Source organism: Cryptomeria japonica, chromosome 8, assembly GCF_030272615.1.
Source record: "Cryptomeria japonica chromosome 8, Sugi_1.0, whole genome shotgun sequence".
Classification (NCBI taxonomy): Eukaryota; Viridiplantae; Streptophyta; class Pinopsida; order Cupressales; family Cupressaceae; genus Cryptomeria; species Cryptomeria japonica.
The window spans coordinates 2,592,634-2,664,722 of record NC_081412.1 but is presented as its reverse complement, the minus strand read 5'-3'; the positions used below and the strand labels follow the sequence as shown (position 1 = coordinate 2,664,722).

General features: G+C 36.1%; 2 protein-coding genes across 3 annotated transcripts; both read left to right on the top strand.

Annotated features, from left to right (window-relative positions):
• The first annotated feature begins 9,941 nt into the window (after positions 1-9,941).
• LOC131857341 (DEK domain-containing chromatin-associated protein 4-like) lies at positions 9,942-11,460 on the top strand. The gene is made up of 3 exons (XM_059209764.1): positions 9,942-10,326; positions 10,687-11,123; positions 11,254-11,460. Exons 1-3 carry the CDS (start codon positions 9,942-9,944, stop codon positions 11,458-11,460), a joined length of 1,029 nt encoding a protein of 342 aa, XP_059065747.1.
• A 14,199-nt stretch (positions 11,461-25,659) lies between these two features.
• LOC131028873 (protein ALTERED PHOSPHATE STARVATION RESPONSE 1) lies at positions 25,660-59,048 on the top strand. Of its 2 annotated transcripts, none has more exons than XM_057959246.2 (5): positions 25,660-26,700; positions 32,414-32,689; positions 50,697-50,863; positions 51,026-51,150; positions 57,977-59,048. In XM_057959246.2, the coding sequence occupies exons 1-5, from the start codon at positions 25,983-25,985 to the stop codon at positions 58,746-58,748; spliced, it is 2,058 nt and encodes a 685-aa protein (XP_057815229.1). In that variant the 5' UTR covers positions 25,660-25,982; the 3' UTR covers positions 58,749-59,048. The 2 variants fall into 2 exon arrangements, with proteins under 2 accessions (XP_057815229.1, XP_057815228.1); XM_057959245.2 differs by having other exon boundaries at positions 25,662-26,700; positions 51,026-51,249.
• Positions 59,049-72,089: the final 13,041 nt, after the last annotated feature.

The following is a 72,089-nucleotide window of genomic DNA, read 5'->3' as shown; positions in this document are numbered from 1 at the left end:
GACAAGTTCAGTGATGTGGCAATGATGAACATCCCAGAGGAAGATCAAAGTAGCTGATATAGTTTTGTATCTAGGTAGCAGAGTTGTGTAGGTTAAATCAATAAATCAGTATACATGGAGGTTGATAAAGGTGGATAGAGGACCGAGGGCATAAGTACTATTGCAACATCATATAACACCCCATGTTATACACACAAGGAGATATAGAAGGCAAGCATGGAATGTTCTAAGAGGACAAGTAATTGGATGAAGAAGACAAAGGGAAATGCAATGGTGAAGGCATCAAGCAAACTAGTTTGAATCGGGAAAGGTGTAACTGCAGATGTCAATAACATGCGACTAAGTTGTCAATAATACGCAAGTTATCACTATCGCTATGACCAAAGGGTTGCTATGTATTATGACAGTAAATGTTAATAACACAATGGTTATGTGCCTCCAAGTGTCAATAACATGATGGTTATGTGTGTGCAAGTGTCAATAACATGATGGTTATGTGACCAGGGTTGTCAATAAAACAACTGGTTGGTTGTACTGGTCTCGTGGCAAAGGATGACAATAATGTGCAGGTTATGTGATCCTTGCTATCCCACAACATGAATGTTTGAAGATGGTGGCCATGTAGGATAACACCACAGTGTGGTGGATAAAGTAAATAACACACAAGTTATGTTGCCCATCTTATCCCCCGACATGTTATTCGCATGAAGGAAACCTTGCGGATAACGATAGTCAAAGGAGGTCAAAGCAGAGATATGTCTTGTCTTATCCCACGGTGTCAAGAGTGACTAACAAAAGTCACGCGGGATAAGAAACTTAAGGGAAGTTTGTTGATTCCCTTATCCCACATGGGCTAAGATCCACACAGAATGTCACGTGAGCTAACAAGCGATGGATGCCTTGAAGAAAACCTTATCCCGCATGGATTAAGCGACACACAAAATGTTGCACAAGATAACAAAGTAAAGTGAAGGATACTAAGGAAACCCTTATCTCATGAGGATTTACAATGGCAAGAAAGTTGTTGCGAGATAAGATTACAAAGAAAAAAGAAAGGTTTCCTTATCCCGCGCGTCTCTAGGGGGATAAGGAAAGGGTCGCGGGATAACATGTTGCTTGTCACGCGAAGACAAAAGATAATGAAGGCTTATCTCACACGACTAACTTGAACATGCAAATGGTCTTGTGGGGAAAAAAGATAGTGGCTCTCAAGATGCAGAGATCCACATGGTGGTCAACCAAGTTTGACTAGAAGATCTAGATGATGATTAAGAAGACTTTTGATGCCACGAATGTTTGTCGATAGACTATGAGGTCCACCTGGGCAATTGACCAGGATTGACCAAGTGAATTGGATATTGAATAAGAAGATGTTTGCATGTCGCGAGGCATATAACACGAAGATCAGCCACAATATGAAGAGCTTGATAGTCCACCTAGGCATTGACCAAGTTTGACTTGATAACGTGGCGTGTACAGAGCGAATTAGAGGATACCCGTTAGGATGCATTAATGGTGAACCTACTACAGTTGGTTGTTGGGATCAAGATGATCAACATGCAGGAGATCAAATCTTACAGACAGACGATGAGATCAGATAGGTAGGTGAAGCAACTAATCTTGAAAGGTTGTATGGACGGGTAGCTAAGCATACAGAGAATAAAATCTTGCAAATACACAGATGATTGTGCAGAGAAAGGATAGCTATGAGACAACTAAGTTGGTAGAGTTGTGAGGACAAGTAGCAGGGCAAGCAGAGTAGATCATAGAGATGATGTGGCATGTGGAACCACCATGATGACAATGATGACCAAGTCCTCTTGGATCAACGACTAAGATTCAAAGTTTCTCATGAACACAAGTTAGCTATTTGTGTGTATGGGGACTCGGATTGCCAACTGAACCGACTGAATGAACGATCTGCATGGCGCATAGGAAATTGTACAGACCATGTGGCATGACAACAAGGAAGAACAATAGTTGTCCTGCATGTGATGAGTTATTATCCAACCGACCTCCTGGAATTGGATGCTAAATACCAAAACATAGACTTGTTGGTAAAGGTGAGGTTGATGGGAGTTGGATGAATGTGTGCTGGTGTGGAGAAGAAAAAATGCTCGGGAGGAAATAGAGTGTGGTGTGTTATAGTTGTAGGGTGGAAAAAGGAGAGCAGAGACCGCAACAGAGATCAAGTGAGAGAGCAATAGAAGCCAAAGTGTTTAGAGTCAAGGTAGAAAGGTAGAAGAAGAGAAGTGATTTGAGCAGAAGACAAAGAGCAAAGAGCAGAGATTAAGTGTAGAGATGGATAGAGGGCAACATATACCATATCTAAGAGTGTAGAGCTGAGACAAAGTAGTTGCAGTGCAAAGGTAAAGCGCGTGCAAACTAGAGAGTGAGAGTGAGAGAAGCAGAGACCAAAGTGTGCAAAGCAATGAATATAACATAGTGAGTTATACACATTGTGAGAGGTAGAGAAGAAAAGTAGATCAGTGTTGAAGATAGAGTGTGGGAATCGGAGAATATGAGTAGAGGTAAATAGAGAGTAGAGAATAAAGATAATAAGAGATAAAAAATAGAGCAGATCGGTAAGGTGTTGCAAAACCTCATTTGCAACAAGGTATACAACTTGTATTTGTAATCTATAATTATTGTAATCTTTGAGTGGGTGCTTAGAGCTAGGGGTTGGCGCCCTAAAGTCTAGTGGTTGGTGCTCCTTGGGTTGGTACCCTAAAGATCAGGGGTTGGTGCTCCTTGTGTTGGTACCCTAAATGTTGTAATATGTTTTACTTGTGAGGCTGGATTGGAGCAGTAGCCTTTAGCAACATTTCTCACTGAGGTTTTTCCCCACTGTGGGTTTTCCTTGTATGCACTTGTGTTATGGGTTGCCTCTTATGTGTGTGTGCTTATGTGTTTGATATCTCTGCTCATGGTTTTTGTGATTAAATTTATTGTTGCTTAGATCTTTAGAGACTTAAAGTTTTTATTGATTACCACTGATTCACCCCCTCTCAGTGGTCCATTTTGTTCCTTCAAAATATTCTTATTAAGGCATTTTTAAGCAATCGATTGTTATTCTTGGAGAATTGTATCTCTAATTTATTTTTTGGTTCTATTGCTTCTTTAGAAGATATTTATACAAAGAGGATGGGAGAAGTGCAAGAAGAATCTACATAAAGAAAAACGATGCACGATTTATTTTGAGACGAACAATAAGGTATCTGAGCTTCTAGATGTTGGAGATTTCATTAATCTAAACTTATATTTTGCAAAGAATGGAAGTCTATTGCTTTATACATATGATATGGTTTTGCATAGATTTGCCATTAAGTTGAACAATGCAAAGACTAAATCCATACAACCCATTGGCTATAGTTTTTGGGTTGGCATTGTCTTATACTATTTTCATTTCTTATTTAGGTTTTAACCAAAAAAATGCATTACAAATATTATAATCTTTTGGATCTCATAAAATTGTATCATGCACAAGTTTTGAATCTTGTTACTTACTAGTTCTATTTTTTTTTTAATCTTGTTACTTACTAGTTCTATTTTTTTTTTAATCTTGTTACTTACTAGTTCTATTTTTTTGGATCAGTAAGGGGCACTTTTTAAGATGTCAAACACTATTTATGTTCAAATCCCAGTCATGCAAGTATAGTGGCCCATATAGGATTTGAACCTTGGTGATGGTTTCGCCATGTTTTAACTACTTAACTACATGGATGGGTCACCCCTACTTACTAGCTCTAATTACCAAGAAACACTTTTTTCTTTGACGCATAATGCGTGTTCTATAATCTATTAGTTAAAAAAGATTCAAAATACTTCTCTTGATTTTGATTCTTAAAATTTTGTATTGATTAATTACAAAGATTGTGTAAACAATTATTAAAAGTTTGCTCTCATGTTACAAGACATGCGATGGCCAATGCCCATTGCATCTCAAAACCCATCTAATGACCAAATGAGCATCAAAGATTTAAAAATAGAAAGAAAATATACATTCCAACATTTGAACAAAAATAGAATTCTTTTGATGTTTTAATCTGATCTCTCAATTGAGATCCTTAATTTTTCGCTATATATTTTATATTTTACTTTGTGACTAAAAGATGATGTGTTTATTAACTCTCAATTAAAGTCACAGAGTGAAAGATGATTTGTTTATTAACTCTTGATTATGAATGAAGAGGGTTGATAAATATTTCTCCATTGATCATTGTTAACGTTTAAATGGGTCTCGAATGACTAAAAACTTTAACTTTCCTAAATCTCAAGAGAGCACCATAATACCTTTTCTAAAATGATTCTAGTTTTAAATAGTTTTTGATATGTTGTAACATCAATTTGCACTGTCTAATTTTTTTATATACATAATTCAAGAACACTGCCTTACAAATCTATCATCTTTGTATTGCAAAGTTTCACAGGGTTGATCCTGAAAGTTTGATCTATTTTGCATCTAGCAACAATAGGCCTATGGATATTGGTACTTTTATGAAATAAAGATGGCTCGATAGTACACGGCCATCCTTTTATTACACCAAGAGGCATTCTACAGTCACATAGTGATGCAAAAAACCTATGTCAATTCATAGATGAGTCATTTAATTTGATAGGTTTGTTAGTTGTACGTTGACGGTTTAATGCATGAAAAATGCAAAATCCTCTTGGTTGGAAATTGGTGATTTAATAAAAGAGAGAATGGCATGCATATCTGACATGATCAAAGGTAATGCCAAAAGGAGGGAAGAATAAGTGCACCATTGGCTCTTACAAAAGGGGGAAGAATAGAAATACCCTTATTTGCCACTACTAGTGGAATTTTTTTTTTGTTTCTACCATTAACATCTATAACTTTAGTAATTCCATGAGAATCTTTCCCACATCACAACCAACTTGGTGATAGCCACCTTTGATATGAACTTATCAAAGTGCAATTTCATGAGGTATCTATTATGCAGATGATCTTGAATAATTGAATTATGAAGATTATTCTTAATATCTTACAATATATGCAAGTGAAAGTGAACCCATTGAAGAATCCACATCTAACAAATTTATGTCTCTCCAACTTAAGGTTAGGATTAAGTGTTGTTTGGCTATTAATTATTAGAAAATTATGAATTATTTGATGCAAACACTACGTGGATTTCTATGATAAGTGACAATCTATAATCATGAAAACTATTTAGTTGGAGATCAAGGCAAGGAAACTAGTTTCAATGGTTTGATAATATGCTTCACTATTTCTTTGGACAACATTAGTAAAATCCTTGGTTGGATTAGTTTTAGAAAGGTAAATTACTTATGTAGCATAATTGTTCTTATTTAGGCATTCTTAAGCAGTAGATTATTATTCTTGGAAAATTATGCCTCTTATTTTTTTTGGTTCTATTGCTTCTTTAGTAGATCTTTATGTTGATAACAAAAGAGAAGGCAAGAAAAAACCGTGTAAAGAGAAACAATGCATGATTTATTTTGACATCTTTGCTGGTAATTTTTTGCTTGGTTGTAATAAATAGTAAGTGCATTTGAGCTTCTAGCTATTGGAGCTTTCATCAACCTAAATTTATATTTTGCAAACAATGGAACTTTGTTGCTTTATACATATGATATGGGTCTACATAGATTTGAAATGAAGTTGAGCAGTACAGAGACTAAATCCATACAACTAATTGGCCATTGTTTTTGGGTTGGCATTGATTTATACTATTTTTATTTCTTGCTTAGGTTTTAACAAAAAAAAAAAGCATTATGAAGCTTATAATTTTTGGATCTCATTGTTGGCATTATGATGCATTTTGTATGACCGGTGAAATGGTTGTCATTGTTGGCAACGTAATCTTCTAAGTCTCCACAGTCCATCGATAAAGGAGTAAAGGGTAACCGGTAAAGAACAAGAGTCCTTATTCCTATTGACAACAAGTAGACCGGTATACAGGGGTTACTCGACTAAGCAGTGACTAGACCGGTATACAAGGGTTAATTGACTAAGCAATAAGTAGATCGATACACACAGGTGGTCAACCGGCTAAGTAGAAAGTAGATAGGTATACAAGAGGTAACCAGTTAGGCAGAATTGGACTGGTACATAGGCTACAACCAACATCACAAGAGTCTCAACTGATAGACTCAAAAACATCCAGATAACATCCAGTTGAACTGACAGTCTTCCCTTTTCAACCGGCGAGCTTTTCAGTATGAACTATTGTTTTGACCGATATTCTTGGAATGATTTTTTGAGAGCAATTTAAGGCGCGATAACAGATTTTTGAATTTGATTTTTGGAGGGAAAGTTGGTGCTAGAACTCAAAGATAATATATTTACATCATTCACTCTGATTGTGTTGTTGTTAATATGAAAGAGATGTGTATGAATAAAAAGGGTGTAGAGAATAGAGTGTAGGAGACAAAGGTATGAATCAGTGAAGCCGACACCAATTAGAAGAATAGAGCATGCAAAGTGGATCTATGAGACAAAGGTAGTGTCAACAGACATATCAATCATATTTGTTGCCTTCTAACAATTGCACCATTGTAAATCCCTTAACACGGTGAACCTTAAACGGTTATTTATGTAAAATATCTTAACAGAGTCACTTCTAATATGAAGTTGTAAAATCCTCTAGCAAGGTGAACTTTTACAGGTTCTAAGGTATTCTTAACCGGATACCTGTCACTTCTAACAGGGTGATGTTCTCAGAAAGAATTGGTTGTAAGATCTTAACAGGGCACTCTTTTTCACTGCAGTAAAAGAGATTGTGGGTTATCCCCACTATGGTTTTCTCCCTCTTACCGAGGGTTTCCACGTATAATTTATGGTTTTATGTGATGCTTATTTGTGTATGCAAATATATTTTCTTTGATGTTATTTGCTTTCATTAATGCAATGTTTAAGTTAATTTGGAAGGGTAGTTGCAGACCGGTTAGTTTGAAAGATTGAATTGTGTATAAACTATTTTGACTGATTCACCCCCCCCGCCCCTCTTAGTCACTGGTTAATATTAACAATTGGTATCAAAGCTTAGGTCCTTTGAAGAAAAGTTTGACAGCTTGAGGAAAAAGATCGTGGAGGATTACCGGTATCAGAAGCATATTGATGAAGCTAATGAAGTGATTGCTTAGTTGAAGGAGAGACTGAGAAAATCACTTGCTAAAAGGAAGGAGCTAGCTCAACAACTAAATGAGAGTCGGGATATCATAGATCAACTCTCTGAACAGAGTGGACCTGAAGAAGCAGTCTTGGAACCGATGGAAAAGAACAAGAAGCTGACTAAAGAAATCGTAGATCTAAAAAGAGAGCATGAAAGTCAGGCCCTGAGAATGACTGAAATACTAGAAGCCAACAGGATAGCAGATGAAAGAAAAAGAGATGTAGAAGAAGTTGTGTCAAAAGCTGAAAAAGCCTAAAGGCTTGTCGAAGAAGTCCTAAGAGAAAATAATGCAATCATCATTGAAAAGGATGAAGAAATCCGAATTTTCACTCAGGAGAATGAAGCCATGCATGAGCATCTGCATGACAAAGTAGAGGAAAAGGAGAAGATTATGAAAGAGATTGAACAACTCAAAAATGAGTTGAAAGTTGCAAATGAGAGAAATGAAAAGCTGAGAAAATTCAATGAAATCTCTGAGAAGATAGATGAACAATTAAAAGCTCAGAGGAGAACAAAGGAGATAACTGGTCTTGGTTACTCCGGTAAAGGTCTTATGGAAACTAGAGAATCATCTAAATCCAAAAGGATGAAGAATGATAAAAGGAACAGTTCAGGAATGAAAGGTATGAAGTTTTCTAAATCTTCTTGCAATCATTGTGGTAAACCGGATCATAAGTCTAATGTCTGTAGAAATCAATCGGTAAGTCAAAAGAAGTCTTTCACCTTTGATGGTTATTGCTATAATTGTCACAAGTATGGTCACACTGCTTATAAGTGTAGATCTCGATCTAGCAACATGTCTAATATAAGAAGCTTTAATGGATATTGATTTACATGCAATAAATATGGACACAAAGTTGAAGAATGCATGTTCAAGTCAAATGCATCAAGATCACCATTCAAGCTGGTTAAACCTAATAAAAAGAGTAATAAGTTCAATGCCATGTGTTCCACTTGTGGTAATTATGGTCATGGTGCAACAAATTGCAGAATAAGAATGGGTTAGAGAAATAATGCAGGACCATGGAGGACAACTGGTATGGAATGTTTCAGTTGCCATAAGATTGGTCATTTAGCCAGAGAATGCAGGAGCCGATCCTACAACCGGTCTGAAGACAAGAACCAGTTTGGCAAGAAGAAAGGGAAAAATGACTTGAAAGGAAAGAAGACAATTGAAGAGGTGAGGAATGAAATGAAAAAGATAAGGATTAAGAAGGAAGAAAGCAAATAAGGAGAGAATCCTTCTCAAACTAAGTCATCATGCACTAATGATGACAGTTCCTCTTCAAATTAGGCATATCAATGCTCAAGGGGATTACATATGGTAAGATCATTATTGAATCCCCTTGACCGATATGATGTTATGTCTATCTGCATAGTTAAGATGCATAAAAGTTTGTTTAAAGCTCTTATTTGATAAATGTTTTGTGGGTTAGTATAAATGTTGTTTGTGTATTGGTATCAGTAACAAGCAATCGGTAAGAAGTAAATCGGTGTACCTTAAGTTGTAAATGGTTAAACTAGTCGTTGTATCAAAGCACCGATAAACATTAACGAATAAATAAGGAAATGATAATACATTTCATTTACATTGCTTTCTTGTGAACATTCTTGAGCTCTCGTGTGACCTAAGGCAATCGAAATATTTCTAGTGTTATTTGTGCGAAGTGATCAAGCAGCATGATAGTGATGATTGGCAACCCTAGAGGAGAAGGTATTCAAACCTTGTTTGTGAAAAAAATGTTTGAAGTTCATCATGGCAACTTCTATGTCGACTCCTGTGTTGGTTGAAGGAATTAAAGAACCACAACCCAAGTTCAAGTTGCATCCTATGAAGGCTGGAGAGATTGACATGACCAGTGCCCTATCATCTGTGCCCTCAGGTATGTTACTGGTTGAAGATATTCGCTCCTTCATCCATTGCAAGCTTGAAGAACTTGGAGACAAATTCATTTGAAAATAATTTCAAAGGGTTTTGTGATCATGATCTGTTGAAGGCAAGATATTTGCGTCTAAAGACCAAGGGTTTGTTGAATGTTGTTGATTTTCCTGATCAAGTTCATGCTAATTGGGTTAGGTATGTATTAAGCAGAGTGCATGATCAATTTCTATGGCTGGAAGCTGAAGCACCGATCAAGATCACAAAGGATGTGATTCAAAGAGTAACAGGGTTTAGCGCAACTGGTGAAGCACTAACCCTAAGAACAATATCATCCACTAAAGTCACTCGGTTAACTCAATCCCTAAGTGACAGGAGAGCAATGACAATTGCTCACATTGAGGACACAAAAGTGAGGTTTGCTTCTTCAATGCTGGGTTATAGGGTCTATCAATCAAACCGTATGAACAATGTGCCAAGCAGTGCTATATATGCAGCCTATCGAATCGTCAAGGAGGATGCAACATATGATATTTGTGAGATGATCATAAGTCAATTTCTAGTGAACATGGAGTGAATTAAGAAGGACAAGAAGCAATCATTCAAGTATGGCTCATTACTGGTATGTATATTCTTCTATGTGCAAAATTTATTTCCCGGTAAGGGTAATGTAGTGTGGCCTAAAAAAAACCCATCATGGTTCAGATAGGTGAAATGATTAGGGATTTAGGTGATAAGTTTAGAGAAACAATGTGGGGATATTTTAAAGAATTTCAAATCAAAATGCACAAAAGAGAATCCCAACCAGTATAGTTCAAAAGTACAAGGACAACATTTGCTTTCTTGTAGACATCGATTGTTGCATTATTTAAGCGGTTCAACCTAGAACCTTTTGGGTACCTGCTATGGGTTACGAGGTCGAGGCAAAAATTATTAAAGTTTATGCAAACATGTTACTGTCTAAACTGGTAGATAGAAAAGCAAAGAGATTTGGAACTTGTGAGGAGGCAAGCTTCAAAATAAAAAGAGAACTCAATGAGCCCATCATACAAAAGAGAGTAAATAACATGATTGATACCCTAGACAAAAAATATGGAGGTGAAGCATCTGGTGCCACTGCTTCCACCGGTACAAGTGAACAAACATGGGCCAAATCAAACAAAGATGAAGAACAAACAAGAGAAAATAAGAAAATGTCAAAGGCAAAACCCAAGGGTACTGCATCCAGCAAGCCAACAACATACACAAAAGAAAATGATTCAGATACTCCTACATCTTCCCCCATTAAAGGTAGATCGGTAGGAGTAACGTATGCATGAAAGAAAAAGAGTGAAGGGAAAGTTGACACAAAGGCTGAAAAGAAGCCCAAGAAGGATGAAAAGGAGGGTGATAACACTGACACCCAATCTGATGTGGAAATAAAAGAAGTCAGAAGAAGTGGTAGAAATGTAGTTCCAATTGTTGATTATTTGGTCCATGGGATCAAAGAGTATGGAGGTCTATCTGACATTGGGAGAAGATATTCCCTTTGTAACGAGGAGGACAAAAGAAAAATTGAAGAAGCACTTATCTGGAACTTGCATAAGTTCTACATAACTCTCAGTGAATTATATGGAATAATTCCATCAGATTTGTAGAATCAAATTGAAGGGAAATGGAAAACAACCCTGGCTATTGAGAAAGAGCATGGGATAAAACCACTCATGAAAGTGCAACATGATTTAGATTTTGATCAAGCTTCACCAGTGGTGGAAGCATGTATTCAACACTTTAAAATAAGGAATAGAATAGGGAGAGTGGTTGTAGGAGAAATTGAAGTTGTACATGAAGAGGGTGTTGCATTGTGGAAAACAATCATGAGCCAGCAAAAGGAAGCTGAAGAAGAAATAGCAAAGAGAACAAAACAGGACCAAGGTGCAACTGCCTTTGACAAAGAGAAAGGTAAAGAAAAAGACTCTGCTGAAGGTTTTGATGTTTTCACAATTGAGGATATCATAGGTAATGTTGTGTTAGATATTCCTAATCTGACAAAGGATGTTGAGCAACCGGTCAAACCCAAATCAACTGTTGATATTGATGTTACACCGGTAAAGGGAGCTGATCAAACTAAGCATCTTGGTGAAGATGAAGTCACAATTGAAGATATACCTTACGAAGATAAACCTCATAGAACTTTAGTAACAATAAATCCTACTGACAATGAACCTCTTTTGTCAGAAAAAAGGTGCAGAGGAAGAAAATAAAGTGGAAAGTAAGAAATCAGTGGTGGACACTCCTCTGGTAAAAAGGAAGTTAGATTTAGAAAAGGAGAGTGAAAAGAAGAAAGCAAAACTCACCACCACAGCCAGCTCCGAGGTTGAGGCTGAAGAAAAGGAAGAAGAAATAGAGGAGGAAGAAGAGGAAGACTCTGTAATCGGCATATAGAAGATGACCCCCAAACAATTGATGAAAGTCTCTAAAAATTTGAGAATTCAAGTTGAAAAGGCAAAACTTAGAGCAAAGAAAAAGAAGGCGAGAATTCACAATTTTTCCAAGATAATTCCATCTGACCTCATTCTTGGCATTGTTTTTGATGACAATGCACCCATCATTGATCAGTTGGGCACTCTTATCAAAGCAATCGGTTTAGAGGCAACCAATCTGGAGAAGGTTGCAATTAGACAGTATGAAACAAGGAGATGTGAAAAACTAATGGAATAAATATCAGTTGGCAAAGTTTCTCTCTCCAACAATACTGAAGAGGTCAAATCCATACTACAGGAAGTTGGTCGATTATTGGTCAAATCACCAAGCTTCACTGTTTTGATAAAAGATCTTGAAGATAAAAGAGCTTAGACTCAAAGGGAAATCCAAGATCTGATAAGTTCTTTTGATCATCTTTTAAGATCTGCAGTGACCTTTAGTGGAAAGGTCAAATAGTTAACTCATGAAATCAAAAGGTTGAAAGAGGAAGAGGACAAACAAGCTCTTAACTTGTTAGAGCTATAGTGCTACCTTGCATTGATCATTGATTTCATGCAAAGGAATGTCAAAGAAGCATAACGCCTCATAAGTGCACCTGATTGTAAGACAGTAGATGATATGGAGGATTTTGTTACAGTTTTGCATGGACACTTCAACACCATGAAACAAGTGAAGCCTTCATGGGAATCTTCTTTGCAAGCCTGCTAAAGAAAATTTCAAAGACATTTTTGGTTTAATTTCATGAATTCTTTTGTATATTCTTTTCCATTGATGTCAAAAGGGGGAGTTTGTATATATTATGAGGTAGATGAAATAGGGGTCAGAACCAAGACATACATGACTATTTTTGCAATGTTTGCCACCAATGCCAAATGGGGAGTTTGTTGGCATTATGATGCATTTTGTATGACCGGTGAAATGGTTGTCATTGTTGGAAACATCATCTTCTAAGTCTCCATAGTCCATTGATAAACAAGTTAAGGGTAACCGGTAAAGAACAAGAGTCCTTATTCCTATCGGCAACAAGTAGACTGGTATACAGGGGTTACCCGGCTAAGCAGTGACTAGACCGATATACAGGGGTTAACCGGCTAAGCAGTAAGTAGACCAGTACACAGTTGGTCAACCGGCTAAGTAGAAAGTAGACCGGTATATAGGAGGTAACTGGTTAGACAGAATTAGACCGGTACATAGGCTACAACCGACATCACAAGAGTCTCAACCAACAGACTTAGAAACGTCCAGATAACATCTAGTTGAATCGACATTCTTCCCTTTTCAATCGACGAGCTTTTCGGTATGAACTGTTGTCTTGACCGATATTCCTAGAATGATTTTTGGAGAGCAATTTGACACGCGATAACAGATTTTTGAATTTAATTTTCGAAGGGAGACTTGGCACCAGAACTAAAGGCTAATATATTCACTCTGATTGTTTTGTTGTTAATATGAAAGAGATCTTTGTGAATGAAAAGGGTGTAGAGAATAGAGTGCAAGAGATAGAGGTATGAATCGGTGAAGCCAACACCGATTAGAAGAATAGAGCATGCAAAGTGGATCTATGAGACAGAGGTAGTGTCAACAGACAAATCAATTATCTTTGTTGCCTTCTAACAATTGCAATATTGTAAATCTCTTAACATGGTGAACCTTAACTGGTTCTTTATGTAAAATCTCTTAACAGAGTCACTTCTAATATGAAGTTGTAAAATCCTCTAGCAATGTGAATGTTAACAGGCTCTAAGGTATTCTTAACCGAATACCAGTCACTTCTAACAGGGTGATGTTCTCAGAAAGAACTAGTTGTAAGCTCTTAACAGGGCACTCTTTTTCACTGCTGGTAAAAGAGATTGTGGGTTATCCCCACCATGGTTTTCTCCCTCTAACAGAGGGTTTCCACGTATAATTTATGGTGTTATTTGATGCTTATTTGTGCATGCAAATCTATTTTCTTTTATGTTCTTTGCTTTCATGATTAATGCAATGTTTAAGTTAATTTGGAAGGATAGTTTCAACCCGGTTAGTTTGAAAGTTTTAATTGTGTATAAACTGTTTTGACTGATTCACCCCTCCCCCCCTCTCAGTCACTGGTTGATACTAACACTCATAAAACTCTATCATGCATAGGTTTTGAATGTTGTTGCTTACTAGCTCAAATTACCAAGCAACACTTTTTTCTTTGACATGTAATGTGTGAAATATAATCTATTATTTAAACAAGCTTCAAAATATTTCTCTTTGATTTTATTCTTAAAGTTTTGTATTGATTAATCACATATATTGTGTAAGCAAGCTTTAAAATATTTCTCTTTGTTTTGATTCTTAAAGTTTTGTATTGATTAATCACATATATTGTGTAAGCAATTGTAGACACTTAAATTTGGCTAATTAATTTAGTCAAATTTTTTCTCTTTAGCCATTTAATTAATTAAATATCTGAATTAATTAATCCCACCCCTCAAATTAATTAATATAATTAATTAAATCTCCCCTTCCAATTCCTTGCATTAATTAATCCAATTAATTAATTCCCCTCTTTTCCAAATCCATGAATTAATTAAACCAGTTAATTAATTCTTCCTTTTCCACCTTTTATTTGAATTATTTAAATTCAAATATCCTATTTAGAGCACATGTCTCCTAACTTCTAACTACCTAACTAACCCCCTTCGAACCTAACCTTCAATCTAACCCATGGGTTCTAACCAACCCTATCTCCCCAAACTAACTTTATCCTAACCTCCCCTCACATGTGTGTGCACACATATTCCCTAATTTCCTTAATATTAGGAAATTGATCCTATTTTTGGGTGGCTTCCTCCCAAAAGAGACATGTGTCCTTGAGGACACACGTCATTCCTTCCCAAGACATATGTCCCTCTTTTGGTCACTTGTCTTTCCCTTTTGAGTCACTTGTCCTCTTTGAGGACAAATATGGGATCTTGTTCCACTTGTCATCCCTTGGATTGCCACTTGTGTCTCATTTTCCAATCCCTTCCTCTCCTCCCTTCTCCTATTTAATCCCTCCTCTTTTTCAATCAAATCTTCCACCTTTTATGCAATGCATTGTTATTATGCATATTTTTCAACTCCTCCACCTTCTTTACAATACATCATTATAATGGAGGATTTCTCTCATCATTAGCACATCCATATTGTCATAATGCCCAATTTCATCCCTTCATACCATCCAATCCTCATATCTTGAATCCAATCACCATAATCACATGATGGAGCAATATCGAGCAACTGTTGCGTCAATGAGCACACATCTTACCACGGGATAATCAAATCAAAGATTGAAAATGGAGTTTGCATTCTTTTGTTTATGTTTTTATACTTCATTTGCTTTCTTTTCAACATCCTAATCTTGACGTGTTTGAGCTAATTGTGTTTGCTTGGTTGTCATTGCAGGTATTTCAATCTTCTACATTTGAGCACGATTTTCCCTCACACATTTTCTAGCATGCCCGGTTTGACCCACTTCACGGGTCGATTTGATCATATTTGTAGGTTGCCATTTTTAGCAGGTTTCTAAATTTGATAGGTTTCTATTTCTAACAGGTTTCTATTTTTAGCAAGTTGTTGTTTTTAGCAGATTTCCATTTTTAGTAGGTTGCCATTTTTAGCAGGTTTACGTTTTTAGCAGGTTACTATTTTTAGCATGTTGCCATTTTTAGCGGGGTTCTATTTTTAGTGGGTTGTCATTTTTAGCAGGTTGCCATTTTAGTAGATTTCTAAATTTGGCAAGTTTTTATTTTTGGCAGGTTGCCATTTTTAGAAGGTTTCTAAATCTGGCAGGTTTCCATTTAAAACAGGTTTCTAATTTTAGAAAATCCCCCCCCAAAAAAATAAAAAATTGATGATGTAATTTTGACTTATGCTACTAATGGTTTGTCTACAACATGTGGCAAGGATAATAGAGACGTTTCGATCGGCCAAAGACTTACATTAAAACTTCTAATCATTTTGCTTGCAGGGGTGTTTTGAACGGTCAAAGACAAATCTGAAAACTTCTAACGGTTTGTTTTGCATGAGTAACTTAGGAGTGTGTTTTCTTTTTAGAGTAAACAACTTCTATGTGGGATTAAAATAAATAGTGTCTTTCATTTTTGGCACACTTGTGCACTCATAGGGTGGACTGATAGTTACACCTATTATCCTCTCCCCTCGCCTTCACGAGACTTGGGTGATGAGAAAGGTAATTAACGACGCCCATTTTTATCTTTATGAGAGAATAACCTCTTGGGGGCCTCATCACCTCGAGGGAGTGTTTCAAAACAGGGGCACATTGGGGATAACATCTCTCCTAGCACGACCTCGAGCAGTGTTTTTCTAGATGATATACAAATACTTGGTCAAACGACCAAAGTGTTGAGTGAGTTCATCGTATGTGGAGGCCTTCTCTTCACCGATAAGCTCAATTAGAGCCTTAAGTGGCCTGCTTCGCGAAATTGTTGTTGAACTAGACCTATCGGAAAATTACTATGAACCAATATTATAGTGGCCTCAATCCTTCTACTTGTTGGCTCAGGCATTGTGATACACATATGCCGAAGACACCCCTCATATACCCCCTAATTGAAAGAAAATTTCTCTAGATTTTCGGATCTCTAGAAATTCGAAGCTTGGCATGCCCAAGAAGTGTGTGCCAAGGGTGGAGCCAGTGCTGCCAAGCTTCTATCTATCCTATTGGATGTGGTATTTTATGGTTAGGGGATTCAACAAGTATCATCTTTGACTATCCTAGGAAGTGCATATTTGCTTTTCATTATCATACTTGCATTTTTTTCGTGTTTGGTGTCAAAATAATCTTTGTCAAATATCAACTCAAAACATCAAACAATCTCATGTCACTAGGTCCTAGCTTTGTCTTGTCCTTCAACACTTATCCTTTTGATCTATCAATTTTGTGCTAATTGTCCCTTTGCTCTTGGAAATTTACTTAGGTTAAGTGTCAAATCAACTCATCTTGGTCTCATTTCAAATCTGACATCGTCACTATCGTCTACTAAGGTCTTTGACTTACATAATCAAACTTTTGTCATCACAGTTTCTAAGTCATTACCTTGTCATCTGTTTCAAACTTGTGTCATCACTATCGTCTACTAAGGTCTTTGACTCATGAAATCAGGCTTTCATCATCGCAATTGCTAAGTCATTACCTTGTCATATATTCCAAATCTTGCATCGTTACTATCATCCTCTAAGGTTTTTGACTTACATAATCAAACTTTTATCATCTCAATTAGAAGTCATAACTTTGGTTCCTCATTCCAAACAAACATTGCTAATCAGATCTTGATTCTCATTTCTAGCTTGCGTCATCATTATCGTCCATCATCATCCCTCGTCTCCCAATTTGTGTCATCATTGCCTTCTTCCTGAGTCAGAGAGTGAACATCAAACATCAAACTCCATCCTCTTTCCAACTTCTTCAAAGTAAGTCCCCATCCTAGTCTGAGCTTGTCATTCGTCCTATTTTGGTCTATCATCCATTTCCATCTTTCATCCCTCCAACTCATCAACTAATCATCACGTCACAATTTTATTATGATGAGTTTGGTTGTCCTTCATTTTCTTCCACTGCATCCCATTCTGATGATGGTGAGAGTATGGTTGATCAAGACGATCATAAAATTGAAAATATGGATGCCCTTATCATTAGCAAGCTTTGCACCAAGTGTTAGATACCAAAATCCAATTGTTCATCCTAGCTACTCTACCATTCCTCCATGCGCATCCACTCATAATCCTCATCACGCCTTTGACAAGGGAAATCCATCACGTCTTCCACCCACAACTTCGTCATATCTCACATCCACATATCTCTTGTATGCATCATCCACACCTCCATCTTATTCCCAGGTCCTATCCCAACCTCCATCTTTTCCTCACAACACTACCACTTACATCCCTTATCCAAATCCACCATCTCATCATCCCCAAATCCATTACACAATCCCTAATCATAGTCCTCCATCTTATCTAAATTCTACATCCTATTCTAATCCTCCATTTTATCTAAATTCTTCATCCAATTCCAATCCTCCATTTTATCTAAATTCTTCATCCAATTCTAAACTCCCATCTTATCTCACTTCTGCATCCAATTCTAATCTCCCATCTTATCTCACTTCTCCATTTGGTTCTAATCTTCCATCTTATCTAAATTCTCCATCTGATTCTAATCTTTCATATTATCTCAATCCTTCATCTAATCCTAATCCGCCATCATTTGTCACTCATGCTATGACTGGGGGTATGAATTACATAATGCCATTATCATTTGTGCCCCCACTCGTCCAATGAGTGCTCCACAATATCAAACTCAAGTGAGATCGCAACCTGTTGTTTTACAACCACGATTCAATTATCTACAAGCACCGCCTTCATCCATTATTGTGACAAACATTCATCAATTAGTGAGTGACACCAGTCACAATCCTTCATCCTATCTCAACTTACCATCCACTTCATCTTACCTTCTCCACCTTCATCCACCTCATCTTATCCCAACCCACCATCCACTTCATCCTATCTCAATCTGTCATCTTCTATTCCATCGTGCATCAAAAGATCTTCATATGCACCATCCTACCTTAATCCACCCCATCTTATCCCAATCCACCAACTTCACTTCCAATTACCACACCTATCATTCCTCTCCCACCTCCTAAAACTATCAAAACCATCCCATCCATTAACACCATCCAAACACAATCCCCCTCACCTAATTCTACCATCATTCAAACTCAATCCAATGAATCTCCCGTCCTTCCATCCACTCCATCTCTCCCAGTTGATGAATCTCACACCCTTCCATCCACTCCATCTCTCCCAGTTGATGAACCTCCCATTCTTCCATCCACTCCATCTACCCCAGTTAATGAACCTCCCATTCTTCCATCCACTCCATCTATCCTAGTTGAGGAACCTCTCGTCCATCCATCCATCCACTCCAGCTATCCTAATTGAATAACCTCACATCTTTCCATCAAGTCCATCCACCCAAGTCATTGAACCTTATGTCATTCATTCCATCTCATTTGAATATTCTACCCACTCACCCCTCGTCACACCATCCACGCTAATCCCATCATTCCAAGATCTTTTTCTAGAGCATGTTCAAAAAATTCTTGATCCAAGTCAAGATCCTACCATTCCATCCCCTTCATCTCAAGATCCTCTATCATCCCCTATTCCAAGTCAAGATCGTCCCATCCCATATACTTCACCTCTTGATCCTCCATTTCCTCCTATCCAAACCATCCCACTAGCATCATCTTATCCCCTTGGTTCGCTTACATTCATCCATGGCAGTTCACTCACAACAGAAGAACATCTCATATATACCACCCATTCTCCTCCATCTGATAAAGGACTTGCATCTTGTTACCCAGAGAACAAGTATCATACTTTAGATAAAATGCTCAAAAAAATGAACTATCAAAGAAAAGGTTTAGGCCTACATGAGCAAGGTATTTTGGAGCTCGTCCATGTCAAAGCACATCTAGGATCTCATGGTCTCAGTTACACATCCCAAGGCACTTCAAATAAAAATGTCGGTACAACTAATGCATAATCCAAGTATTTCTTCCAAACACACCATTGCATCTCCCCACCGTTCCTCCATATCATTTATCGCCATCCCCCCTGCTCCATCATATAAATCTAAAACAACCATCCACCTTCCTCCTTCATCCTCTAAATCCATTTTGGGTCCCTATATTCCAAAATCCACCTTCATACATTCCCCAGATGAAAAATCTATTTTGGGCCCCCGTATCCCAAAATCCCATCCTCCATCTTTTCCTACTCGTCCCTCCATACACAAATCTCATATCTCCATCACCAATCATAAACCTCCTACTCCTTTCATTCCTAATTAGGATCAACAAAGGCACATATCCCCTCGTTCCATCCAACATCCTACATCCATGACTTCATCCATATTCCCGTCATCTCCTACACCTTCACACATTCCCTCCAATGCTACTAGCAGTAATTTGGATGCCAATTAAAAAATGCATAAAGCTACACATCCACAACAATCTGAAAATGATCATGTCCACTCAAAAAGACACGTTCCAGTAAAGGAAAACTCGATACAATAATGCAACGAATCCCACATGCCACAAAGGGCCATTAAAGAAAAAGAAAAAACAATGTGGATCCCAAAGCGAAAAGAATTAGTGCATCTAAAAGAAGAACTTGCAGTGGCCTCCAAATTTGCTAGTCCACCAGCTAAACATTCTCCCCCTCCATATCCTAAGTCTATTTTGGGTACCTATGTCCCAAAGCTCTGTATCATAATTCCTCCATCATATCCACATGCTACTTCCATCTCCCCTCCACTCATCCCACTTCCTCCACAACACATGCCAATGTTGGTCCTGAGAACACCCCCCCCCAATCGTACACTCACTTTCCCTCATTCCATCCAAACACTTTCCACTATCATATCCCTTCCACCACATGCATTCCCCATCAAAACCATCTAATCCAAGCCTTTGCATAATCCTCACATTCCTAATAAAGTTGTACCATCATCTAATGATCACTCCAAATGGGCTCCTATTACCTTCATATGAAACTTGATGCTTGAGTCCTCCATCCATCTCCCTTATCACCTATCTTCCAAATCCATTATCCCCATCCATCTCTATCCATGAATTTCCTCCCAAAAATTGGAAAATACAAAAAAAAAAATGACGATAAAAAAAAGAAAGAGAAAAATTTGTCCAATGGTGAAAACTTGGCAAACAAGCGCCTTGGACAAGTACCATGATGAAAACCTGACAAATAAGCGTCGTGCATAATTCCCCTCATCCTTTTTCTCCCCGCACTTGGGGGCAAGTTCTTCTAGCCATCTAGCCATTTCGCCCTCCACTCCATCTATCTACTATACCCATCATATCCTATCAAGTTCACTTCATCTATCCTCCTTGGGATCTTGATTAAAAAGAAAAGGTCACCATGTATACATGCTTTAGACACCTCTTGGCCTTCGTTTCCCTATCATGATTTTTCTCTATTGTCCTGCTTATGCACCCATCCTTCCTCCCTTCCATGTAATCCTTTCGCACATCTTTGTGGTCTTCATCACCCATCACTCTATCTTCCATCCACTTCCCTCAACTTCCTATCCTCTTGCCATCCATCTTATCTTATCCATCCATCCACCAATCCTCATCTCCTTGTTCCTCCATCTCTTCATCCATAACTTGATACTCCACCAATTCTTGGACCTCCCAGTTCCTCCATCCCTTCATCTATAACTTGTTCCTCCTCCAATCCTCATCTACCTCCATCCCTTCATCCCTCATCATTTCATCTCCTGGCCACATCCACACTGCTTTCATCTCCTACCCTTTTCATCCTATCCCCCATCCTTTCATCCCTCCTCTCATATCATTCCATCACCTCTTTCCTCCCTTGTCATTGGTATCTAGCTCTAGGATACCCCCACGCAATCCAATGTCATCCATCCAATCAACTTGTCTGCATATCCATCACATCCACCTTTTCTCTGCATCCAGTATCCCATGGTACCCACATTCCAATCAATTTGTCTTCTCCTCACAATCCACCATCACATGCAAATCTTATCCATCTTTCTTAGCTATCCAAGGTCAAGCACTAATCGAATCATCCAATTGTATCCTTGGTCTTGTTCCCAACCTTGCTGCAAGACTTGATCCAATCAATCAATCATTAATCTCTCATCGCTTTTCCTCTTGATTAGGGCAAAATCATGCACGTCCTTGGATCTCCCTCCATCATTCATATCTCTTGTACATCTTGTAAATAGGTGTCGTTATACATAGCTTCACGTGTCACTCCGATCCTTCGAGATCATCAGTTGGTTCTTCAACAATCATCTTTGAGCATTTTTGTCCTCGTGATCGTATCAAGTACCTTTTGTCTTATCCATCCATCTGTCATCTATCATTTGTCTTATACAAGATGTAGCCTTCCTAAAACTAGACATTTTGATCTATCTTAGTCTTATACAGGATGTATCCTTCCTGAAACCAGACATTTTGATCATCTTTGTCTTATACATGATGTATCCTTCCTGAAACCAGACATTTTGATCATCTTTGTCTTATACAGGATGTATCCTTCTTGAAACCAGACAACATCATTGGGATGTATCCTTCCTAGTCAATCATCATCTTTTGACAAAAAGATATCTGAGATACTTGTGTTGACTGTGATTCTTTTTTTATCTTTGTTTATCTTTTTAAGCTCCTTGGGTCTTGTTTCCTCTTGGTCGCCACGATCCCTTATATTATGGTGCGCTAGGAATAACAAGGCTTAGGATGCGATCTTGTTGCTTTTGGTTTTGCTTGGCGTGTCTTTTGGATGTGCTCTTTGTTGTACCCTCACGAGGTCTCTATTATCTCATGTTACACTAGGGCATATCTTTTGTTTGGGGTTCTTCTAGCACTGTTGCCTGCAGGGTGGGTCACTGTAACTTTGTGTGGTGCTAGATTAGCTCATGTGTCTATTTATTTGTGCCAGTCCATGCATTGGCTATGAAATTCCACCTTGGTTCCTTATACCTTTGTGACTCATAGACATTGCTAAATCAAAATAAGCGGTACATGACATTCTGTTTTTGTAGGTGCTTGTGCTCCATGATGTTTCCATCTTCATCTCCACCGCATTTGCATTCTCTTCTCTTCCCACTCTTCTTGATTTTCATCCTATCCGTTGGGGCAATGTTTCTTTCGAGACGCTGCTTGGTCCTTTCTCCTCATGCACCCTCTCGAGTGGGCATCCCTACCCATTCCTTTGTCCACCTGAGGCATTTTCTTGCTCCCCCTTCCTTTTTTCTTCTCTTGCAATTGTCTTATTGTCTTCGCACCGACACTATTCTAGCACCACCGTGAAGAGGGGCAAAATGTAGACACTTAAATTCGGCTAATTAATTTAGTCAAATTTATTCCCTTTAGCCATTTAATTAATTAAATATCTCAATTAATTAAGCCCACCCCTCGAATTAATTAATCTAATTAATTAAATCTCCCCTTCCAATTCTTTGAATTAATTAATCCTATTAATTAATTCCCCTCTTTTCCAAATCCATGAATTAATTAAACCAGTTAATTAATTCTTCCTTTTCCTCCTTTTATTTGAATTATTTAAATTCAAATATCCTATTTAGAGCACGTCTCCTAACTTCTAACTACCTAACTAACTCCCTTCTAACCTAACCTTCAATCTAACCCATGGGTTCTAACCAACGTTATCTCCCCAAACTAAACTTATCCTAACCTCCCCTCACATGTGTGTGCACACACATATTACCTAATTTCCTTAATATTAGGAAATTGATCCTATTCTTGGGTGGCTTCCTCCCAAAAGAGCCATGTGTCCTTGAGGACACATGTCTTTCCTCCCCAAGACATGTGTCCCTCTTTTGGACACTTTTTCTTTCCCTTTTGAGACACATGCGTGGAATCTTGTTCCACTTGTCATTCCTTGGATTGCCACAAGTGTCTCATTTTCCAATCCCTTTCTCTCCTCCCTTCTCCTATTTAATCCCTCCTCTTTTTCAATCAAATCCTCCACCTTTTATGCAATGCATTGTTATTATGCAGTTTTTTCAACTCCTCCACCTTCTTTACAATACATCATTATAATGCAAGATTTCTCTCACCATTAGCACATTCATATTGTCATAATGCCTAATTTCATCCCCACTTCATAGCATCCAATCCTCATATCTTGAATCCAATCACCATAATCACATCATGTAGCAATATCGAGTAGTTGTTGCATCAATGAGCACACATCTTACCATGGGATAATCAAATCAAAGATCGAAAATGGAGTTTGCATTCTTTTGTTTATGTTTTTATACTTCATTTCCTTTCTTTTCAACATCCTAATCTTGAGGTGTTTGAGCTAATTGTGTTTGCTTGGTTGTCATTGCAGGCATTTTAATCTTCTACATTCGAGCACGATTTTCCCTCACACAACAATTATATAAAATTTTGCTCTCATGTTACGAGACATGTGATGGCCAAGGCTCATTGCATCTTGAAACCCATCCAATGACCAAATAACCATCAAAGACTTTAAAATAGAAAAAATTATCCACTCCAATATTTGAACACCAATATAATTTTTTTGATATTTTAGTTTGATCCCTCCATTGAGATCCTTAATTTTCTATTGTATATTTCATATTTTACTTTGTGATTGAAAGTCTGATCCAATACGTGACAATTAAAGTCATAGAGTGAAAGATGGTTTGTTTATTAACTCTCAATTATGAATGAAGAAAGTTAGTTAATATTTCTCGAGTATGATCATAATTAACATTTAAATGGGCCTTGAGTGACTAAAAACCTTAACTTTTCTAAATTTTAGGAGAGCACCATAATACCTTTTCTAAAACGATTCTATTTTAAAATAGTTTCCCATATGCTACAACATCAATCTAAACAGTCTAATTTTTTGATATACATAATTCAAGAATACTAGCTTACAAATCAATCATCTTTATATTGCAATTTTTCACAAGGTTGATCCTAAAAGTTCGATCTATTTTGCATTTAACAACAATAGGCCAATGAATATATTGACACTCTTATGAAATAAAAAGACTAAGGATGACTTGATATTAATGCAAAGTTTATTATATTCGTATCATTAACATGAAGAAAACTTAAAATGCTTTGGCAAGTGAAAAGGTAAAATTCAATACAATTAATTGTCCCTTTTTTCAAAGAAATCAAGAAAGTTTAAGGTATTTTAGTGATTAAAAAATGAAATGGAAAAGCTTTGCATTTTTTTGGTTCTATTTTCCACATTTTTCAATGGAAATAAAGAAGAAAAATTAAGGTGTTTTTGCAAGAAAAAGAATTGAAATGACAATTTGTATCAACTTAATTTATTCCTTAGAAAAAAGAAGAAGCATATGAGATATTTTGAAGAGGCAAAACATTGGAACACTAAATATTTGCTTTAGCTTTAGCTTTTTTTTCTTTCTATTTTCATAGAGGTGAAGACATTTCTTTACTATCTTATTTGCATGAAGTTCTTGTGTGCTATTTAACAAAGCAACATTTTTAAGGAGAAAACTTATAGTTTCTTTTCATCATGCTCTTTGTTATTTATTTTATTTTATTTAATATGTCAAGAGATCTATTAAATTCCATTATTTAAGGAGCGCTTCTATGTTTGTTGGATACAAAATTACACTTTGTACAAAAAGCTCTCAACAGATGACATTTATGCATCAAGAGTTCCTCTTGACCCTAGAATCACAAAGGTGGTGGATTTTGCTAAGTGCATCTTCCAATGAAACAAAAATAGACATCAATCTTTATGAAACATTGGAATGGTTCTTCATTCTTCAGCACCATTGCAATGTTTTTGAAATTTAACAAGTATGCTAGTCTTAGTATATTAATAAAAAATAGATATCTATATTGTTATGTAGATGTTAAAAACAATATATAAGTTTTTCAATTTAATTTAATTCTTAAATCTTAATAGCTTTAATAAACTTTTTACTTAGAAGAGTTTTTTAATGCTTGTTTTTGTTGCTATGAGGATTAAATTATTAATCTAGTCTTTTTATTGCAGCAAATTAGTGTTCTTATATGAATTTTACATTGTTTGTAGTATACATTGATTATATTAAACATAATTTTATTAGCTTTTAAAAAAAGAAGATAGAAACTAAGATACTATCAAATAACAAGATAAGTGTAAATAATATTTTTTCTAATATTTTCTTCATATCAAATTTATACTATATTAATCAATATTTCGATTACAATACCAAAAAACAAATACTAATCATAGTTGTTGTGTTTCTCGATTCAATTGTCTGAGCTTTTATTGGCATCATCATAGAATGTGAAAGATGGATCATAGAATGTGATATGAAACGTTGACGCAAATAAAAACTCACACAGAGTTGAATGAGAAATACGATAACTATCATTATATACTGCAAAAATCTAATGCAAAAATCTAATGTCTCAAATATTTCTCATTAAATAACACTATTGTTTATTGTTTAAATTTGTTTAGGTGGCCTAGATTTATGTGGAAAAAGGTTTTATTCCCTTACAAAAATAAAGGGTAGGTGGTCAAAGTAGGAGGCCCTTTTGTCACTTTTATGCAATTGAAATTAATTCCTTATGTTGGTAAAGAGTTGCAGATGCATTTTAAAAGAAAAAAAAGGCTGTAGAGTGTACCAGTAAGTGCGCCTGGCAACAGGGGCAATAATTGTCTGTTTTGTGTCCGTTGTGCTTTTGTGCCACGAGCTTTCGGCATATTTCAAAATCTACGCAGCAAGAGAAAAAAAAGAGAAAATCAGACGGGCAGATCGTAGGGCAGAAGGAAGAGAAGAAAGCAAGGGTTTCCATTGTGAAAGAAAAAGTAGGGTTACAGTACATAAGAGAAGTATTAGTGTATGAGGGAGAAAGATCAGGGTTTTTACTGTGGTTTTGATGGGGTGTACGCAGTCTAAAATAGATAATGAAGAGTGTGTGTTCAGATGCAAGCAGCGGAAGCAGACCATGAAAGATGCAGTTACTGCGCGCAACGCTTTTGCCGCTGCTCATTCCTCTTACATAACGCTGCTGAAGAACACGGGAGCGGCGTTGAATGATTACGGGCAGGGGGAAACGACAGAGATAAGAGCTCCGGGGGTTCCTGCGCACCCTCAGATTCTCGACCCGCCGCTGGCTCCGCCACCGCTTCCGTTTCCCTCGCCGACAAGGTTTCTGGATTCGGGGCCGATTAAAAGGTCGATCAGCATGCCGCCCATTGCACTGCAGGAGGCGTCGGCGGAGGCGGCGGCGGCTAAGATGATTAGTAGTCCTCCACGGAAGTCTACTATTAGGGAGGATGAGGAGGATACAGAAGAGGAGGCTGAGAGGGAGGAGAATCCCGTTGAAACACCAGCCACCCGCCCTCCTCCTCCTCCTCTGCCAAGGGTGGACAATCCCCCACCTCCTCCTCCACCGGCACAAGATAGGACATGGGATTTCTTTGACGTATTCTCTCATAACACGTACAATTCGGGTCACAATGCGCCTACCGTAGAGGAGGTGGAGACGGGGGAAGATGCAATGCATTCTAAATCGGAGATCAGGCAGATCAGTGAGGACGAGGTTGCTTTGGATGGCCATGTAGAGGATGATGAGCATATGGATGATGACACAGGTATTTTTTTAAAAGGACTACCTTACCTTTTGCCACTTTGCTATTTTTTTAATTGGAAAATTCCTGTATGAGGCGTCCTTTGATTTAGTGTAGAGAGAGAGGTTTAAATCCTCTAAAATTAGTCAATTGGTTAAATGGGATGAGGTCACGAGATAAATCTTCATTCCTCTAAAATTAGTCAATTGGTTAAATATGATGAGGTGACGAGATAAATCTCATTGATATCTGGTGCATCTGTACTAATTTTAGACACAATGAAAATCTCAAAATTTTTAAATAAATTTAGATGGAATGAACGTCCGATTTTCAAATTGTATTGAATATTTGTAACTTCAGGGACCGTTTATCTGATTTGGATATTATTGTTTTTTATTGTGTCACATTGTTTTGGTCTCGGTTTTAATCTCAGTCTCACCTTGCAAGGTGCAGGATCTTTATATTAAGTAGAAACTGGCCCCTTTTGAGTTTTTTGTGAGCCACACAACTTCACTTGTGGACTAAAGACCTAGTTGAGAAGTTCTTCAAATTTTTTAATTTTCTCATATACTAATTTCCCACAAATCAATTGATGAAGGTGTCTTTTGTAAACAAATATCTAAAAGTGTCTATAATTGGAGAAGGCAACTTCCACAAATATGAAACCAAGTGTAAAGCTTCCATAAAAAGGAATCCAGTGTATCATTCTCAATAGTGTGTATGGTTAACTGTTGATGTTCCTGTAGCTGCGAGAGCTTTCTTCTATCTGTGATCCATTCAAGCTCCGATTTCTTATGTGCGAAACTTCTCAAGGCATCTTCTTCATCTTTGTATTAGTGGTTGCCGTTTGTGTTTGTGTCCTGCGATGGCAGCTGTTTCTGTCCGATGTGGAGTTATATTGTGTTGGCATCCATTCCTATTCCGTGTGTATTTCGTCCATTGCCTTCCCCTCTTGTCGGTGGTGTAACTGCTCATTATGCGTGGCTCATGTTTTTCCCTTCGTGAAGAGTAATGGTTGACTTATGGGGTATGCGATGAGACTTTGCACCGGTGATTCTTTCACCTCTTATAAGAGGCATATTATTACGGATCATAGGTATATAGATATATCATCGAAGAAAGATATTATATTTAGTATCTCAGTATATAGAAAATATCAGAGACTCTTTGTGAAAAATCAGTAACTCTTCTTGAGTCTTTATATTGTGAATATTGATCTGAGAGTGGTATCGTTATTACTTGTTATGAGAATCACATTTTTGTACTCAGTCCTGTGAGTTTCGAGAGGCTGTCACTAGTTTGTTTCTGAAAAATAAATTGAATGAATGATTCAATAATCGGATAATCTATTCAACAATATACAAGCGTATATATAGAGATTACAAGACGACGTTCTAAATTAAGAACAAGTCGTTTAAAGTGAACTACTAAAAAGCTAAACTCTAAATAAAGCTTAAAAGCTAATTAACTAAAAAGAAAAAGCTAAATGCTAAATAAAGCTTAAAAGTTAATTAACTAAAAAGCTAAATGACCATTAAACAAGGAACTAAATATAGGTGACTAAAATATAATTAAATATTCTAATACCCTCCCTTAATGGTCATTCTATCTACTAACTACCCTACAAAAGACATTGTAGGTCTTTTGATCACAAATGAAAAGAACACTCTGCTGTGGTGGAGACCCTCCTTGGATCTGAAAAGTGTTAATGACCAAGAATACCAAAAGCCATCCAAGCTAATGTAACCTTCACACGCGAATTAGAGATCTGGCACACACGAATTACTGAAGCCTGAAACAATGATTTTGAGGAAAAAATCAGCAAACCCTTTTGTAGAAGAGTACCAACTCCAAAACTAACTGCAAGATACCACGGTTGGTTGTAGATGTTCACCCTGGCAGGTGCGACCCAAACTGACTGCAACAAAGCACAATTTTTGAGGAAAAAACAGTCAAACCCTGAAATAGGAACCCTCAAAAAGAGAATTTACGATTTTGAGGAGAAAATCGAAAAACCAAGAAATCTGAGGTTACAAATCATCGTTTTTGTGAAAAAAAAGGGTAAAACCCAGATAATTAAAATCTTATGCAAATATCGTGAAATACAGATGAGATAATTTTTAAGGGAAAATTCTAAACCCCGTGAACAATTTTTGAGGAAAAAATCGTGAAAACCCTCCCATGATTTGTTGTGAAAAAAATCAAAAAACCGACAGACACTTTTTCAGGAAAAAATAGTGAAAACCCTGGGACCTGTAAGACGAGGGCTGGCCTAAATCAATCTGATCAAGGCAACGATCTTCAGATATCGTGAACATGCACTGTTTCCAAGTGTTGTGGTAGTTGTTGAACTTCTGTCTGTGTTCCAACATGATGTTGGTCAAAGATGCCATCACGAAAATGGAGGTTGAACGAGGTCAACCTAGTGAAAGCATGAGACAAAAGAGTCTGATTCAAAAATTAGAATAGAAGCAGCTGCACAAAAAATTTGAAACTTTGGAGGAGAATTCTGGCACAAATTCTAAGGTGCGAATTTCAAGGTTTGGAAGAAACCCAGAAATTAAAAAATTTCTGCAAACTTAAAACAGCATAAATGGTGCCAAAAAAAACAGTAAAAATCCCAATGTCCACAGAAATAGCAGAAATTGTGAACTGTTTTTACCAAGGCAAATTTGCTGGCACAAAATTCGAGGCATGTAAAACGAGACACCCAGAAAAATCTGAGACCAATCCAAAAAAGCTCTCGAAAAACCCACCAAGAATCTGAAAACGAAATGCAGATCTGATGGCTCAAAAATCGAGGCACAGAAAACGATGCACCCAAAAAATCTGATGGCGACCCAGTTGAGGTCTCAAAAAACCCACCAAGAATCTGCAAGCAAAATAAAATTTCGACTTGAACTAAAGGGTCAAAACCCTAGTCGAAAATTGCAGAAACCCTAGGAAAATTTTCAACTTGCAAAAAAAAACTGCCCAGGAAGAGAAAAAAAGCTGCTTTTAAAAAAAAACAGTTTTAAAAAAAAATCTCTTCAATAAAAACTTCGAAAAATTTTAATAACAAAAATTTTTCGAAATTTTTAATTTCCATGCTCTGATACCAGGAAAAATAAATTGAATGAATGATTCAATAATCGGATAATCTATTCAACAATATACAAGCGTATATATAGAGATTACAAGACGGCGTTCTAAATTAAGAACAAGTCGTTTAAAGTGAACTACTAAAAAGCTAAACGCTAAATAAAGCTTAAAAGCTAATTAACTGAAAAGAAAAAGCTAAATGCTAAATAAAGCTTAAAAGCTAATTAACTAAAAAGCTAAATGACCATTAAACAAGGAACTAAATATAGGTGACTAAAATATAATTAAATATTCTAATAGTTTCTATAGTCTAGAAGTTGTATCTGTAAAGGAAGTATCTCAAGCTTATTGAGTGTCGATTGAAGTCATCAATAATTCTTGTATTTGTTTTAGAGAACTCAATAAAGATATTATTTTTGTGGGCTGGGTCTTTTCACCCTCAAGTGGAGGGTTTTCCCAGGATAAATTCTGTGTATCTTGTTTCAGTTTTCTATATTCTGGTTCAAGTTTTAACACTAACTATCCATTGCAGTTGTTTAGTATGTAGGAAAAAAGAATAGGTATGTGGTTCACTCAAAATGAAGCCAAAGAAGCATTAGCCATATTACAAATAGCACATCAGTACACGTAATGTTGAGTAGAGAAAGGTATGGCAATGCATGCACCTAAATGTTAACAGTGTGATATAAATCGCATTAGCTGGTAACTGCAATTTAAAATAACTCTGCAATAGCAAAGTACACATGCATGAAGGTTGTGATCAAAAGTTAAAACACAAGAAACCACCCCATGATACTTTATAGATCAGTAAGAGTGTAACATACATCCCAAAGAACCCATCTAGAGTCTATATAGAAAGCAGCTATGATATTCAAAGTGAAATTGTGGCATCAAATGCATAATTTGTCTACACCACTGTGAAGTGCACAGAAAATTTCTTACTTTGAGAAAAATTGCTTCAAAAACGAGCACAAGATGGCAAAGATTTCACCTCTTGAAATTAAGCAATAAAAATCAGAACTTCGATTGTGAAACCTCTCTCCTCAAATAGGAAGGACATGAGGTTTTGCAGCCTTGTGAACCTCTTGTAAACTGAAGTTTGCACCAAATTAGATATCCTCCAGCAAAGACAGTATGGCATTTTATGTTAGTATAGTTTTACAATCTTTATGTCTTAGTTGCAAAAAAGATATTCAAGGCAAAAACAAAGGATCGATTCTATGACAATGAAAGCAACTATGATTTTCAAAGTAAATTACAAGAATTTTGATCACAATCAGACAAAACATGTCCTAATATGTAGAGCTCTGCAGGAGCTTTCTGATGAATGGAAAAAGTAAAAATTGGACCTCCTAGGCAACAGTTGCTAGGCATAATCACAAATTACATGGTTCTTCCCTATGATTATTCTCTAATGCATACTTTTTTGAAATAACTTAGTTAAATTTTATTGAAGAACCAAATATATAGCAAATTATTTCAAAATCAGCTGTAAACATTTTCTTTTATTTTGCTAGATATTGATGCTAAACTGTATGATTTTTATTCAAAATTAATTTAAGACTACATACTTAAAGAAAGAAAAGATTTAAATTTTTTTTTAAAACTTTCCCTGGCTCACAAAATAATATTTATGTACTAGTGATATTCTAGCAGTATTGGTCTGTGAGACGTGCATTTCTTATTTTATAACAAATCTTATTATATCATAGAACTTTAAACAATCAGTCAATTTTTTTTACTAGATTTGCCACATTGGCTAAAAATATACACACATAGATTATAAGTTCTATTTAATACTCAGAAGCAGACTTAGTGTGTGGCAATTCATTTAAAAACTGAGCTTTTCCAATAATATTTTGAAAAATCCGTTGAATTATTCTTAGATTCTTGTTGATAAGCACAGCGTTGGTAATCTTTATGGGCTGTTTTTTACATATCGATCAATTGTCTAATTCATTGTAGGCATTTTTGGCCAATTAGCTAATTTTGTGACCAATTAAAAAAAAAATGGATCAGCCAGTCCAGTAAGCAAATTTTTCATGGACCAGTACTCAAATTTTGTCTAAAATGTATGCATATTCTTTGAGTTTCCCAAATTTCTGCATGAAGACTTTTTAGATGGTTGTTTTTCAAGAATTGCCGTCCTGTTTTCCTTGATTGGCAATTGCAGATAATAGTAATTCTTGAAAATTAAATATCTAATTGAATGCAGATAATATCTAGGGGGCTACTATTGGCCAATTCAACAATTCAACTGAAATTTTGAAAATTAGATCAGCGAATCTGTATTTTTTTCACTGACCACAACCACTACAAGTTTTCTACACGTTTTTTATTTCTTAGGTTTTACAAGTTTCCAGAGGCAGATATTTTGGATATTATTCTTCCCATGTTTTTTTGTGTGACAATTACTGAACAATTCATAAGTTTCTTGTTTTCGAACCTGAAAGGTTAACCGACCACACTTATCTAGAAAAAATGAGATTTTTTGTATGACACATTTGTTGTCTGAGATATTCCTTGATAAAACCCACACATACATCTTTATGCTATCTGAAGTAGGCACATTCATGCAAGTATATTCAGGAATGTTTTACATTAAGTACTTGTAAAAGAATCTCCACCCCTTAAATTTGTTTTCTTGTTGTTACAGATGCCCATGATTCACCTGCCAAGACACCAGAGAAAATTGTACAAAGGAATCATAGTAACAAGGTAGCTGAACCAGCTGTTGTGAGAAAGGAGGAGATGCCAATGTCATTAACTGTTTCAAAGGGAGGTGTTAAAGATGGTGGTGGAAAAGATCTTCTAGAGGTTTTGCAGGAAATTGATGATCAGTTTCTTAAGGCTTCTGAGAGTGGCCAGGAAGTGTCTAAGATGCTGGAGGCCAATCGCTTACATTATCACTCCAATTTTGCAGATAACAAAGGTATATTTTATTTTGTTTTTGAAAGAGGACTTTTTATTGTATTCAAAATTCTGATAAGCTTTTGGATTTTAATTTGGTTTTGTTACTAAAAATGAAGCTGATTCACAGATGTAAAGGTCTCGAAGAATTTTTTGTTATCAAAATATTAGGAAAATATGCTCTTTATTTGAAGTGTATTGTGTTTAAAAGATCAATTAGCATTTTGGTGTGTATTAAGTTACCGATATGTGATCCCATTTCAGAAAACTGAATAGTGATAGATTTTTATGTAAATACCACAAAATATCAGTAAAACTACAGGTATATTATATTCAGAAATCTCTAATTTACAGAAGAATACCTTTAGTTTTATGTTTTTTATATGTAGAAAGTTAATTTTTGGAGCTTTCAATTCCTGTCTAAACGCTTGCTGAACAAATTAAAGTTATTTGATGTGCTTTCAGGTATATATTATCAAATGTCAGTTAAATGCTGCTTTATTTCTATGCTTTTTGTACTTTGGACCTAAGTTGAGGAATTGTGGGATTTTTTGGACGATTCCGGGTACAAAACGTACCAGAATCAGATTCTGAAATTAATCTCCTGTGGGTGAGTCAGGGGTTTGTGTTTGTAGATGCCGAAATGTTTCCAAAATGTTTACTTGTTTAGTGATTCTAGTTTGATCTTTTTGATATTGAAAACTGAATTTAAATTAGTATGTTATGTTCCAAAATTTGAAATTTGTAATGGTTTTGTTTAGCATATGTATTGGTATATGACATTTTAAACTCAATTCTATTTTTCAGATATATATATATATATTACCGAAAACGTACCCAAACCCCAAGAAATTTTATGCTGTACTGGCATTTCGTACCCACGTACCCGTTCCCTTCTCCAAACCCAATTCTGCAACTTAGCTTTGGACTGATCAAGTTGGAGTTCTCTGTTAAATTGTCTAAAGATGATATCAGGTTGTAGAGATATCTGTCACAATTTTTTGTGTGATGATGACAAACCTTGTATGATATCGTATTGGGTGGGAGGTCAGTCATAAATTGTCTAAATGTCAGGTTCTGAGAGATATCTGTTACAATTTGTCCCATGATGATGGCAAGCCTTAATAATACTGTATTTCTTAGTATAAATATTTGTTTTGAAAAATATGAATGTCTGCAAATATAACAGATATTGTGAAGCATACTGATTAAACTTGGCACAAAAGGTTTCTAGGAAACACATAATTTTTTTAATGTTAGCTATTCAAATGTGTGCAAATACGGAAGTTTCCTCAACTTGGTATGAATGCAAACACATGATTTTTTAAACTTGGCACAAAAGGTTTCTAGGAAACACATAATTTTTTTTTAATGTTAGCTATTCAAATGTGTGCAAATACGGAAGTGTCCTCAACTTGGTATGAATGGTCGTAGGCAAAATTAAAGATATTCTACTTTAGCCTCTAAATATGTTTGGCAAGAGAGTCTTTAAATTTTGCTTTGCTATCTTACTATTGTAAAGCACCATCATAGTGAAAACGAAGTACATTTAGAAGGTCACTAACCTGCACAGGTAGCAGAGTTGGCTTGGGTCGTGGGTTTGCTCCCCATTGGTTCTAGGTTCTATTTTGAGGCCTGGGCTTACCCGATGCATGTGGTTTGCGGGTGATTGCGTGCATCTCGAGACGATTAGTCTTGCCTTAGCTCGCCCCTTCCTACCCCAACTTGGCAATAAGTAAGTCCAAGGTAAGGCGGGTTGGGCGCTAGGCAAATATTATCACAAATTATCTCATCTATTAATTCTAAAATTACAATTATTTGATTGTTAGTTCAGCGGAAAACCAAAATGTTACTATTATTTCTTAAAGCTTTCATCTTGTGCATGATGAGATAGATGATCTAAAAATAGCTAACTTTGAACTATAAATAGTGAATGCTAAATATAACATAGACTCAATGTGTTAAAACTAGAGATTGCTAAAAATAGCACAAGCTATAAATAGCTTGAGTTTAAATTAATAAATGCTTTGATATGCATTTTTTTTGAAAATGGTGAGCTATTTTTAATCATCACTATTTCCAAAAAGAAGAGAATTTCTAGGGATTTACTATTTTCCTATGTTCCATAGAGTCTTGGGATTGAGGGATGCGGGGGATGGGCTTTGGGGATGGGGGTACGTATCTCCCAAGTTCTCGAGTCCTAAAAATTTCCTTATTGCAAAAATACAGGGATGGAACAATGCTATTTTCAATCAAAGCTATTTACAACACATACTATTTATAGTGTTGGCTAAAAAAAGAATTTTTGTCAAATGGCTCTAGATGACATTGATGATTTTGCATCTTTTATTCTGATCATGACTAATCCTTGCAGAACTTTGAAAATCTATTGGTTCATTGGTCTTTGTATAGGCATGTCCCTATTTAAGTACACTCGAATATGGGTCGATATTTTCTTTTGTTTTGTATTGGCATGTGCTTAAGCATGCTTGAACACTAGGCAAGTTGACAACAAAATTTCCTCCTTTGTATTGGTACACACCATTGTCTAGGCATATGCCTATACACTAGACTTGAAAATTTAAAAAGTCCACCACCTTTATATTGGAGTGTCTAGGAACAAGATTAAATGAAAATCGACCTAGGTGACCAACAATAAAACTTGCAACCACAAACACAAAGCAAGGATGGAAAATAAACAAAAGTGAGGAGGATATTTTATTTTCGTAGATGTAGGATTGTCTTCAAGCCAGACGCCCTTGCATTAGGTGCCAACCTACTAATAGAGACTTCATTAGGAATTAAGGAAACATTTCAACAATCTAACATGGAGAATTGATGGAAGGGTACACAAAAGGATCTTAGGGGAGTGATGAAGGGTAGCAAGGGGGTTATTCTGCCTTGACACAAGAAACACATGTCTCTTACAATGGAGGAGATTGCAATAGTGTCCATGGGTTGTAAAAATAGAGTGAGGATTGTGGACAAGGATAATGTGAAGTATCTGATGCAAGTCCTCACACATTTTTAAACCAACAATTCATAGGGTAGAATCATGAAGTTAGAGTCAAGTAGAATGACAGATTGTAGCAATAAAGGGTGGAAAGGGATAGGAGGAATGGCATGACAAAAATGGAGGTCAAAATGACATGGTTAGTCGAAGAGAGTAGAGATGAGACAAAAAGGCCCTAAATATGAGAAATGAAAGATTTCCTAATGAGATCATAATCAACAATGCTAGCACCATAGTGATGAGGGAAGCAAGTAAATATTATGAAAACCAAGAAAGTAGTAGGTTTTGTTAAGAATGTGGAGGTTCTAAGATTCTTCTAGTGGTAGAAGGTGATTCTCGCAAGTAGTGACAGTACCTTGTGCTAGCCGAAGTCCTCGATAAGCCAAACTTATTTGTGTCTAACTCTCAAAGACAAAACTTGTCATCGACAAGATTATGAATGGGCAACCGTTAAAGTCATCGAGGAGGATGATTCACGAAAGCGTAGTGGGAAATCTCTGGATTGAGACCAAAGTAAGCTTTGTCCTCAATGTGTACAACAATCATAGGAGGTAGGCAGAAAATGATATGCAACAATGAAAGCATTTGAGAGTGGGTGTGTGATTATTAGATAACTATTATGCCAACATCGACTACTAATCATTGAATCATAGGCAACATAAAATAAATCAAGAAAATTAAAATCTTATCTTGAATTGGGAAAACGATATGATAGAAAGAAAGCATCAAGTGTATTAATGAAGACGACAACTTAAACTCGTGCAATTCTTACAATTCCTCCACTAAAATTAATGTGTTTCAAACTAATAAGATTTACCTCCAATGAAGAAAGGGAAGGGGACCTCTATTTTATAAAGGTGAAAAGAAAAATTATGCACGTAACTTGCCTTTATATTTTGCTACCTTGCTTTAGTGTCTGCCTATGTGTCCTGTTTCTCTTGATAAGAGGTGAGCACACATGTACAAAGAAAAAGGAGTTGCACTGCAATATTTTTTTTAAGGAATATGGTTATACCCAAGAAAGGAGTTGTACTTGAATATGCCTTGTAAGGAATATAATGATACCTAAGAAAGGAGTTACAATCTGTTGAGACATGGCCCAGCTAGGACTCGAGTCCTAGCTGGTCCATGTCTCAACATGGTATCCGAGCCAGGTCCATTGTTGGTCCGGGTGTGGCTTATTTCCAACACCAACACAATCCAAAGATTCTTTAGCTAAAAGACAAATGAGGTGAACAATAGTCTAAAAGTATATTATAATAAAAATCCTAGCCACATCACTAAAGACAAAATCCCTTAAATATAGGAAAAACCCATATAAAAAATGACAAAAATGGTCCAGTAGGAATATCCACACACATATATATATATATATACATTTATATAAAACAAAACTAACGTAGGTTTTGAGGACTTAATAATTGGGACGCTAAAGACCAAGGAAAGATCAAGGTAACGGTCATCTAGAGTTGCTGAAATGTGTAGTTATGGTAGAAGAGGCATGAGATTGCTCAAGCAGAAAGATACGTGACCATAAATTATTAAATGATGCTATCCTTCTCTAAAGTTTTTAGACTTTGATATTGGGTTTTGCTTCACATTGGGTTCTCAACGGGTGCGACCAAGGTTCACCCCTAGGCCACCCCTAGGCCCTGGGGTGAACCCTGGTCGTACCCGCGCGAACCCAGTCCACATTTGCATAGGGGAACCGATCAATGCAATGATAAAGAAAATAAACTCTGCAAAATCATTTATAACTTGAGCAAGGCCTGAAGACACATAATCAATTTCCAAACAATGGACAAGTTCCCAGCCGATGGTAGGATATAATTTTCACCCAGATACGAAACAAATGGCAATATGCGTACTGGGGGAGGAGGGTGGTGTATCCGATAACCTTGATCCTAAGCCATCTTTGAGATTTTCCTCTATTTCAAATAAAAAATTGAACCTTACCGAAAAAAATTGTGCCTATATGTGGTGTTGTATAAAATGACTCTGCATATTATGGGACCTAACCAATGATATCCACAGCAAAAAGATTTGTAATTTTGTATGTTACTTTATATATATATATGGACTGACCCAACCCACGAGCCCAAAAGGCAAAAAAAATTTGCACGAACCCACGAACTGAGTTTGCGTCCTCAAACCCGAACCGGTAACTTAGTTTTTAGCGGAGTGAAATTTGTTTGGAATTTAATTCCTTAATTTTGGAAATTCTTGTACACAGCTGCAGCATTGACGTTTTGGAAGTGATTGTCCGATTTTTGGGTACCAGGTTTTTCCATGGTAATCTGATTGTTCAATTTTTTCGTACTGGGTTTTTCTATGGTAATCTTTGTTAAATTTTGGTGATCAGATTATAATTTCAATTTTAGTTGCCTATGAAGTTATGAACAAGTTCTTCCTCTTAGGATAGAATCTATGCAGTTCAAACATATAAGTTCAATCTGCCTTAATGATGATCTGCAGTAAACAGATGAATCACGACACAAAAGAGAGAATTCAATTTGATTGATAATTGTGAAGACAATATCAGAGGTCACGGACTGCTGTTGATTTTGTACGGTTTGAATATGTGGAATGTAAGACAGAAATGTAATACTTTTATCTGCTGCTGTTCTCCTTGTCAAAGTTGAGGGAGAGATTGAACATATATACGTAGCATAGTAACTAATCCAACCAAAACGACTTTCATAGCCAACACGACTCTTCCAAAGTCGATTAGACAAAACACGTCTAACAGCAAGTTAAGACAAAATGTTTAATCATTGAATTGGTTCATGTATTAACACGTCAAAGATTAATTAGTTAACATGGATTAACAAGGAATTGATTCACACTTTGACATTACATAGAATCGATTAATATATGAATCGATTCATATGTAATACGCATTACATAGAATCGATTAATATATTAATTGATAATATGTTAATTATCTCAAAGAATCAAATCATATAATAGTTGATTTGAATACAATGCACATTAATTATTATTTCATTATAACAATATAATTAATCAGTAAACTAAGTTGTTTAGATGACTCAGTCAGATCAGATTACTGATTGACGCTATTCTTCAACAATCTTGACCCTGTTGAATTGGTGAAGGTTGTAGAAAGTTAGAAACAAATCTGATAATCGTCTGAAAAATCCAGAAACCACAAAGCAGTAGCACACGACTCACTGAAGTATCTACAGTTTCATGAACCCGTTTGTGTTTTTTGTATGCACCTCAAACACAGAATAAAATACGAAAGTAACTTATCCTGTCTTCAACAAAATCTTCCCAAATGCTAAGCTATGTGATCAATTGGAAGACTCCAAGGTTTCCACTAGCAGGTCTTGACTCGTGGATAAGCTCAATTGGGAATGTGTTTGCTGGTAATCCAAGGGGACTTATGTTGTACTTGGAATGCTTGAATGTTGTTGGAACTTGATCATCTGATATTGCAATCTTGAGATGCTTCCTCTCCTAAACTAATTTGAATTGAAAAAAAGGACAAAAGGGAAGGGTTTAGGAAGACTAATCTACTTCTAGGAATGTAAGAAGTAGTGAATGATTTGGTGAGATTCTACGAGACTTTGCTTTGACATCAATGAACAACTCCACAAAGCTAGTGCAATCTTCTAAGGTAAATGTATGATGCTCAAATTACCACCAACAACATAGACACCAGCAAGGCAATGCATATCAATGTGTGAATAGCAATTGAAGTTAAGCTTAAATAAGGATTCTAGTTAACCATGCAAGGCAAGTTTACAATCAACAAACTACTAGTAGTATGGATATGCGAATTCACCATTAATCATTCACAAAATCTTTCATTCAATTAACCAACATTAAAACAAATGAGAAGTAGAGACCATGCAACATGTTGAATCAACTTACAAAATTCACCATAACTTCAATGAAAAAACAATATGTTTCTTGCAACAAAATCTTGGCAACAATCTTTACGATCTCTCCTAATCTACTTCTACTCTAGCTTCTAATTTCTAATTGCCTTCGCAACTATTCTTCAACTCTTCTAACATCAACCTTTTCAAATGAGAGCACTGAGCCTTATATTGAGATCTCATTACAATGAACGGATCAGATTGATTCACAATCAATGGCCAAGATCAAAAGATAGAAACCCTAATTAGGGTTTGTTACAACCACCATTACATTGGTCAATGAGAGATGAGGATAGGTAAGATAAATAGTATTTGATGTAGCGCCACATGTCACTTGTTACATCTTTGAATGAATGCTGATTTGGTACCCTTTGATTGGACGAATGGTGACTGGGATACCACCTCAGCTTGCATTGTAGACTTGATCAATTTGCCTTGAACATTTTGATGATGTTTGGAATTCCTTGTGATCATGTCTTGGATTTGTCATTCCCTCATTTGTTCACCATCATAGTGAAGTTTTCTTCATGTTTGAGCTAGTCCTCATCTTTACATTTTGAAATCCTTGTCTTGAAATCCTCTTCCCATCCTTGAAATGCTGATCTTTCTCATTTGCATTTGTGATGTTGTCCTTGCAATATGCTTGTAGAGTCATCTTGGAGCTGATCCTTCATCATTTGCTGCTTCGAAGTGTTGAGCCCTTGGTATCCCTGCAAACTGCATCCTCTTGCACCTCAAGCCTTGATCATCATGCTTCCCTTCCTTGTAGCAGACCTGCAAAACAAACAAATATTGAATCAAACACCTATGGGATAAACCTTGTTTCAACCTTGGTGGGAAATCAATCCTTCTAGGGACTAATTCAGTCCTTGAAATTTATCACTGTCTTCATGATCATTTTCTCATGATTGAAATTCAAAGGTCATAAGGATTCCTTGCTCTTCGCAAATTGTACTTCATTTTGATGCCTTACCCTTGGAGTGGAGATTTGAACTCCATAGGGACTCCTTATTCCTGATGACTTATGCTCTTCCTTTGTAATTCTGCCCTCGTGGAAATTTGACCCTCATCGGGATTCATTGTCCAGACTGAAGAAAGCCCTGATTTTAGTTTGTAAGTCTGAAAATGCCCTCTCAACTCAGAAAATTGAATAATGTTGCAACCCAGTTTGCTGTCCAAGTCTGATTTCTGAATATAAAAAGTCTGAAAATGTCTCAGAAATCAGCTGAACGTCATCCTTCCACTTGTGTCATTCATGTTGCTGATGTAATCTGTGTTCAGTTGGCTGAAAATGGTGCGATTTCCCCTTGTAATAATGGCTGGTGATGTTGTTCTCAGCCAGCAATAGCGTCTTCAGCTGGGTTGCAAAATGTTTCTCATGGAGGCACAATCTCCTCTTTAATGGTGGCACAATATGGCCTATCACCTTAGGCGATCCTAATCCTCCTTTTTCCAGCTCGCCCAACCTTGAATCAGCGATTTAATGATCTTAAACTGCTTGCTGGCCTGTGTTTTTATTCATATTTCACCTTTCATTGTCACCACACAGCGAATGTGGGATATTAAAATGTTAAACCAGCAAGGTAGGAAAATTGATGGGCATAAGGACAAATTTATCTTTGAAACACTTACATTATTTGTTCACCCACTTGCATGTTTATTCATTCTTACCTCATTTTGTTCCCCTCAACAATGAATGTGGGATAAATGTCATATTAGCCTAGTGGAAAATCGAGGTCCATTGGGACACTTCATTCCTTGTAAAAAGATTTGCTTGATTTGTCCTTGAGTGGATATTCGGTGGTCATCGGGACTAATCAATACCTGTATTACTTTAACTCATTCACCCACTTGCAGCTGTATTCACTTTTCCTCCACTTCCTACAACATCGTGATTCATGTGGGACAAAATATTGCTTGAAGTGGAAAATCGAAGTCCATAGGGACTTTTGCATTTAAGGTGGAAATTCCTTGGTCATTGGGACTCGCCACATTCCACTCACTTTACCTCCTTGTAAGCTAAGACCCTAGAGTGGAAATCCGACCTCCATTGGGACTCTTTGTCCTTATGAACTCATTGCTCTTTTCTAAGTGGAAAATCCAAGGTCATCGGGACTTTCCATCCAGACATCTTCATTCCTTTATTAACTAAGTCCTAGGAGTGGAAAAACATGGGTCATCGAGACTAATGTAGTTTTTGCCTCGTAAATTTTCTTTCCAAGTGGAAAAATGACCCTCATCAGGACTAAACATTCCAAACACGTCTCAAACTCAAAATAGGTAATTTGGTGCTCATAATGGAGGGGAAAAATGTCCTCCATTGGGACTTTGTTGATTTTCACGCTTTTAAAGTCCAAACTCACCCAATTTCATCAATCTCCATGTAGTGGAAATTTTATTTTCATTGGGACTTGTGAATTTTCCCAGTTTTCAAGGGTGGAAAATCTAAGTCCATCGGGACTTTGTGCATTTTTGGGTTCATTTCACCTTTTAGGAGTGGAAAAACGACTCCTATAGGGACCTTTTAGCATTTTCACACAAAATTCACTTCAACTTGCAGCATATTTTAATCATTTTTGCTCAAATTTAAAGGGAAAGTGGAAGTTTTATGTTCACAAGGACAAACTGACATGTTAAAGTGACTTGACACTTAGGATCATTTCCTTGCAATTTTAACACTCTTTTGCATTTTGACATGACACTCTCTCATAAGCAAAGGCTAAAACTAGGAAACTACTGCTAAACCAAGGCAATCTAAGCAAAACATCTACCCTAAAAAGCGAAAAAGTGGGGGTCCCCATTTGCAATGGGGCAATGCGTGAAAATGTCACAACAGAACCGTAGGAATAGCTTGCAGGGAATTGGTTTGCGTAGAAAAATGTCAACAACAGAATCCAAGTCAGCTACAAAATTAAATTCTGACAGCAGAGTTAGAAAATGAGCACAGGCAAGAGGGATGGAGCATTCAGTGGCAAGGGTGAACCTACAACAGAGTGGAAGCATAACCAGAGCTAGGCAGGTGGTGAGCAGGTTCATGATAAGTTACATCTTTTCATTGTTATCTTTGTTGGCTTCATATTATGGTGAAGTGGTGTGTTGTGATCAATTAGAGAGTAGATAAGTTTGGTAGCTATCTTAAGGACAATAGTAATCAAAGGTGATACATGACAGTTTAGTTAACCTTTGGTTTTTTCAACAATTTTAATAGTGAGAATCAAGTTGAGAAACTTGCGAAAATATGCAATTTTCTTCGTGATTTGGAATGGGTCAGACTATCTGAAACAGTGGCTCTAGTATAGCTGAAATTAGGTATGCTTGAATTTAGCTTTATTCAATAATATCAACTGTTTATAAATGTAACCTTTGTCTCAATTTTTAAGAGGTTGAATGTCTTTGAAACAGGTTCCTAAGAAAACCAGAAATTAGAAATGCTTGTGTCTAGCTTGAATGAATGATTTTGATTTAATAGATTTATGGATCTATTATATTAGAGGAAATTCCTGCTTTCACCTCCTTAGCATATGCAAGAATTGCTAGAGTATCCAAATAAACCATGATTTGTCTGAGAATCCTGTTGTTTACATACCATGTACAATGAAGAACAGATACATACCTGCACCTTCAAAAAATGACATAAAAAGTACAAATTATAATGTGTAAATGTAGACTTTATTCTCTAGAGACAATGGCACACTTCATCAAGAGCTGGTTTGTGATTGAACTCTCTGGGTTGGCCAAATCTTGAATTAGTGTTTTATTGCTTTCAACCTCAGGCCATCTCTGTGCATTGCTTCTCATCCTGCTGTTGCCATGTATCATACAAGCTTTTTCATCATTTTGATTGGACGGACTATAGTTTGGAGGTGTACTAATTCATTATCACAGATCTTAACCAAATCACATGCACACAAAACAAATTCCTCAACATCAATCCTTATTTCTTGTACTAATACATCATTTACATTCTTAACTCCGCATTTTTGGTGGTTTCCTTTTACTTTCAATATTTCTCAGTTTATCCCATGCTGTTTCCCCCTAATTGCAGCAACATTTCTCCATTTCTCAACTCAAGACAATATATTTAAGTGCATCATTCTCTTCCCATTTTCATATCTAATGGATTTTATTATTGTTCCATGGGGACACGAGAGAGGGGGATTGGACGTACCTAGGGGATGTCATCAAGTTGTCGGACAACCTTGGGATGTCCAAGTGTCCCTCGATTGTCTCAGGAACGTCTAGAAGATCCCTGTGGACAGTCACTCAAATTGTGACAAAATTAAAAAAATCATTTTTTTTTTTGGGTAATAGAGTCCAAGGCCAAACCCTTATGGCCAAGGGGCCTAATAATGCCTCCTAAACTCTATTTAACACCCCAAATCCCACATTTTTACTCACAAACTCATTTCAACAGCTAGGTTGAAGAGGAGCAAACGAGTAAAATAGTGTGATTGAAGTGCTGCAAGTGCAAGATGGGTGAGAAGGAGCAAGAAGAAGAGGAAGGAGAGGGATTCTGCATCAAGTTGGGAGGATTTTCCAAGCATAAGGTAGGGTTCTATGGCTGTTTTTTGAATTTTTGTTGTTTTTTATTAATTTCATTTTTAAAATTTAATTTTAATCACAATTCATACACATGGCTGCAATTACATATTCATAGATTCATTGCAATGTTCATTGTTCCTTGTTGATATTATCATCAAGTCGACAATGAAATTTAAATTTTATTTTCAAGTTTGTCAAACTAGGTTGAAACTTTTGTGTATCCTTTGCTTTTGCGCTTCGTGCAGCCTGAAGTAAGAAAAACAAAAGTGAAATCCTTGTTTGACAAAGATTAAGAACGATGATTTGTTTTTGTGGTGTATCCTCTACCTTTGTGCTTTGTGTGACCTAAAGTAAGAAAAACAAAAAGAAAATTTGTGTCTTAATCCTTTGCATTGTGTTGTTGCAACTTGCATGTATAGTTTGAGTTTTAATTTTAGAATTATAAACTTATAAATTTTATATTGTTTATTGTAGTGTCACAATGAGTTCTCATGACATTAGTGACGATGAGGTTGAGGTTCACAGTGAAAGTACTAAACCGATTATGCACGCAAGGTTGAGATTGAGAGGGGTGACCATGATGATGAAATCCAAACCTCTAGTTCCATGGGAAGTCCAGCTGCAAGTACCATTAATTGCCCCTACACATTGTTGATGTTGGTATGCGGTGATTGATCATGCAAGTACTGTACACTCGTAATGTATCCTTATTGGGGTTCGGGGGCGTAGCCCTCGAGAATTTTTTTTTTTGCAATTTCCTTTTTGAAAAACCGACATTTGAAAAAGCCCTAAAAAGATGACTTTCCCTAAAAATTGCATGCTATAAGCGGCTGGAATGAAAAGGGCAATGTAATGGTGTTGTATTGTTTTTTGCTGGATAATAAGAAAAGATTGAACGACTGTGTTCTGTGGATGTAGCCCACCTTGGGTGAACCATGTTAAATCTTTGTGTTATTTGTGATGTGTATTATTCTTCATCTTTGTGTATTTGAATTTGCATATAATTGTTAATTTGTATTTGCTCCGGATTTGCCTAAACCCTAACATTTGATAGGGTCCTTTTGATCATAAGCCTCCTTTAAAATAGTTTGCAACAAAATTATCGAGTAGGCATGTGAGATTTGGGGGCACAAGGTTGTGGAAGTGCCACTTTTGTGCCGTTGAATTTTTTGGCAACATGATAAGATTTAATGTTCACTTCCTTCATATCCAAGGAAAAGGTGTGGAAGCATATATGTTTTTGGGAAGAACGGAAATGCAAAGCTGAGATATATAAGCTATGGGGTGTCAGTGAAGTCAATGCAACTTCACCTATATTTGCCTCTTTGTTTCACAGGTTGTAGGGTCATTAGGGCCAGCCACACGATTCTACTTCCACTTTGCACATATGCCAAATTCCTTTTTGGGGCCCATGTAGTCAAGGCTATGGGAAACACAAGTTGACAAGTTTAGCTGCTAACCAATAGTCGAATTCTTCAATATGCAATTGAAGGATGATATAGATGATACCATTGGAAACTTCCTTGCCAATGGCATTGCATTCCATGTGGATCAATCTCCTTATTATAAGGAGATGATGGCACTGGTAGCAAGGGGAGGACCACAATCTTAGATAAGAACCGTTGCAAGATAAATGTGTTAATGAAGAAAATGAAGGAATGTTGGGTGACAGCTGGTGTCATGTCCCCTCCTTGAATATATATATCCTAAATAAAGTAATTATTATAAATATGATAATTATCAAACAAAAGATTATTTGAAATTATTAAATATTATTTTTTAACTAATTAATATTTATTATTAATATGATGAACCTTATAGTGTTTTTTAATCTTATAATATTACATCAATGTGTGACCAAGGTGGTGGAGAATATTACTAAGTGATTTATTAAATATCAATGAATATGTAAAAAGAAACGTGATATAAATAATCACGATCTGGTATAGAGAAATATGCAAACAGGACTTGACTCAGAGCAGCACTTACCAATGAACAAATATCAGGCAATGGTCGACTTCATAGAACCAAAGAATATATAATGCATCGAAGGATATACAAGGTGAGTAAGATATTAATAGAACAACCTGACTATGAGCAGTGATCAGATTGAGAAATGTATTCATTAATTATATGACTTAATAAACTTACGTCTGTTAAGAACAAAGATAAAACAATTCAAAGTTACTTATCATCAAGATGGTCGATTGGGTCAACTATAGGAGAGATGGTTACATTATAATGATCCATCTGTTTAAGAATTATCAAATGATCAGCAGGATCATTAAGAAAATGAGATTATGATTTGTTAAGTAACCAATCAAAGTATAACTAAAAGGTGCGATTACTAAAAAGTCAACTTATTTTGATAAGATGTGACTTATCTTGGGAAAACTCTTCAATGAAGAGGCATGTCTTTATAATGAAATATAGGTTTATATAAAGGTTGTGAATTGTAATTGATTGGGGAGGAAGTAAGGAATATATAAAAATAGATCTATCTTGAGAATAATATGTGTGCTTAATGCTGGAAATAGAACAGCATATACATAAAAAATATACAGAAATCTGAAATATAAGAAGAGTTTTGGGGTAGGATATACGGAGATGTATAAAGACCATGGATTGGATCAGATCAGAACTGTTATTAAGTTACAGGCAGTAGCATCTTTGTTCTTGGTGGTATGCGTGGGATGTGCTTAATACATAATATTTGTTATGGAGGGTTTAATAGCAATATTTAAGGATAATACTAATACAGTCTATGATTCGTAAGGCACTCATACTTAACTCCACATACAGTGGCTGACCAGATCTGACGCTTGTCAGATCTGTCTGCTACTACAGCTATTAGGTAGAATAATGATTGGTGTTTTAGTAAATGGCAGTGATGTCATATAATTTGAATTATTTACTCTCTCTCTCTCTCTCTCTCTCTCTCTCTCTCTCTCTCTCTCTCTCTCTCTCTCAATATATATATATATATATATATACTAAGTCACAAGGTTCGAATTCGAATTCGAATTCGACAGGCATGAAATTCGGATGAAATTCGACAAGGGAAAAATTCGAAAAAAAATTCGGATAAAATTCACCTTCTATAATTTTGTTTATTTTTAAATATATGTATACTTATAATAAATTATCAGAATAGCGACCCTTGTTGGAGAAAATCTGAGGGCAACCCAGCAGTTGCAGACACCCATGACCCAATAGATACAAAGCATATACAAAGAATACCCACGACCAGCTGAGTTGTGTTTAGAGGAAATTCGATTAAATTCGATTTTTTTTATAGAAGTTTGAAATTTGATTTTTTTATAGAATTTTGAAATTCGATTAAATTCGAACCTCATCCATGAAAATCGCCATATCCTGTGACTTATATATATATATATATATATACACAAGGGTTGATCAGTTAAATAATACTTTATAAAAAACTATTCTGCAGTAAAACATATAGTGATACTATCCGTATCTGAGAATATATATATATATATATATATATATAGTAATTTGAGTGAATAAGTAAATGTGAGATTATAAATCTGATTGAATTATCAATTCAATATTAGGAAGAAGATTATGTTAACACTGATTGAATTTAGGTTAGATGGTTTTTGTCTCCTAATCAATGTAGTTTAAGTCATAAGTATGTTGAGATGGAGTAATTAAGGTTAAAATAGGTCTAAACCTAGTAGGGGACATTATAGCTGGATGCAGTATAGTCATGGATGGGTGGCTGGACATTAGACATCGTCCACTCATCAATATTATGATTACATGTATAGAGGGCCCATATTTTCTTAAGGCAAGTAGTGATTTAGGTAACTTATAGGTATATTTGGTTGCTTCCTTGTTGTGTGCATGCTATGGATAATGCACCAATGCACTCAAGGACATGTGAAAGATTGTCTTGATTAAATTAGTGGTCAGTGATGCTAAAGATGTGCAAATATTTATTTGCAACCACCACTCTTCACTCGCACTCTTTAGTAGCTTCTCTAATGAGGAGTTCTTGAAACCTGTCTAGACTAGTTATGCATCCTATTTCGTTCTCTTGAAAAGATTGCTTGAGTTGCAAGAGGCATTGCAACTAATGGTTATTACAATAGAATGGAGAGGTGCATAAGTGCACTGATAGTATGCTTGACCAAATGAGGGTTGTGCGAGAGGACCCCACATTAGCATTTTACAATGAGCACATTTAGTGAATCATTCATTGGATATAGGAGAATCTCAACACTCCCTTGCACTCAGCTCGGACTCGGCAAGGCCAACTCGACTCGTGACTCTGCAATGACTCGGCAAAAGAAAAAAAACCTTGAAATTTAGAGATTTTTAACGATTTAAAACTTGTTTCATGCACCCATTATTGAATAAAGCTTAAAGACACTATAACATCATCAAATAGAAGCTGATTTGATCACATACATAAACATACATCCATCACATGCGTAGAAATGTAAATTGTAGCTGAAGTAAATAGAAAACATAGATATATAGAGTTATAAATGTTGTCAAATGTATATAAAATCCATGACATCAAATGTTCCCAAACATATATGTAACTGTAAACAAAAACAAGTCTATGGTTTAGGCTCTAGCTCATCCTCAGCCTCAGCCTAAGAGTAGTCTGTCTGCCTCCTAAAAAGGCGTCTAAGGTAGGTCCTGGATGACTAAGTAGCCATAGTCTCCGCCTGTGAGGTGCCACAATGATCAACATCAGTTGTGCCTGTGTCGAATTGTGCTCTATCCTTCTCCTCTACCATACCCACAGCCTCAGCCTCTCTGTCTACCTGGTCAACCCATTCATGGTCCTCCTCAGTGAAGACGAGATCGATAGACTTAGTGATCCACTTTGACTCTGGATTGATCTTCGCTAGAGTAATAAAAAAGAAATACAAAAAAAAAACATGTCAAACAACTTATTTTTTTTTGTTTTTTGCAAGTCAAAACGTGACCTGCTGCGGCACAAGTCTTGGAGCTCAGACTCGGTGAGTTTGTCCATAACTCGCGTGACTCGCGAGTCATGCGAAAAACTTGCCAAGTTCAAGTCATGAGCGACCAAAACTCACCGAGCTTCACTCGACTCGCCAACCTAGGAAACTCGCCTGACTTGCGGCAAGTTTTGATAGTCTGCTCCAATTATTCAAACCTGCACAAAAAAGGTACCATATTTATTTTGAATACAAATAGTCAAAGAAAATATGTTTAATCGTGTAAGGTTTTCTGCAGATGGAACACAAATCAATGTCAGTATAATTTAGCTTATAAGGTAATCTCTGTAAGATAAATAGCCATCTAAAACTTGCCTTCTTAGGCTCAAGCAAATTGGATCAGATAGACTTAAAGTGCTTTAGCCATTGCTTATTGTCTTAATTTTCCATTTATTATTCAGGTACTCAGAAATGTTATCATTGTTAGCTAAGCTCTTATAAATACTTTTGGTCTTACCATTACACAACGAAGTGCCATCCATCCATTTATATTTTTTAAACTGATCATTATCATTTAATACACTTCACTGGAAAATGAAAACTTTTACAAGCTTCTCTCAAAATAGAGAATGCTCTCCAATTAGTCCGAGTCAGGTCATCATCTGTCATTGAGAGAAGACCAATTCGTAAGCTACCTGTTTTGCCTAATGTTAGAGAAACATTGGATAGCTTTCTGATTCCACTTATTGGCCGAGCAGCCTTGTGGAAGGGCTAGTGGTTTACCTCTGTGTTCAAGATTCCACCAGATGGACCTTTGCCTAACCACAGTGCTGTTATTGTTTAGTGAAAAATTACAGCTAATAAGCTGGTGTTTAACCAACTCCCAAGCTTTCCAAAGGCTTTTGAAAACTAAGGATCCTGCAGGAGCAATGTCACACTTAGTAATGAGCAGATCACTAATGTGTTGTGCTTTCTACCTCTTAGCATGTTTAGGAACAGCTAGCATTATGCTATTTCTGACAAGAACCTTCCAAGGTTCATCCCCATCAAGAGCTTTAGCTATCCATTTCATGGCTAAGGCAATGCCATACTTTCTAAGTCTTTCAGACCAAGTCCTCCATAGTTATTATTCATCCAACATCACTCTGAATTAATGGAGTGTTTTTTCCTTCTCCCTTTGCCATCTGACCATAGGAAGCATCTAATTCTTTTTTGGACTGTTAAAGAACCAGACCGGTGCATTATTCTAGACTCTTACAGATCCTCAGCCTGTGAATTAGAAACATAAATTGTTGGAAATGTATCCAAACCTAATGACAAAGGTCTTGATTGTCTTCTCTCAGTTGTGTTTAATTAATCCCATCTTTATTTTTATTGCCTTTGGAGAACTTATGAATTTTCTGAAATTTTTACTCCCACTATAACCAAATTTTTGATGGCAACTTCTGATACATAGTCACCCGTTTATTATCTGTAACAGAATATTATAGTCTATAATTATGCCTTGAAAGTTGAAAGAAATTTATTCATATAGTATATGCATTTTTGTCTTGATTTGCTTGTGTATATGTTATCCTTTTTTATCGCATAACAAGCTACATGAACTCGTAATTTATGGCTGTGTAGGTATGATCGATCCAGATCGGGTAAAGCGTGCAATAACATGGAATAGGTCTTTCAAACTTCCTTCCTCAGAAGATGGGAATGATAATTCCAAGGAAGAGAAGGAGTCCCATGCTTCTGTACTGGACAAATTGTTGGCATGGGAAAAAAAACTTTATGATGAAGTGAAGGTAGAATGGGGATCAAATTAAATTAAACAAACTGAACTTCCTGTTGTCACATCAGAATATTAAAATAGATGAAGCAAAGTATGAGACCAAGGAGTTATTGCTATGAGAGCTTTACTTAATATTTTTGTTATAATATGTTGTGTTTGATATTTATATCTACAGGCAGGAGAGCTTATGAAAATTGAGTATCAAAAAAAGATTGCATTGTTGAATAAGCAAAAAAAGCGAGGGAGAAATTCAGAAGGACTAGAGAAAACCAAGGCTGCAGTAAAGTATCTTCATACAAGGTATATGGTTGACTTTCAAGCTATGGATTCAACTTCGTCAGAAATAAAGAGGCTTCGTGATGACCAATTATACCCACATCTTGTTTATTTGGTTGCTGGGTATGTTATTCTAACCCGTGGAATGATGAAAACAATAATGTTATTGCATAATTTTTAATGGAACAGCATAAACACACTAGAAACATGGATTAGACTGCCATAGAAATTCTTTTATTGTATCTTATAAAATGACCTTATTGGAAAATGTATGTAATTTTGGTATGCTTATACTAACTGAGCTTGTTTCTTCCATGCTTGTTGTTATTTAACTTTGCTCTAAGAGAAGGCCAGTTAGTTTCCAGCATGATGGTCTCAGCCATCTCAGTTATCATTTATTTAACTCTTTTTTAGTTAGATTTCCTTTTACTTTGTTCGTTTGAAGACTTAAGTTTTTGTCAACAATGCATTTTTGCGTTGCTTATGAACATACAAGTCTTGAAATAATGAAAACATTTCTACTATCCAAGTTTCTTTGGCAATGTTACATAGCTTTTAGTCCCAAGTTTGTCTTGTATTTTATTTAATGTTTTTTTTGGCAATGTTACATGGCTTCTGTCCTCTGTTTGGTTTGTATTTTAATATTTTATCTTAGGTGTGAGTGGATCACAAATTTTAAAACCAGAATCAAGTATTGCTATATTTTTTGAAGGGTTCAGAGGATTAAAAAATGCTGTCAATTTGAGCTGGACGATTAGATCATTGATTCTATGTACTAAAAGCTTTATGGTTCAATTTGGTATAGGAATGCACATAATGTTCTGATTCTTGAATGTATAAGCCAAACTTCAATACTATGTGAACTCATAGTGCTAGAAATTTTGATATTAAACTATTAGAAACCTTAAAAAGACTTCAAAAAATACAGCTGAAGATAATTCTTGAGTGAGTGTGAAAACAAATTTGTATTCTATGGGAATTGTATCAATATTTTGTTTAAGTGATAGATTTTTCATTGATGGCAAATGATGCTCAAAAGAGTGCTATGGAAGTCTGTCATGAATTACTTTTTTTTTAGATATTTATTTGACTTTTATTGAAAGTAAATTTTAATAAAAAATTGATGATTTCCATCATTCTTGTCCTTTTTTCTCTATTTAAACAATGTTGCTGACATTGGTATGAAGTAAAGATATATAAAGAGTTCAATACAGCAAATAGTTGAGGAGCAACCAAAAAGCATCTAAATATAATATCACGTTAAACAATAGTTGCTGCCAGATCTTGGAGGTATTACCATTGGATTTAGTATTTTTGATAATTATTCTAGCTTATTAGAAAGTCGATGTGATCTTAGTGGTGATTCAAGACAATGTTCTGATGATATGTCAAAATACTAGTGGGTTACATTGGTTGTGGCATGACACTGACTGTCTCAATGATTGACATCTGAAAAATAGTCCTGAAAGACCCAAAATTGCAAAATTTTATAACCTACAAAAACTTGAAATTTTCACAAAATTGACCTTTTTTGGTTTAATGACTTTCATTTTGTCACAGATCCCCCTCAATCTCCTGGGGAAAATGCTCGTTATGTTGCTTTTTCACATTTCAAGGCAAATCATTTCACTTTGAGTGTAAAACACAAAGAGAGCATGCTGTAGCAGAAACGAGAGGAAAGAGCAATTATGGGTTGACTTCTTGTGTAGATCCTTAGTGAAGCATCTTGAGTGTCCTTATATAGCTTTTAAAAACTCTTTTTTTGTAAAGGCTAGGGCACTGAAATGCAAACTAGCTGTGCCAAGCTATTTTCTAGGATGACATAGTACATCATTAATTAGCAGGTGTCTCTTTTTCACAAAATTCCTTCCTAATAGATCTGATGTGCAGTGTCATTGTGTGTGTTAGTATGTGATCAAAAAGAGGATTAACTCATGCTTTGATTGATTGCCATGCAGGAAGTACCAATTGTGGTTTGATGGCAGCAAGTGGTAAATATAATCCTGCAAAGACAATCATTATTGAGAAAAACATGTTCTTAACAAAGAAAGCTCTGCCTTCATCGGATGTTTCATGCAGATCCATTATGGGACTCTAGATTTCTTTAGTCATGCCTGACGACACTTTTGGAAGCATAATTGTTTCCCAATTATGCTCATCAAACTTGCCCTGGTCTTTACCTACATTTGTGGGATGAGTATTGTTACCAAGAACAAGCTGATCAAGACATTGGTACTCAAAAGTAGAGAGCATCCTCTACTTCTAGGTATTGTAGTTCTTCTTGTTGAAGCGTCAATTGCCTTCCAACATGATGTTGGTCAATGATGACATCCCTCTTGTTTTCCAATGACACGGAAAACGAGGTCATCTATTCAAAAAACTTTAATTTTTCTGTCAAAAACCGGTCAAAACCTTTAGCGAACAGCTGGCACAAATCCTTAGGTCTGCAAACTGACTGGTAGAAACCCTAGCTCGAAGATGATACCCCATAATTTTATCAAAAAATCGGAAAAACATTGTTGCTTTTGTTTTCTGGATTTCAACTGTTTAAAAAGCATTTCTGCAAAAAATTAAAATACCCAGGTCTAAAACCCTAAGTGCTGAACATTGCAGGAAACCCTGAAAAATCATGCAAAAACCCAAATTTAAAAAAAAACCACACTGTAGAAAACCCTAGTCCAAAACTAGTTGCAGACTATGATGTGGGAAAATGAGACCATGCGTGTGGAGAACAGAAGAGCTTCTGCAGAAGCCCATCGTGTGCAGGAACATATCTGTTTGTTGGAGAAATTTCAGAAAAACCCTTCATGCACACCCAGAAATGAGGTCGCGATAACCAGAAAAATAAACTTTTGCATCTGCAAATAGACTCGATCTGATGCTGAAAACCATCGATGCACGATTTTTGGACCGAAAGACCAAAACCCGTCATAGAATGCCCACGATTTTCACAAAAGAAGAAACCCATGTGATTTTGCAACAAAATCACCATGATTCTGCAAACCCTTGATTTCCAGGCAAGAAAAATTGCCTTTGAATTCTAGATGAATCCCACGATTTTTGTAAAAAAATCATACAAAAAAACTTCTGAAAAAATTCACCAAAAAGGAATTTTGGCTTTGAAAAAAAATCGCCAAAAAGGAATCAAGGCTTTTGATACCATGAAATGATATTTTGATATTTAACAAAGGAGATTAGAGCTTCTTAAATAGAGAAATTATAAACAAAATTTCTAAAATAGAAATGAAAGACAAAAAGGAAATATCCTAAACTAACTAAATGACCATTATAGACATACTACAATATTACTTTAAATCTCTCTCACACATAGGGGAGCCAATGAAGGTTAGCCTTCATGTAGCTAGATCACCTGATGCCACCACTATGAGACTCAAAACATGAGATAAAATCCACCCCATTCATGTATCAAAATGCACTCCCATAGCTGAAAAAAATCCAACTCAAACTAACCAAAAACACCCAAAATGGATATCAACATTAAACCCCAACAAGCTGATCTTTACTGATTCAAAACCAGGAAAAGAATAAAAAAAATCAGAAAACTATAACTGTAGTCTTTGCTGATTTTAAACCAGAAAAGTTATACCAACACACAAGAAATATCTGATTTTATTGCTCTCCTCATTACGTGTTTACAGAAGATTTCTTGGCTGATCTTACACACATTTCAATGCCTTGTTGATCTTACACACTTAAAAAGACAAACCAGCTCTCATTCAAATCTTACAATGTGAAATGCAACTCTACAGACCACTTGCCAAACCCAACACTTACCTTAATCTTCAATTTGCAGCAACAATTTTCTGCAAAAATACTTCAATGCTTAGTTGTCCTCAGTCTCTCTCTGTCTCTAGGTTACTCCCTAGTTCTTTTTTTGATGATGACTTTGAAGAAAATAAGAACATGCTTATTTTCTCTTGAACCCTGTCACTCTCGTAGAAGCTAAAACGTATCCTCTGAAAATGGGATGCCAAAATGAAGAGGTTGTCCTTCATGTTAAAAAAATAGTCCAATTATGTAATTACTCCAAATATGACACCCTAATGTAACGTTTCCTTACTGTATTGCCCTAAAATCACATGTCATTAAATAATATTAGAATGTCAACTCACCAATAAATGTCCTTGAAAGGTGCAAACCAAGGTCTGAAACATGCAATCAAGATTGAAACATCAATTGCAAACATACAGCTAGATATTTTCAGAATTTAGATAGCTCTTCCTATTTATAAGCATGCAACATATTGAGGTTGGGAGAAAGATGATGGAGGGTCCACCCGAAGCACTTTCCTATACCAAGCTTAAGAGGGTGTATGCCACAGCTCTCTCCCTTGGTGGCTTGTATCTGCATTCCGCATCCACATCTTGTCTCCCCAAACATGCTTGCCATCTTGTGGGATTGGGCGGAGGTTGTAAGTGGACTACCTGATCCTTTAAGTGCTCTCTGGTTCTAGGGACCCGCTTAATCCATTCTAGAACAGCATCTCAACCACCAAGTATGCCCCTTCTGCTTACACCCCAGGTCCGCCCTTCAGGGTGACTTTCAGACTGTTTATTATTCTAGCTTTAGTAAATACATTCCAACAGACAATTATTATACATGAATACTATGTATATGCATGCATATAATAACCGGCAGACAATTTGTAAACTAAGTTACTGATTCGGGTACAGATACAGGTACAGGTACTTACGTACATATATAGATATATATAAAGTTAATATATATATTTTATATTATAATATCATAATATATATTATAATATTATAATATATATATATATATATATATATGTGTGTGTGTGTGTGTGTGTGTGTGATTAAATTTTTTTAAAATTAATAAATAATCTCTTGTACTATAGGCATGAATATAAACTCTGAATATGCACAAACCCGTATACCTAAACAAAGACAAAGAAAAAGGTCATTGCAAACGGAAACGGATGAGGAAAAGGCACGATCAGAAATGGAAATGGAAGGGCACAGAAATTTTCAGTGACTGGCACAAAGAGTTCGAACCCACAATGCATCTGAGGCCAGACTGGACCCGACCTGAACCCGTCTCGAATCTGGCCCTGCACCCTAAGCCTAGGCCACGATTCTGGTATCTTAGCTTGTAAACATTATTTATACCAGAGAGTAATTATCAGGTTGGTAAAGAGCTGATAATACAATCTTAGTTCCTTAAAAGTCCATTATGATTCTGTGTCGATCTGTTAGTTATCTTCCCCTTTAAAAGCTGATAGTTGCTGATGTGCGATTCTGTTAATTAATTGAAGACTGCTGATAATATCCATTGATTCCTTTCTTGGAGTAACCTCTATGTCCGCCTTCTCATCGATACCTTCCTCTCTTGTAACTTCCTCCCATCATTGGAATGAGGTGCCCCTTGGGGAAGAGCCTCTTCTAAACTGGTGCTCTTCCAAACTGGTGTCTTTCTTACAACATAAGCTCTGCCCTAAACAACTTAGTTTTGCCTTAACAAACAGCACTTAAATTTATTTGTTCTATTACCTATGCAATGCGAATGCCCTTCCCTTCTTGCGCTTGCCCTACGCAATCAGTGCAGATATAAATTCTCTTAGGGAGTCATGACACCAAACCAAGGGGAAATTATCTCTCTGTCAAATGTAACTTCTATCTGTCTCAAATTAGTCTGCCTGCAACAAGCATAATTAAATAGTTTTAAATTCTCAAACATGCATCCATATACAAATGGAGCACTCCATTTTTGAAGGTGGATTAGAAAAGTCAATAGATGGTAAACAACAATGAAAGACAGATTTGCAAGATGCATGAGGATCGATTTCTTTTTTATATGTCAGTGTTTGGAGGGCTAGTCAATGCCATATCTGGGCTTCATTAAACTTTGTGAGTTGATGGTTTGATTTAAATTTTACTTTCTACAAGATATTTCTTTCACTTTTGGTGCGTGTCTTGTGTGTTTTGTTGTTAAAGTGAATGAAGTTAAGCTCATTTTTTAGGAGGGGGTGAAGGTGTAAAATTCTCTGATATAAAGATGCAATCTTCTAGTAATTTTGTGTGCAAGATGTTGGATTTGGTGTCTTGCCTTGGAATATTACTGTTAAGGCTTCATTTTGGTTTTCTAGTATGATTTGATTTAATATGATTTATTTGAGGAAACTATACATGTTTTTGTGTATGTTCTGAGCTTTTGTTGTTAAATCCAAATTTAGAGGTTTTCAACCTTTTCCCGTGCACTGATTAGGGAAGGCCTATTGTAAACACCATGGAATAAACCAGAAATTCAAAACCAATTCTTGTAAAATAGACTTGAAATTGTTAGGAATATTTTGAGCCTCTGGAGATGGAAAGGTTTTTTAGCTTGTTTTGGATCTCATGGGGTATTGGGATATTTTGATATTCTCTAGGATTCTAGTTAGAAAATCCATTTGAAGAAAGATTTTTGGTGATCTAGAATGTTTTGCCTGATGTGATTTGTTTTGACCACATTTTAGAAACACCTAGAAGATGCTCTACACAAAATATTCCTTGAATCTATTCAGTGAGAAGCACTTTATGGGAATGAATTTTACTTATGACTAAATTTTACAAAAAAATTATTTTATCATTTTGAATACAAAGAAGTTAAATGATGCCCATCGAAAGATTTTTTCATGGAATCCCTTCAAAGCCAGGGTAAAGATCTGGCTTTATGTTAGCCCTCTGTTCTTCCTACATGTAAAACACATGATTGACCAGTGGAAGTGTAACTGTGTAAGCAGTTCGTATGAATCTTATAATTTCTTGGCATTTTATCTACTTGCATTTAGTTTATTCTTCTTATTTTTCATTGCTTTTGGATTCAGGATGGCAAAAATGTGGAAAAGCATGTATGACAGTCATTGTAAGCAGCAAGAAATTGTTGCTGGTTTGAGGAATATTGATATTTCAAATGCTCCAGAGGAAACCACCAAGCAACATTATGAGAGGACAGTGCAGCTGCATAATGTTGTCAATGAATGGCAATCACAGTCTAGCAAACTTGTCCGTTTTCAAAAGGAGTATATTAATGCTCTGAATAGTTGGCTACGTCTGAACCTGGTCCCCATAGAGAGTAACTTAAAGGAGAAAGTTTCCTCTCCTCAGAGGACAGTTATGCCACCCATACATGGTCTGTTACAAAAATGGCATAACGAGCTTGACAAATTGCCAGAAACTGTAGTACTAGAAGCGATAAAGAGCTTTGCGGCAATTGTTGACAGGATTCTTAAACAGCAAGAAGAAGAAAGAAAACAGAAAATAAAATATGAGGAAGCCAAGGTTGAGCATGAAAAAAAGCGTAGAGCTTATGAAGAATGGCATCAAAGATACATGGAGAAAAAAATACCTGGAGAGAATGGAAGTGAACCGACAGGGCCGGATCAACAAATAGAAGAAAGGGTAAATCAGCTGGAGATGTTAAGAAAAAAAGTAGAGGAGGAGAAGGAGAAGCACAAGAAATCTTGCAATTATACCAGGATCTTATCTATTAATAGTCTTAAAACTGGCTTACCTGCAGTCTTTGAGGGTATGGTTGGCTTTGCTCGTGTTTGCTCGGAGGTTTACAAAAATCTGCAATCCCAAATAGAAGATGCTTAGTTATTGGATAAACCATTGGAAAATGGTCGGTAGAGGCGATTTGTTGCCTACTTGTATGGTATACTTGCAATTTCTGTTGATGTGTGTAATTTTTCTGTGTAGATTATCTTATACAAAAATCATTTGAGATTGGAGTGTAATGTATTCTAAGAATGTTGCTGTAAACCGGTAAAAGTCCAAGTTATTAGCTTGAGTAACCAAGTTTTTTATGCCTATGCTGATGAACTGTCTGATGGCAGATGTCAAATACAGTGTATTTATTGTAATTGAATGGCATAACAGGGAGGTGGTTTTCATTTTCGAGGCTGGAGAGCTCTCAGATTAGTTGTTACTTTCTTTATTGCTTATTTTATTTTATTTTGATTTATTTTTATAACTTATGTTATCTGTATGGCATTCAAAATTATTGAGAATTTTGACCGCTAAAAGCCATTCCCAACATCGATAAATATAAAAGACCTCTGTAATTTGAATGAAGAATGGGATTGAGTTAAACTGGTAAATCATGGGGGCTTTCATGAATCCTTGTAAGGAATGCATCAGGTTAACTACCACAGCTAATTTTAGGTGTGGGTGAATTTGGCAAATAAAAAAAAGAAATTGCTACTTTATAGGGAAGTCAAGGAAGAAAGTTGAAACAGGGCATTAACTTTTCTTATCAATATAGCTAGGAATAAAGGTAACAAATTGAAGACAGTGTTCAGCGTAATGTTTTAGGAAAAAAAAGTTTTATTTGGAAGATAACCGAGTCTGTAGAACAACGTGGAAGTTTCTGATATGATGGTATCTCCAATGAGAACAAAAAATGTTGATGTTTTGATCACCAGATTCAATTTTTTCGATATAAATCTTCATTGCATGGCATGCTAACCTCTGTACGTTACTTTGTAGAGAACTGAATATTTCTCTATGTCTAGTAGAGAATTAAAGGCCGTGAGTACAGCCCCAAAAATCAGCAAACCAGACGTATAATTTTATTTAAATGAAAGGGCATTTAAAGAGCAACATGTGAAAAAAAATGGAATAAAAATTAGAAAAGCGACAAAAAAGATATAGAGAAATGAAATTGGAAGTTTAGCTCAAATTGGGGAATATGTAATTTTTTGGTTCGTGTATGTTAATATCGGCTCTCGCAATTACACTTATGTCCGTCCATCTTCTTAGTGGAAAAGTTTTGAAGTTTAATTTTGCTCTACATAATTTAGAAAAGCTAATCTGAACAAACATGTTATATGCAATATTATTGGGGTTTTTAGGTTTTGTTGTATTTCAATATCTATTTATGTATACTTGTTATGAGCCTAACTAAACATACATTTCAACATTGGATTCTGCATTGCTGTTAAATGATATTTATACTGTTATATTTCAATGAGTTTTGATTAAATATATTTTTTGCTGTTAAATGATATATATACTGTTATGTTTCAATGAGTTTTGATTAAATATATTTTTATATTAAGTTGCCAGTCCTAGCATGAGGATGGGAATATCTTTGGGTACGTTGGTATGACATTTTTATTTGTTTTTAAAGTATGGGTATGAGGTCATATATATGTTACTTTTGTAAAGCCTATTTTTTTTTGATAAAATTATAATTTTTGAAACATAGATTTATAATATAGATTTATAATATTGATATAGTGATATTTATAGTTTTTAGTAAACAAAATGTTTAAATATCCTCTAATTTGTGGAAAAAAGATATAAATTCATAATCCAGTGGCTTGTTAAATGTCAATAAATAATGATAATTCATATTAGCTCTCTTTTTTAGAGCATCGAAGTCAACATTTGATTCTATTTCATTTTGACTACAATTAGTTACAATGCCATTTTGAATGGCTATTTCATATACAGAAGCTAGTTCATTTAAAGGGATTTGACAAGTTATACAATAGTAATGTCCTCACTGGAGTTTTACAATTTGGTCACCTCATTGTAATCAATTATTTATCTGGTGAGATCCTAATAACTAGTGGGGTTAAGAGTAGAGCCCTCAATGGGGTTGAGAAGCAACACACCTCATCGTGCTTTAGGACAACATTGCTAGCAAGGTTGAGGGGTAGCACTCTTGGTATGTTGGTATGTTTCTTGTTGTGGTATAAGGTGGGGTCGAGGGATAAAGCTCCCATTGGCAATCCCAAAGTAAGGTCTTTGAAGCCACACAAACCTTCAAAACATATACCATTTTCACAATTTTATTACTTGAGAGCAAAATTTTATCTTATACTTTTATTCATAAAAATGTTAATAAAGATAGCTTTTGAATTTGATTGTGTGTTAGTTTTTGCATCAACGTATCATTAGGATGAAGTAGTGCTATCCGAGTAAATAGTAGACTAAGACAACTTAAAAGATGTGGCTGTTGAGAAGGTGAAACATGACATGTTGCCCAAGGGAAGAAACTCAAAAGACGACCCAACAATAAGGTAAATTACTAAAAAAAATGAATGCATAATAAAGATGAATACTAGAACATAAAAATTATTATAAAAAAATACAAATGAATATTAAGGTTAAAAATAATGACAAAAAAGTGTTACGGGTTGGGGCTTGGCTTGATTAGCAAGAGCCTCTTGTAGTAAAGTGTGAGGTCCAGTCTTCCCCCAACCCACATGGTATCAAAAGACATGTCGCACCAACATCATTGGTCACATTAAAAAGTTTACCAGGTGAATTGCAGATAGGGAGGCCTGCTTGATTCCTATAGCCTTAAAAAAAATGACAGTGTTATAAAAGTAACAGCAAATCCATATAAATAGAGACTGAAAAGACAATAGAAACCTATAAGAAATGTTACAAGACTAAATTATCAATAATTTAACATAAAGTATACATAATATTATGAAGGATAAGAAATAAAAGAAAAAAGAGCAAAATAATTATATAATAATTAAAATTAAAAATTAGATGTATGTAAAATCCCTAATCATATCGAATGTACACATACACATACACATACACATACACATACACATACACATACAAACACACAAAAGGAAAGATGGAAGGAACTTGAAAAGACAAGGACAAGTGCAAATATACACACAAACACACAAACCTAAACATAATAAAATAACATATATATGTATACACACACACACAAATGTATACATACATAAACATATGTGCATACATGCATACATACGTATGCATTATACATGTATATAAGTGTATATATACGTTTGTATGTATGCCAATACATATACATGGGCAAAATTATCCACAAAGCCAAAAACATAAATGGGGAAATGAAAGCATGCATATGTATAAGAAAATTAGAAAACCCATAAAAAAATAACAAAAATGACTAAAGAAGATCCAGTTAAAAACCCTGTTCTGCATGAGGGTTTAATTCTTCTAATTTTTGAACTTGTTAAGTCTTTACAACCCGTGTCTTCCTCCCCCTCGAGGTTGTTCTTGATTTGGATGATACTCAGTCTTTGAGGGATGACTACCATACTGATACTAATGATGATGATTTCTCCCCTAGAGCTTCCCCCCCTAAGACCAAGGGTAAAGCCTTGCTGTGAAAAGCCCCAAATCCAAAAAAACCTCGTGGTTCCAACTCCCCTCCCCTCATCCATAAACTTCACCTGGGCTCTAAAACTGTTGGTGTTTTGGCTGATACTCCCTTGGGCTAGGGCAAGCGTCCATCTCCTTCGGTTTCCATTGACTCTCTTCTTGACCATAACACTGAGAGCTGACATCCTTTTCTGAATACCCTTGACCCTAGTTCACCTTTGCTCAATGCTGAGAAAGAGTTTGTATCTAATGTCCTTGCCTTTGCCAGAGATTGGGCGGTGGACACTTTCAAAATCTTCAAGTGGATCTTCCACGAGATCAAAGATATCCAACTAAACAGAGAGTTGATAGTAGTAATTTGGAGGTAATTAAAGAAAAAGTTAAGAATATGGATAATGTGCATGTTTCCGATGAGAACAGTTCCTGGTTTGAGAAAGAGAGGGCTTCTGTTGTCAGTTGCCTAAAGAGTACTATGGAGGCCTTTGAAAAACTCCCCAAAAAGACTATGAAGCTAGGATGGCGAGTCAGGAAGAACAAATTGGTAAAATAAAGGATTCTATCAAAGATGTTGTCAAAACTAGTCATGGTGTGATTGGTGTCACAGTTGATAGCTTTAAGAATATGATTAGCAGTCTTGAAGAACAATTCCAATTGAAAGATATTGTGGATGTGAACACCAACAATGATCAGGACATCTCCTCGGGCCCCAACAAAAGAACGAGAGGCACCTTGAAGAGAAAGGCAGTGGGACCTCCTCCTGATTTCGAGAAGTTAAAGAAGATCACCAATACAATGATTGAGATTGAAAAGGAGATGGCACAATCAATGCATCTACTAGGCTAATGCTGGTGCTCTGCTAGCTCTGTTGCTGTTGGCATTTTTGTTGTCTAGTTTTCTCTGTTGTGTACTGGTTTATGTTGTTTTGGTCTATCTTTTTGTTTGCCCCCTCTTTGTTTTGAGGCTTATTGCATATCTTATGGGGCAACATGGTCTTTTGTGGTCTCTTTGGCTTAATGCCTTGTTAAGTCTGGACTACTCTCTACTTTATTGTTAAAGGGTTTCAGGTCCCTTCAAAACTTGTTTTTTTACCTTAATCAAAAACAAAAATGACTAAAGAAAAAAATCAAAGAAAAAAGAACGCTTCCATATAAATAAACGAAGCAAGACAATAATGAAAAAGAAGGAACTTTACAACCTCAAAAGGAAGGACTAAAACACACACAAAAGACACGCCCACATAAACATATAACTATATAAATAAAACATAAATATATGTATTTTATAAACAAAAAAAACATACAAATACAAAAAAACATATATACCTATATAAACAAGTGCACACAAATATACATAATAGGAAAATGTACATTTATGTGGGCATATACATAAAGTACATCTATATATTTTTGTGTATTTTTATCTAAGTGTATGTGTATGTATGACTATGTGTATAAGTTAAAGTATGTTTATATGTGAATGAACATATCCATATGCATATTTATATACATAAACATAAACCAAAACCTAACCATATACATAAAAAATAATAAAAGAAAAACACAAAAATGAATGAAAAATATAAAAAAACAACCAATAAACAAAAACATAATGATAGAACTCCAAAGCAAACAAATCAAAGGAAAAAGAGATTCCTGCACCGAAATGATGCAAGAACAAGAAGGAACCCTAGTTTAAAAAGAAGAGGGAAGAAAAATTGAGGAGACAAATTAACTAAAGAAAGATGGAGGGGAAGTGAAGAGTAAAACGAGGATAAACCAACCAATGGGAAGATCTTGGAAGGGGGAGATGCCTCAAGGTTCAGGACATGGAGCATAGTGGAAAGAGGTGGGGGAGGGTGGGGGGAGCGGGGTGCAAGAGTAGGAGATAAGGCATCAAGGAGGAAGAAAGAAGAAAGACCCAAAGGAGGGGTTACACACAAAGAGAGTATTTAGGCTAGTGGTTATGATGATTTCTAAGGAAAGTAAAGGGCGCCACAAAGAGCCAAGAGCCCATCCACCATCATGGTTGAGGTTTGAGTGGTAGTTACTGATTTCAATGGCTTCTTTGAGCTTCCTCTTGAAGAAGTTGTCCTCTTTGAACAAGATTTGAATGCTTTCAACGCATATGTGGTGCTTTGTGGATGAGGGATGGTTAGCTAAGCGAAAATTTGAGACTTGCTCATGCTTAATGTTAACAATATGCTATTTGATTTTGGTGCTAAAAGAGAAAACCATTTCACTAATTTATGGTGTACAACAAGATCAAATCACCTTGTAAAATCCTGAGTCTAAATGGATGTCTCTGGAGTCTTTCAAAGGTGGGATGCAACTCCTTTGAGCGGATAGGCGCTTGAAGGCACAATGAATGTCTTTTTTTTGGAGGATCCTAGAAATTTGTGAGAGATGCCTTTGATGCAGGGGAGGGAGGTGTGGATGAGGGTAGGTTGTTTGGTCAGATTGGGATTGGATAAGACACAAGTCTTGGCTTCGTTGAGGGCTCTCACAATTTGCTTCTTGTTGTACCCATTCAACTCGAAGACTCTATGAAGGTGGGCTAACTCTTGTTCTAGGTTTTCTTCATCACAAATGCAAAAGGTTCTAATGGCCACGGTTTTGAGGATGCTATCCTTTTGGGTAGGATGGTGATGGGAGGAAGAGTGGAAGTAGAAATCAATGTGTCACATTGCGAAAACCAGAACGAGCAAGGAAGCCATCTGGTCTTTTTATGAGCAAGATGTCCAAGAATGGGATTTGGTTTTTGACTCAATTTCTTTGGTGAAAGAGATGTTGTGGGATAGGCCTTTTTATGAGAAAGATGTACAAGAATGAGATTTGTTTTTTTTTCTTTGGTGAAAGAGATGTTGTGGGCTAGGCCTTTTTATGAGAAAGATGTACAAGAATGAGATTTGTTTTTTTTTCTTTGGTGATAGCGATATTGTGGGATGAGCAAGGGAGCCATTTGGTCTTTTTATGAGCCAAATGTCCAAGAATGGGATTTGGTTTTCTAACTTAATAGCCTAGCCCACAACATCTCTTTCACCAAAGAATCTATTTGTAAGTTTCTTGCATTTTCTAAAATGTTCCAAGCTCTAAATAATCATTGGATTAGAATGTTGAAGCAACTATCTATATGAGATTTGGTCTTTGACAAGTTTGTAGCAATTTTTTTGTCCACTAAACATTTTAGGCCATAACATTTTTGGTATTTATTGAAACGTTTGAAGCTATATAGAGTCACTAAAAATGCAACCTAGAACATTATTTAGGATAAATAAAATTTAGAATTTTTTTTGAGGCATAATTTCTCATTATAAGACATTTAGTTCATTTTATTTGTAGACATTGTTGGCAATTGACACTCATCTGATTGGTTTCATATGTTGTCATTGATGGAAACATGTTCCGACTTTCATTTCTTGGTTTGGTTGTTTACCGACAGACACTTCACCGACACCGACACCGACACTGACATCGACAGGTATCATCATCAGTTGGAAGGATTCTTTGGGTACCGACATTGGAGGCCGACATGACTTACATCAGGATACTGATATTGGAGGCCGAGATCATTTGGGAGATCCGACAATCGGTAATTGATTTTTATATTTATGTATATATGCAATTAAGCCGACTTGTATATTCATTTTGTAATTATCTATGTAAGCCGACATGAGGCATGAAGGATTGTAAGGGTATATAGGTCAGTTGATTAGATCATTTTGTGATATGAGAGATATGTTAGGATATGAGAGTGATATTCTGTAATGAGAGGAATGTTGTAATGTGAAGATTATGTAAGAGGTTATTCTGGTAAGGGTTTAGGGTTTCAGATTTGGAACAATCAGAGCTTGAACCAGAACTCAATAAGGCATAGCCATTAAAAGAGTTTACTTTTATGTTTTCTTATTCAAAGTGATTGTAGTCAGTGAGACTCCTTTGTGATGAGTGGCTGTAAGCCTTCCTGTAAGTGCAGGCCTCCATATTATGTAATATCTTTTCATATGGTTAGTGGATTGATATTGTGGGTCACAAATCCCACCGTGGTTTTTCCTCTTTGAGGTTTTCCACATATAATTATTTGTGTTATGGTATTCATTTGTGTGATTGGCTTATTGATTGCTTTGCTTCTTTCAATCTTATATGTACTGGTTTACCAGTTGGTGAATGCATGTTATAATAAGGTTAAAATTGAATATTCCAGTAGAACACTGATTCACCCCCCCCTCTCAGTGTTCTTGGATTCCAACAGATATTAATTTTACTTGAATTGTCTTTATCGTATCATTAGCATGGTTTGGTTTTCATCAAATTAATAATAGACAATAGAGGTATGGAAAGATATGGTGGGATGGGAAGGAGAGAAGTGGTGACCAACAAGCCACAAATTTTATGTAATAATGTAAATTGAATAAGGTAAAGGAACTTTTTGGGAAAAGGAAAATCTTCAAATTAACATTGTATGGTGTGGAACTCTTGTCAACAACACATTCAATATTTGAGGATGGAACTACTTTTGAAATGTGGACAATATATATGTTTTGTCTTGGGGTGTCTTGTTCTAGTTGTTGTAATTTGTTATCTTCCACTTTTAACAAAATGCTTTTCTTGTTTGTAGGTCATTTTGTAGTTTTAAAATTTGTTTTATAGTTTTTTGGGATCAATGTTAAAATTTTGTTATATACTATCCTAAAGTTTGGAAGCTTGAATATTTTGATTTCAAGTGTTTTTCAAAATATTTATTCTCATGAGAATGCAATTGACTTTGAGTTCAAAAGGGTGGCATATTTGGTTAAGGGTTTTGGGTTCATCCCATATAGATCTCGAGATCGCTTCTCTCCACCTTGAGTTATTTGGTGTTCATCCAATTCAAGCCTAGCCAACACTCTAAGAGGTTATAGGGGGCTCACTTTGTCACAAAGATAAGCTCTGGGTTACTTAGTTAACTTGTGAATTCCTCTTAGATATAAGAAAAATAGTGCTATTGACTTTTTCAAAGAAACTTCAATACTATTGATTGATAATGAGATCTAATGACTTGAGAACAATTTTCCTAACAAAACAAATATTTGATATGTATATATATTTATCAACTTTAGCATTTATTTGTAGGGTAACCTTAGGTTTATATTTCATGATCAAGAGACATCTCTTTTACCAAAATTTCCAAGACCTTATGCCTACCCAAGTGGTGGGGATACCATGCATCCATAATGAATGTGTTAATTTATCCAATAAAGATTTTAAACACGTAATGTTTATCATGAAGATTTGACATTACTTACATTATGAAATGATCAATGATATACTGTTTGAGATTATCTAGTTCGACTATATATTTTTTATTAATAAAAGCAACAAACTAGGGTGTCAACCCTTTACAAACAAAAGTCCCAAAGGCAAATAGGCTCAGGCCAAAAACAAGCCACTCCAGCCTTAGACAAGCCATTGAAAGACCACTTACAACACTACCTAGACCATGAGTAGACCATACACAGGCTACAAACAACCCACATCAAGAGTGAGTAGGACTCATTTCCACAACTTAGGGAAGAGTTTGGGAAGAGGAGGAAGGTCTTTTCCTTGGTCGACTAACAACATTCCAAGCAATACTATCATAAAAAATACCAACTCAAGGGGAAGCATGAGGGGAGACCCCCACAAATAACCTATTAGTACATGGAGCAAAAGGTGGAAGAGGAGGAGCATCGTCCACAAAAGGCTGGGGTTGAACATGGTTAGCAGGCAAAGTAGGATGCACACACTAGGTATGAGGTTCCCTTACATGAACCAAAGGGCACATAGAGGTCACACTAGTAGTAGGAGGCACATCAATTTGACTATATGTTAGCATTATAACGAAGAACAGATCGTGTTGCCACACCAGCCTTGTGTGCGTGAAGGATCTTGCATGAAGGAGAGTGTTCCTATCTACCTTGGGAATGTGCGAAGTCTATAAACGGTGAAAACACGTGATGGGTTATCAGCCGCCATGAAAGCGGTAGAAAACGAACGATGGAGAACGTCTTGAGATTGGTTCAAGACTGTTGCATTTAATGCAATGTGCTCAATGGTCAGGATTGAATCATTTGAATTGCTTAACCTAATAGGTTTAGGGTTTAGGGTTTATGCTACCGACCTATCTGTTTCCTATAAGGTAGATCTTGTGTTTCTTTCTGAGGTTGTTGGCAAAAGTTGTTTGTGTGTATCCAAGTGAAGGGATACGTGATTTTTGCCAGACCAGAAGAGAGAAGTGATACCTGCAGAGTGTAAGTGCAGAAGGTGAAGAGGAGCTAAAGTGGATCTGCATTGGCATTGAGTGTTGTTACTAGATCATTGTAATACCTGTTGATCTCTAACCACTTCAATAGTTGGGAAATCCCTTAACAGGGTAGCTTTAACCGACTTACTGTAAATCCTTTAACAGGGTGACTCAAAATGATTGAGTTTTGGAAATCCTCTAACAAGGTAACCTTTAACAGGGTTTAACCCTTAACCGGGTATTCTAGCCATCCCTTAACCGAGTGATCCCTAACAGGATCGGTTCCTAACATAACCTATTGTATTAGTCTTTAACCGGACAAGGCTCCTAACAGAGCAGACTTCTAAAGAGTTCAAAAATAGCTTGTGGGTATTCATCCCCACCGTGGTTTTTCCCAGTTGGGTTTCCACGTGAAAAATCTATGTGTCATGTGTGGTGTTATTCATGTGATGGTTTGAGTGATTTGTGTCTGAAGGTAAATCACGTTGATCTAGCTGTTTATATATCTTTGATGATAGATTACCTGGTCATGCACTAGGGTGAAATGGAAATGAAGTATTAGATTGTATGAAAATATAAATGTCAACCGGTTTATGCTTGTCTCAGTTATTTTGGGTTTTGTCGGTTGCACTCTGTTTAAGACCGATGTTATTGTTTGTCTGCCAAAGCACAGTGTCTGCTGACAAACCGGTTTTAGGATTGTGTTTTTGCCTATACTGATTCACCCCCCCCCTCTCAGTACCGGTTTGGTACTATCCGTTCATCATTGAGTTATCAGAGTTATCCTTAACCGATATATTTGGTGGCAATCAATGATGTGTTATGCGAGATTGTCCAGATACACTGCAGCTAGGAAATTATGATGAAGTTTCTGAGTCGACATGAAATCTAATGTCTATATAATGACATTGTGATGAACTATTTTTGTATGATGCGAGATATAGTTGATGTTATAAGTTTGAGTTGTTGCGAATTACAGAAGTAAGTCGATGATGTAGTATTGAGTGAGATGAAGAGGATCTATATTAGCAAGATGTACTATTATTAGACCATCCCTACCTGTTGTTTTCTAACCACTACAACAATCAAATCTCCTAGCAGGGTAAGCTCTAACAAGCTTTTTGTACAAATCCTCTAACCGGGTGATCCATTAGTTTGGGTTTTGAAATCCTCTATCGAGGTTACTCCTAATAGGGTACTACCTTTAACAGGGTACAACTCCTAATAGGGCATTGGGATCTTTAACAGGATTCACTCCTAGCAGAGCACTTTCTAGACCTTAACCGATCAGTTACCTATTGCTGCAGATAGTTAACTTGTGAGTCCCATCTCACCGTGGTTTTTCCCAGTTGGGTTTTCCACGTATAAACACTTGTGTTATGATGTATGTTTTACTTGGTGTGGATGCTTTAATATCACTTTGGATTGCATGCATAGTATTTAGTAAGTTGGTTAACCATCTTTACCAGTCTATGTTTAAAGTGGTATTGTTTTTGCTGTCACTGATTCACCCGCCCCTCTCAGTGCTTTATAAGTCTATCAATTAGTATTAGAGCCTAAATTCCTTAAGGCTTAATCGCTTGGAAGGAAACCCTAAAGCCACCATGGGGGATATGAGTTATTTAGAGATGGCTAGAGTGCTTGATGCTACCAAGGAAGAGATTGAAACACTAAGGGTCAGATTTAAAGCTTCACAAGTCAAAAGGAGAGAGCTTACTGAGCAAATATTGGAGATATCTGATAATAGTTCTTTAGATGAGGCCAACATTGATGCATTGGCTGAAGAAGTTGAAAAACTGAATGGTGAAAATCTAAATCTGAGGAGAGAGCTTGAAGCCCTAACCATCCGCATGAGCCAAGAGCTTGAAGCAAGAAGGGCAACTGAAGACCTAATCAAAGAGAGAGATCATGAGATTTTCAAAATCAAGCAAGAGAATGCAACTTTGCATGAAAATTGGCATGAGGAGAAGGAAGAGAAGGAGGCTTTGTAGCTGGATCTTGAAATGACAACATCTCTAAGAGAGACTCTGATAAAACACAATGAAGATCTTACCAGAGAGCTCACTGGGGCTAATGGAAAGCTTGAAAAGTTCAATAAGATTTCTTCTATGCTGGATGAGCAGATCCAATCTCAAAGGATGAAAGGTGACACATATGGACTTGGTTTCAATACATCTGAGAAAGGAGAATCTTCCGGTACCAAGAACAACATGCATGGAGGTAATACTACTCCTAAGGCTAAAAAGCCTATCGGTAAGAAGGTTTTCAAACCTGTTTTCTTTAACTGTCTCAAACCTGGACATACTGTTAATGTGTGTAGAAGCAGACCTAATGAGAACACAGTCTGTAATAATAATTTTAGATATGTGTCTAAAAGATTTGAAGGTCATTGTTACACATGCAACATGTATGGATATAGACCAGTTGAATGCAGATATGGAGCAAACAATCCGACACCTCACATGAATCTAAGACCTAATGGTGATTGGAGAAGAACCTATGACAACTGGGGAAACATGAACTGGCAAAAACCCTATGTCAACTGGTTTAGTCCATATGAAATGGAAAAGGTAACTAATGTGATTTGCACCATTTGCAATAATTATGGTCATGCGGCTATGAACTGCAGAAGGAGAACTGGAAGAGGAAATGCAGGACCATGGAGAGAATCTGGGATGGCCTGCTATCATTGTCACAAAGCGAGACACATGGCGAAGTTTTGTAGAACCAGGAAGAACAAATCGGTTAACCATTCTGTAGATCTGAAAGGTAAGAAAAAGGTAAATATTAAGGAAACCAGAGAGGAGATGAACAAAATATGGAAGAAGAAGAGTGAGGACAAGCCTGCAGAAGAATCTAACCCTTCATCTAGTGTGGAGAAATTTGCACCAGTGAATTAAGACTTTCAACAGGCCTAAGGGGAGCATAGTGGTAAATTTACTTCCGGATCCCCCTTGAAGAATGTGTGGTAAGAGAGTTCTGCATTTTGAGTTGTTTTGTGAGAATTCTTGATATCATTGTCTATCGGTTTTCAAAAGATTGTCAACTAGTTATAGGCTTGTCAATATTGGGAAATTTTGTTCAGCGATATATTAGGATTTGTTACCCTATCGGTTGTGCATTTAATGCAGTGTGTAAATTTATAAAAGTAAGTTTTTACCAAGTTATTTTTACCCTAATTGCTTTCGAAGAAGAATTTTTGAGCGCCTGTAGAGCGAAGAAAAGAAGTGTTAGCTGATTGTAAATGGATTTGTGTTGCGGATCAAATGCCGAATTGAATTTGAAGATTGGAGAAGGCGAAACGGATGTGCATTTGAGAGAGCAACCAAAAACCCTACCAGCGCAAAGGGAATAAGGTATTCCTTTGATTAATCACTCTCAAATATAGACTAACTAGAATGGCATCGTCGTCTAACCAAGTAGAGAGACTTACGATTACTGCTGAACCTATGGAGACTATGGAGTCTGATAAAATAGTATTGTGCAATTATTTGTCTCAAGTTCCTAATGGTGTTATGGTCAAAGGTGATTTATCTAGCTACATTAATTGCAAAA

What these genes read in the sequence shown, in the direction of transcription:
- LOC131857341 (XM_059209764.1), top strand. Translation starts at nt 9,942, where the DNA reads ATGGGTTACGAGGTCGAGGCAAAAATTATTAAAGTTTATGCAAACATG. An exon ending in TACATCTTCCCCCATTAAAG is followed by an intron (nt 10,327 to 10,686) that starts GTAGATCGGTAG and finishes ATCAAATTGAAG; the next exon opens with GGAAATGGAAAACAACCCTG. An exon ending in TTGATATTGATGTTACACCG is followed by an intron (nt 11,124 to 11,253) that starts GTAAAGGGAGCT and finishes CTCTTTTGTCAG; the next exon opens with AAAAAAGGTGCAGAGGAAGA.
- LOC131028873 (XM_057959245.2), top strand. Translation starts at nt 25,983, where the DNA reads ATGGGGTGTACGCAGTCTAAAATAGATAATGAAGAGTGTGTGTTCAGA. An exon ending in GCATATGGATGATGACACAG is followed by an intron (nt 26,701 to 32,413) that starts GTATTTTTTTAA and finishes TTGTTGTTACAG; the next exon opens with ATGCCCATGATTCACCTGCC. An exon ending in AACTTTATGATGAAGTGAAG is followed by an intron (nt 50,864 to 51,025) that starts GTAGAATGGGGA and finishes TTATATCTACAG; the next exon opens with GCAGGAGAGCTTATGAAAAT.